Below are 72,089 nucleotides of genomic sequence, written 5' to 3'. Positions count from 1 at the left end.
TTTTGAATACGAAACTTTCCGTGGGCCCACGGGTCATTCCTCAGATAATTTATTTCCCCATAGACCCACTTCAATTTAAGCGTAGGTACAAGTAGGTAGGTTAGGTTCGTTAGGTAGCTTCAGATGCCCGAAGGGCAAACCGCCCAGAAATAGGAGCCCAAGCGGGGCTCCGTCTAGTTACGTTGTGAAGCAAATGTTTTTGGAGAAGAAACACTAAATTTGCAATTTGCTTTCGGCAATTTACATAACGTTTCACGTTTGTAAAATGACGACGCCGTTTGTAATAATTAAATGTAAGAGAATGTAATAATTAATCCCACCTATATAACCTTCCAAATATGACAACGGTGGTCCACGGGTAAAAGACAGTTCTTTTCAATTACCCGTAGTCCCATTTTGGTGCAGTGAGTCTACGGGGAAAAGAAATTACCCGTGGTCCCCTGTGGTACAAAAGCCGTGGTACCACGGTTAAAACACGATTTTTTAATGCCAGAAACGTGAATTTTCTGTAGGTAACATGGCAAGTAAAAAGCCGAAAGGGAGATTAATCAATGTTCTGAGAAACAATTTTGCAACATTTTGCCGTATTTATGAAATTTTTAACCGACTTCCAAATCTAAAAGGAGGAGGTTATCAATTCGGTTGTATGTTTTTTTTATTTTATTTTTTATTTTTTTTATGTTTGTTACTCCATATCTCCGTCATTACTGGACCGATTTTGAAATTTTTTTTTTTATTGTATGTATATGCATACAGATTGGTCCCGTTTTTGTCAAAACCCAGTTCTGATGATGGGATCCATGAGTAATCGAGGGAACTCCTCAAATCTTAAAGGCATACATATAGTGATTTTTGTGTTTTTATCAACAAATCAAGCATATACATTTAAAAAAGTGACATTTGATGAAGTGGAACTGCTGATGATGATCAGAACGGACCTCTTCAACGACGCATAGTACACGTTTGACGATTTGTCCTCTTCGTTATGTTTGTTAAGCAAGTTAAGTTTTTAAGCCACATTTTTGTCAAGCTCGAGTTCTGATGATGGGATCCATGAGGAATCGAGGGAACTCCTCAAATCTTAAAGGCATGCATATAGAGATTTTTGTATTTTCATCAAAAAATTAAGCATTTTCACTAAAAACTGTCGCATTTGATGCAGTGGAACTGCTGATGATGATCATAACGGAACTCTTCAACGACGCATAGCTCGCATTTGGCGATTTGTCCTTTTCGTTATGTTTGTTAAGCAAGTTAGGTTTTTAGGCACATTTATGTCAATCTCAAGTCCTGAACATGGGATCCATGAGGAATCGAGGGAACTCCTCAAATCTTAAAGGCATACGTATAGAATTTTATATATTTTCATCAGAAAATCAAGCATTTACATTACAAACTGTGGCATTTGATGAAGCGGAACTGCTGATGATGATCAGAACAGAACTCTTCAACGACGCATAGTACACGTTTTGTGATTCTGAATTTCGATTTTGACTTGGACTGGGCCCCGGACTCCGGACTCGGACCCGTACTCGGACTCGGACCCGTACTCGGACTAGGACCCGGATCCGGACACGGACCCGGACCTTGATCCGGAAAACCACTATGATACCTAAACTAAACAAACCACTATGATTACCATAAAATGTATACATATTACCAAATAAAGTATAAGCGCCGTTAAGTGGGTCCAGGCTAGTAGTTAGAGAAGTCGGTTTTTTTCTATTAAAGATTATTTATGAGTTTTATACATTTATTTATTAAATTTTAAATAGTAATGTACGTATGTAAGTATTAAACGTAGTCATGGGAATGGGACTCCTTTTATTAAAGAGATAGGTTATTTCCAGCCTTGTTTAGATTTTCTAAAAGAAAACTTAATGTAGTCGCGTAAAGGATGACTCACGCTAGACCGGGCCGGGGCCGGGCCGGACCTTCCGGGGCTTCGTTTTCTATGGAAAGCACCACGTAATCAATGATCAGCCGCCATAGAAAATGACATGTCAGACGCCTGGGCCCGGGCATGGCGCGGTCTAGCGTAAGTCATCCTTAATCGCTTAGTAATGTCGCTAGTTTGGAACTTCAACTCAGGGATCGGAACCGGTTTTTTGCATTCGAATTATTTTATACTCGAAATGTAGGACTCAGTTGTGTGTTTAGGTAACGACTTCGCATTATTAGATTGCCCAATTAGAAATGAAGTAATTAGCAAAGAACGGAAAAATACCGTTTCGGTTCCCATACAAAAAATACCGGTATCCGATCCCTGCTTCAACTTCTAGTGACATTATTAATTGGCAAACTTTATTCAATAGAAAATCGCATTGCAATCTCACGATTCGGTTTAGCTGATCAAGTTGTCGAAGCCGACATAATCGCTATGAAAGAACTCAGAATCTTCGAAAACAATGATTCTCTGAAAAACGGCAAATAAACACAACGAAAGTGCAGCATTTGAGTTGCCATATTGCGCTGGTGACATCGCTTCTAGTCTAGTTTCCGTTGCACTTTAGCCATTTTTACTCGAACTACGCGCGTTCAGGCAATATAAAATGTTTGCGTTGCAATATCAAGGGTTGCTAACGTTTGTTGTTACAAGGACTTTATTGTTAACGGCGCAGAGTTCTTTTTAGAATAGTTCGTGAGAGTGTTATAAGAGCTTGGGAAAATAAGCGTTCGATATTGAAAGTGGAGTGGGAGGAATATTTGGAGCAAAGGCTAACTCAAATCGCAGGTTTAAGTAGGTACAGTTGAATGAACTAATCAGAGAATCATCTTCATGCAACCAAGCATATTACTAATAAAATGTTACGCTACTCAAACGTTTGCTGCGGTCTTCTCTCTCGTACTTAAGTGCTCTGAGCTCTGAGGTTCGAGAACTACGTTGGACGTGTTGCCTCCCTGTCTTACGTACGAATTAACAAGTGCGACAGAGAGGCAACAAGTCAAACGTGGTTCGCGATAGGCCCTCTGGTTGTGATACAGGTTAAGCGTAGGTGGTAATGTTGAGAACGGTTGTATAAAGCTGGTGCTCTGTAGGGCTAAGATGGCCGGCTCTTTATCATTTGTCACCATGGCTGTCACCTTCTAACAAATACGTAAGTGCGAAAGTGACGCACAGCATGACAGGTGATAAAAATGAGACCATGATAGCTGGTCTGGTCAGTTAATTTCTCTGTGGTTTTAACACCACACACGATACACGGTTGTAGAGTTTGCTGTAAAACTTTACCGCAGTAAAATATTTTACGTTAGCAAGTTTATTGGTTTTCGACTTAAAATATTGATTGCTTGGTTAACCTACATTCTCTCTAGAATGCCTTAGATATTATCTGAATTATTTCTGTGGCATGGACAGTGGACAGCCACCACAATTTAAGAATTAGCATAGTTGACCAAGCGAGCGCGACCTGTTTCAGCTTGAGTAAAAATGCTTTCGTACGGATGTCCTTCTTTATTTAGGTCGCGTTTCTTGTGAAATTTTATGACCAGGGTCATAGAGAAAAAAATACATAGAGTGCTCACTTCATACATCAGTTCAGACTTTTAATTTCAGTGTCTACACCTAGCATCGAGTAGCGGAACTATCAGTACTGCTACTTGACAATAGATATAGCACCGACCGGCGACCGGAAAGTCTTATCTCAACAGCATAAGACTTTCCGGTCGGTGCTACATCTATAGTGTCAAGTAGCAGTACTCATAGTTCCGCTACTCGATGCTAGATGCTAATAGTCTTTTTGGTACTAAAACTGATGTATGGAGTGAGCACTCTATGTATTTTTTTCTCTATGCCAGGGTCGATAAGCATGAGAAAGAACTCCACAGAAGCAAGCGTGCAGTTTTTATCATATAATTATTGAAAATAATGGAATTATCTATTGTAGCATGATGGTCTTCAAAAATTTACCGCAAAATGTGCCCAATTTGGAACCACAAGATTACTTCTGCAAACTTTGTAATGCTAATTTTTTTTAATAAACAACTTTTATTATTATTTGTGTGTATTTCCATATCTCGAGACGTATCCGTCCCGGATCTTTGGGAGTCGTGCGTGGGACAGAAGCCAACACACAGAGCACGTGCAGAGGCACTTTAAGACAAATTAATCTAAAATCAAGGGACGCACGTAGCGAACATCATCCCTGAGGGCACAATATGATACATGGTCCCATTATTGTTACTTTCTAGCAGTTTTATTTTAAGTCTGAAAATGTGAATATAATTGATTCAAATTTGACACTGATTTAATAATAGCTGTTACGTCTATTACGCAACGAAATATGCAACGCTATCATCCGTTTAAATAAGATAGGTGACCAGAAAATGCTTACGGCAAATCCGCCTTACAACCTACCTCACGTCGAAAACTTAATCCAACTGAACATCTTCCATGAAATTTCCCCGACCGCTCAAACCTGGCTGCGGAAAGCAGCTAATCGATATACAACCTTGTAAGGAAGCACAGTTTCGTCTGTCCGCATACTAAACAGGAATAGTTACGGTTAGTTAGCAGAACACCATATTATTAGTTCCAAGATACGAACTTCTGCAACCAAAGTTTGACTGTCTGGAGAGTTTTCGCTGCATCACAATGAGCAAGTTTCTTAGATTTTGTATACCAGGTGCTCTGCTGGTCACTTTTGGCATACTTTTGCTATCTAGTTCATTTCACTATAAGTATTATTTTGCGATGGAAAAATTACATTAATTGATCACAGTATTTACCTGTAATTATGGCTTTTAATTAATTTGTTTATGTTTTCAACTGTTCGTATTTTGTGGAAATTTAATTGTTTTATCTGTAGGTTATTTGTGGTTTAAACCATTTAATAATAAAATTTGACAGTGTGTATCGTCACGCAATGGCAGTCGTGTCACGTGGCTGGTAGAAACACAGGCTTGTCATTCTCGCGCTCGCGCTTGACAGACAGCTGAAGTGTGCGAAAGGGAAGCCATCACGTATATAAATATCGCATGAGTGCGAAAGAGTCAGACTACAAATGAGAAAACGTGACCATTTTTGAGTTTGACGACGGCCGCGGACGGCCATGAGCGTATCACCGTAATTTTCAATTTGAAAAATATACACAAATTCGGAAGAAAACTATTTGATAAAGTAATACAATGAAGATAGTGTGTTGTAGTGTACCGGATTTCAGTGTCACGGGGCCAAATAAACCTAGCAAATCATTTCAGAGGAATAATGATATTCCGAGCGAAATTTTCTTAACGATATTTTGTCAAATTAACAGCATAAAAAGTGTAAGAAGCCGGTTTATACAGTTGATTATAAGTTTTTCTTCCTTTGTGTGCTAATATTTTATCATATTACTCAATAATTTAAAATATTTTGTGTAAAAACATAACCAGTTACTTTACGCTAGGGCTTGACAAAATGTACAGATGACAGTATCGATAACTTGTCGGTATATTAATAGCTATGTAATCATTTCTTCACAAGACATAATTAAGATATTAACCTTTAAATAATAACGATTGTTATACCTTTTTGAAGGTGCAGCTGTTTAGCAGTAAAGGAGGGTGGGCAAATTGGCCTAATGACCAATAAGGACAAGCTATATGTCACTGGATAGCTTATTCTAAGTTCTAATACTTCTACTATGGCAGATAGTCCCAAATCTTTGTGTGAAAAAAGTTATCACCGCAAAAGTAGTGTGCGTTTAAACGTGACTGTATAGTTTTTTTCGATACTAAGTTCCTGTGTCGCAGATCATTAAGGTTTTGTTATTGTGGATGATTTGGTGTCACGATATTTTAGTTTTTTATTCGTTTTCTTATGTTTTTTTGTGTCATATTTGTTTTTTTTAAACAGAGATTTGACAAGTCTCGTCATACAAAAAAATGGAGTATATAAAAAAACCTTTCCAATGGTATGTCCCTTATTCTTATTGGTTCATAGGCCAGTGTCCATACAAATCTGCCCATCCTCCTTTAAACTTCACTTTCCAACACAGTAAGAGTTAGACTAAGATAAGGCTGTAACGATTTTGATAGCACACGCAGTGCAGGTGTTATTTTATACATCATAATGTCGTAGAATTTTAAAGTTTAAAATAACACAATTGAAAAAGTAGTCGATAAAGCAATCAAACACCGACAGATTATTAATATGTTGTAACATGACATCACTATTTTTGATCTCACATAGACAATTTACGCACACACTTGCATTTCATTTTTGGTCGCACTTTTGAAGATTGACAGTTGTTCTTGTCTATTCTAATTCTATGGGTAGAAAGAAGTGAAAGTTCCTGTCGGAATTATTATACTTATGATAGAGTTAAGAAAAATTAAACATAATATGCATATTGAAAGATGTCTGCGTTAATCCATTTTCATTCATAAACACAACAGTAAAAAAATTAATATAAAAGTTGTGAATTTTATCAACTGTAATACTGATTACGACGGCGTAACTAGCATTACCTATAGTTATTCTATTTTAAAGAAATTACCCTTTGCCCAAAAATTCCACATAAAAATGATACATAATTCATCATTCCAGCCTTACTTAGACTAAGTATGCCATATTTCACATCTGGACCCTTCTGTGGATGCGACATAAAATACAGCCCTGAGGTAATCCTATCCATCCATGATTTATATCAAGAAGGGTCACTGTAGAAAATTTCATACGCGATATATCAATACCATAAACAGTTTTGTTAAGATATAAGTTAAGCAACTACCCTTTTACTTTGCTTGCCTTGTGTTGGGATATAAAAAGCTGGAGTGCCAGTAAAGCGGGGTTAGTCTTGAACCGAGGAGTAAAGTATGGGTTAAATGTATTCGCGTCTTGCAGTATTTTTCACCGGCGACGCTAAGGGAGTTTACATTTTTCAACACTGAGACACTAAATTTTTCTAAGTAGTTTGTGGTTTCGTGTATGTGTAAAATGCCATTTACGTGTTTTCAAAATTGATCCGATTTACATTGTTTTATACTTTTTTTATATCGGCACTGTTATTTTGAATTTCCGTTTTATTGATTGGTTAGTTTTTAATTTAATTTTCACACAAATATTTTCATACGATTGCCTGAGAGATGTTAAAACATTTCGGAGAATAAATATTTAAATACCTTTAGCGTAGTGATTGTGATAGGTTTAGTAAAAAAACACTACGAATTAAAAAATACTATACCTTTGGTATCAAAGTACCTACTCACCGGGAGGAACACAACTGAATACTATGAGTAGGTTCTAGAGTGTTATTTGGCTGCTGTTTTCTGTAAGGTGGAGGTACTTCCTAGATCTGGAATGACATCCGTGGTGCAGTGCAGTGCTGCTGTGCTCTACCATACAAAACGAGATGGAATTAAAAGTGCCCATACCTCTCTTATGGACGTAGTTTAAGGACATATCCGGGTCCAAGAATTTAGTTTATAAACATTAGTATCTTTAATTACGTACAGGCTGCTAACAAACAAATAATAGTCATTTTGTAAATTTCTTTGTGCCAATTTTGTATAGGAAATTTAATGATGATTTAGATTACCTCATTTGGTTTATGTATAAGCTTACGTACCTATGTATATGTTCTATATACAGTGAAAAGATAAGTCGGGCCCTGGAGGGAAACTACCTTAAATCCTTAAGCTGGCTAATTTTACTTAAAGGAGACATTCCTTTATTTTTAAAAAGAAACAAAAATGGATTCAAAGATTTTCTAAAACTCGCTTGCCTCGCCCGGGATTCGAACCAACTAAAATTTAAAAAAATTAACACTCCCTATTTTATTATACTAATCGATAGTATTATTATTCAGGATAAAATTTCTCTTACAAACATTTGGTCTTAAAAATAAAAATGATCGTTAAATCTAACATTAACTTTATTTTACTATCAATTTCATCATCTTCCTCGCATTGTCCCGGCATTTTGCCACGGCTCATGGGAGCCTGGGGTCCGCTTGGCAACTAATCCCAGTAATTGGCGTGGGCACTAGTTTTTACGAAAGCGACTGCCATCTGACCTTCCAACCCAGAGGGTAAACTAGGCCCTTATTGGGATTAGTCCGGTTTCCTCACGATGTTTTCATTCACCGAAAAGCGACTGGTAAATATCAAATGGTACGAGCCGGGATTTGAACCCGCGACCTCCGGATTGCAAGTCGCACGCTCTTACCGCTAGGCCACCAGCGTTTTTTTTACTATCAATTTGTTACACTTAAATTATTTAACTGATAAATTGTTCTAAATGTGCCCCCTCGTTCCGGCTACACAAATTTAGTCGCCGTTGAAATTCATTTCTTGTAGCCTTCAGCAAACTGTTGTGGTGTATGCCCCTAATAACATTTTCTACCGCAACCCTTAGGTCTTGAACGGTTTCATAGCAAGTTTCATAAATACATTTTTTTACATGACCCCATAAAAACAAGTCCATGGGCGTCAGGTCTGGACTTCTTGCAGCCCATCTAATCGTCCCGTTTGTTAATGTTAGATTTAACGATCATTTTTAGGGTTCCGTAGCCAAATGGCAAAAAACGGAACCCTTATAGATTCGTCATGTCTGTCTGTCTGTCTGTCTGTCCGTCTGTCTGTCCGTCCGTATGTCACAGCCACTTTTCTCCGAAACTATAAGAACTATACTGTTGAAACTTGGTAAGTAGATGTATTCTGTGAACCGCATTAAGATTTTCAGACAAAAATAGAAAAAAAACAATAAATTTTTGGGGTTCCCCATACTTCGAACTGAAACTCAAAAAATTTTTTTTCATCAAACCCATACGTGTGGGGTATTTATGGATAGGTCTTCAAAAATGATATTGAGGTTTCTAATATCATTTTTTTCTAAACTGAATAGTTTGCGCGAGAGACACTTCCAAAGTGGTAAAATGTGTGTCTCCCCCCCCCTGTAACTTCTAAAATAAGAGAATGATAAAACTAAAAAAAATATATGATGTACATTACCATGTAAACATCCACCGAAAATTGGTTTGAACGAGATCTAGTAAGTAGTTTTTTTTATACGTCATAAATCGCCTAAATACGGAACCCTTCATGGGCGAGTCCGACTCACACTTGGCCGCTTTTTATTTTTAAGACCAAATGTTTGTTAGAGAAATTTTATCCTGAATAATGTATGTATGTATGTATGTATATACTTTATTGCACATAGAAATAAAAACACGAGAAACATAGTTACAGAGTAAATTAAATACAACAAAGGCGAACTTATCCCTGTATGGGATCTCTTCCAGTTAACCTTAGAGGAAACGAATAAAACAAAACAGAAGTAACGATGAATGACAAACAAAACAATAGTGTACAATCACTAAAGTTAATGAAATGCAAGTTTTGAATACACATTGTTACAAATAATATACATAAACATAATATACATAAACATAATATAATAATATACATAAATACTTAAATAAATAAAAATAAAGCGTACATATATAAATATAACCTAAATTAAATAAATACTCAATATATATCATAAAACAAATAGATATGAGCTCGAACCAGAAAAGTAAAGGAAACTAAAGAAGTACTAATCGAGGAAAACCGAATTACTTATGTATCGGAAAGCCACAATTTTTTTTTTTTTTAAATAATAATACTATCGATTAGTATAATAAAATAGGGAGTGTTTATTTTTTATTTTATTTTAGTTGGTTCGAGTCCCGGGCGAGGCAAGCGAGTTTTATAAAATCTTTGAATGCAGTTTTGTTTCTTTTTAAAAATAAAGGAATGTTTCCTTTAAGTAAAAATGAGCCAGCTTAAGGATTTAAGGTAGTTTCCCTCCAGGGCCCGACTTATCTTTCCACACTGTATAACATTAGTTGCAACCACTGTTCGAAATACATCCATAGACTGTGATACGACTAAAATAAAATAAAATCACAATCTCACACTTAGGTGATTAATTCTCTGCAGTTAGATTTCTCTGTATCTGTATAAAATGATGCCATACGATGAAATAAATAAATCATACCTTAACATTTTAATGCAAAGCCTTAGTAGGAAAAAGATAGCCTTAAACTTCACGACTCATTGAGCAATCAACAATCATTCTTATTGAACAGCTTGAAAGTTCTTTTTCAAACGAGAAAACGTTGTGTGTTTAGGTCCAAACGAGGCTGACTGTTTGCCTTAAGGGCCCTGCAGAGATTCGACATAATATTATAAGGTATTTTAAGGAAACTCGCGCCACCCTCTTCACGTAAGCGTCGAAAAGTTGTTTATGTAACTTTTGATTGCCTTTTTTACTTAGTTTGTTTACTTTTTTACTTAGAAGCGGAATTATGACGGAACTTTTTTCGTTAAAGGCTCAAAGATACATAAATGGGTTTCCGGAGTCTGCTCGAGAGCTTGTTTAGTTTTATTTGTCTTCCGTTAAAGATTCTCGTTGTCTTTGTTAAACAAACGAGAAAGTGTCAACTTATATTATATTGAAAAGGAGACGTGTCAGGAAATGATTGCTTGAAGGCGGCGGTGAGTCGTAAGAACGGAAGAGTTTTATGTGACTTCTAGACATGTGTCAAAGAAAGCTGTAATAACACCATTTTACGGTGAGCAGAGTCGAGCAAATACAGCGGCCTATAAAACATTTACTAGTAGAGATTTTAGGCTATTATTTAATGGTGCCTTCTATTTGTCCGGAATATTAGTGGAGCCTTAAGAAGATGAACAATTTTGTATAATAATAATATTAGACCTCTTTAGAAAACAGCATTAAAACTTACTAATTTGTTGTCAGTTGAAGCAACAAAAATTAGCGGACTGATAAATATCACTCAGCTGTGAACTATAAAACTTCCATGCAATAAAATTTACCGAACGCTTATAGTGACAGACGCTTAGTCAACATTAGGCATTAAAATGTTCTAGATGTAATTTATTTTTGAGATTATTCTTGAGTTGCAAAGAGCCCTAATGCCGTGGATCCAGCTTTTGATGAGAGCAACGCAGCGGCGAGCAGAGATTATCGTGAACAAATGCTACATTTTAGAACATTTTTGATAGTCTGAAAATCCCGTTTGAAAGCCAATATGAGACACATTTGACGTGGAAGAAAATAGGTTTGACAACCATAACATTTATCAGCTCAAAGCAAGTATCTACAAAATACCGCGAACGAAATTAAAACAGGGCGCCACCGTATGCTTAACAAGCCGTTTGGTGTTTTTGTTTACAAAACAAACTACACAACACCACAACCTATCTGACTCAACCCTGACATTGAAAAAACAATCTTGTGCCGAAACACACAAGGCACTTATTCAAGTTTACTTGAAAGCCGGTTTTCTTTTTTATTTACAAAGCAAACTGCGAACGCCGCTTGTTAGGCGATCTGCAAAGTGCGCCGATTGCCAAGGCCTTAACTTTTAATAAATTAAAATACCACACTCTTTGCTGCAGTAATAAAATTGGCTGAAGAATTCATTGTTTTATTTTTCCTTGGTTGGTTGGAACTTCAATTAGATGAAATATTTTTTCCTAATATTTTTCTTGGCCATGTTCAAAAACTTTCTAGAAGGGCAGACGTGCCCTCTCTGTTGACCAATGATAAAGACAAGGATAAGACGTTCGATTGGTAAAAGTGAGTGACTTTCTAAAAACAAGGGATGTCAATGAAATTTAATCTAAAATCGAATTAATCGTTTAGCGGAGATCGGTTATCTCACATATAGAATGGCCTAAATTAGGTACTGCATTTTTACGAAAGTTAGATAAGTACGTTGATTTTGATCGCATTGTATAAAATACTGGAATCAAGTATTCTTAAAAAAAATATGGTTAACTAAAAATAGTAACTTCCAGCCCCGATATCCCCTACTCTAAAATTCAATTAATCACTGACCCGTGAAAGCGGTAAATAAATACCGCGTCCGGCTAAAATATCGTGAAGGTTTATAGGATTACCATCGATAAACATTAGTTCGATCCTCAACTTTCCAACTTATTTTAACTACAGAGTAAAAACAACATGAAAATTCCCTCGCCAATCGAAACGTTTTTGCTTGTGCTTTGCGGGTTCTAGTCCCAAAGCAATTAACCACTCTAGTACTTTAATTACGGTGCTACGAAGTTCACGATTGGAATTAGAGTTAAGGAAATTGATTACTTAATACTCACTTTAGTAATTAAGTTCGGGATAGCGAGCATATGTCGCTGGCCTTGTTTCTTTACGTTTTCTCGGGGGATTCTTGTAATTATCCTAAAAGATCCAGCTGGAAGTGTTTTTTTCGGCTTAGTTTGTAATTGGATGTAAAAGTTAAAGTTAATTTAACTACATTTAGCTACTAGTTCCGATTTACTTACTAATTTAAGTATAGCTTAATGTTATAACACCATCGGTCGACTGAACGGATAAGCGTTGAGATAGGTTTTCCAGAATCGACCACTTACCTACCAGAAGATTGTGGACGCTTAATGACAACAGTTGAAGGATGGCATGACATTGTCAGTCGTTGTGGATATTAATAAATTGAACATTTTCGATACACAAAGATGACAATGATTAATATAAAGACTATGAAATATAAATGCAAAAATCTAAACATTCCATCAAAAATCATACGAAACTGTTTTCCATTTTCAACTCCCTCCATTTAAAAATCAGGTGAAATATGTTTTTAATGATATTTTCAACTAATTTCAAGCAAGTGAGCGCAACACGAGGGGAGTAAATAATTAGCCATCACGGTTAAATTGAATCTCGCGCGTTTGATGATTGTCGTTCGCCTAGGGCGGATCGTGACTAGAAAATGCAAACATTTTCGACTATATCTTTAAACCTATATATTAGAATTATGATGTTCAAAATAACTTGAAATGTTTTGAACCTACAAATTGAATAAAATATTGAAATTAATATTTAATCCACGAAGTTAAACAAAAACGGATACCTAGTGGTTCAAGAAATTATTAATTACAGACCTAAGTATGAGGCGATTTTTAAAACCAATAGGTTTTTATTAATTATCTCGGGTTGTGTCTTAGACGCGTCATAAAAATACACATGAGTAAAATTTTACGTAAAATCCAAGGATTTCAAAAGTAAGGATAGGCCCATGTATAATTCCGAGCGCACATGCGCACCACTTCGTAGTGTTCATAAGGCCCATCTTTACGAAGTAATATATACATAAAACAATGGGGAAATTGTTATAAAACTTTATAGGTAACAATTCTGACCGTCCCTATATATTCTGGACGTCAAAACATAAAGTCAGCATTTCCTTATCTGTTGTGATTGGTGTCTGGTGAGAAAAGGTGAAAAGTGCCCATTATTTTGAACATGAAACGTAGGTAATGTTATTTTGTGAGAACTGGGTGTCTATCTGGATGGCAATCGTTCGCAGAGAAATGAAACAAAACGCTATCTCTGTCCTGTGAAGAGTAATGGAGAGACAACATTTTTTTTTTCGTTTTCTGCATGCGATTGCCATCTTAGGCCGCTTACTAACTATTTTAACTTTCGAACCTGCAGTTTAATTTTAGTGACATCTTCACTTTATATAAATTGAAAAAATAATGTCACATCAACTAAGGGCGAGCAGTGGGGTAGGTACGAGTAGGTTAGGTTAGAAGCCGCCTCTCTTTAGTGACGTAAATAGTTATGTTGTAATAATATCTTCCTTTATATATCTGGCTAAGTCACAGATAAAATGTTATATATAATGCCGTCCGAGAAACCTCCAAAACCTCCTAGGTATTTTATTTACCGCCACGTGGATTTGATTATATGTTTCCCCTTGAGGAAATCTTGTTACCAATAAAGTGGCTTAGAATAACGCGTCACATTTTCTTGCCGACAGAACTGCGGGTCTAGCATTATTTTCTGAGACGTCTTGTCATTTGTTTTATTTCTCTTTCGCTGAGAGAATACAAGCGCTAACGATAAGGAGTCATACGATTATTTTATGAACATTTGAACATGTTCAGTAACAATCCGTTATCATCTTTGCATTTGTCTACATCGTTAACGTGATATAATGTGTGATGTTAAACGATGATAGAATTTAAATGTTTGTAGGAATAAAATGTGTCGGAGTGATTTATTTGGTAATTTCCACAAGTAAGTAATAAGCACTTTATTGTACAAGCAAGGATATGTAGCAGCAGGTATATATTGAAAGTACAAAGGCGAACTTATCCCAAGTTTATGTTAAATATATTATATAACATCAACGTCTACTTAGTACCCATGCCACAAGCCTTATTGAGCTTACTGTGGGACTAAGTCGATCTGCGTAAAATTTCCCCGTAACCTATTTATTTTTATGTAATTTCTTAAAATTACAACATAAACAAAACATCACACGACATTTTCTAAAGCAACTTCAACGGTCAACAGAATAATCTTCCCCTTTATATCCAGATGCTATCACGCTGCCATGTTAAAAAGGTAAAGTGCCCTCATAAAATCTCGAGAAGAGTGTCCAAGTGACTTGTCTTAGCCGCAAGGCTTGCATAATGAAATACCATAACCCCCAAGCAGCGAAATAAGCAGGCCATTCGTATTTTGCGAGTGCCGAATTATCATACTTCACTTTATAGGGTTTCATCAAGGGCTCGGTCTAATAATTTTACATTCTTCGTCCGTTCATAAACGGCCTTGTCCTGTGAATGCGCAATTCTGCGAAACATTCTTAGCTTACATTATTATATGAAAAAAGATTTGTAAAGAATATTTTAGCACTGAACTTATTATATTTTTAGCACTTTTTGTTATTCATTTCAATTGATAAACTCGGAAAACATATAAAACTCTATGGGGCCTATTTTAGATTTAAGCTAGTTTTTAATTACTTTTAGTAATACACTGTAAATATATTGTTTGTTAATTAATTTGAAACCCCCATATAGCAAATTTCATCGAAATCGTTAGAGCTGTTTCCGAATTCCTCGAAATACATAAATAGGTACCTATACAAGAATTGCTCGTTTAAAGGTATACAATTTGTTCTGCTTTATATATTTGAAGTCAATTCGATTACAGACAAAGACTCAATTTAGGATATCTTAACAAAACTTCCATAAGACACGGACACAGACTGAAGACTAGAAAATACTAAGGAACCTATTATAGGTACCTCTTTGTTTCTTTTTTTACAGACAAGATAGTAATTTTGCGGAATATTTGTCTACCTATTTTACCCCTCCTGTTCCCAGTTATCCCAATCATCAATAACAGTTTTAAATGTCAAAACTCTTGCGGGGCATTACAATATTTGACGTTGTCAACATGTGTGTAGTAGATTGTGGTCGTGGCACAATTCCCGTGGGGTTATTGTTGATCTCTAGACTTTTATGGTTATTCCAGTTTGTTGCTGTTTACAAATTCGCTTGTTAGTGCGTATAATTTTAAAGCAATCAAGAGTACACAATTTAGGCCGTTGTCACACTAAATAATGTCATTTTTCATGCGAGTTTTTGTAATAAAATAATAGATAAGTAAAAACTAATACGCTGTCACCCCACTTTCTCCTTCATTATTAAAATGTTTTATTAACGAACTAGATTGGAATGACATAATTGTCCTGTAAGTAATGTATAAAATACGTGGGAAAGTACAAGTCAAATTACTTAATCAACTTCGCGATGCCGGCTGATCAGCGGACATGCAGAAACTGTTGTATGTTACTAAATATTAATTCAACGTGTGTGGTTCAAAATCGTAAGTGTAAACTTTTTTAGTAGGTATTATAAGCTAAAAATATTCAATAACAAGTATGGGTAACAGAACTTACAATAATTCATGCGCAATGCGCCGCGTGACTTAAGTACCTACCATCTTTACGGTTGATTTAACTTAACCCGTATCATTCAAAAAATCATTCTACGAGAGCTACGATGGGTACTTACTTAAATATCAAGTTAAAACTTGTGATTGCTATATCTTAAGTCTTCTACACGATCAGAAATCATTTTTGGACAGGGACAATCTTTGGAGATCCGAGTGTTGTTTTCTGATTAAATGCAATGATAAATGCATGATACTTTATAGAACCCCTATAAGTAAACAGCCACGCTCTCACTCGTAGCTGGTAGCACATACAATTCATAGATAGACTTTCATTAGTAACGATAGTAATTGTCAGCAAGTCATCGTTTGCGCCACAAATAATGGCGAACACATGTGACGCTCACGGCATATGCCAACAATTACGATCAGTAATCAAATTAAGATATAATAGAGCACTAATCTATTTGCTTTACAATAATTTCAAATTTTCACTTGAATAAAGCGTCACTAAGTCGTTGATCTTCGAAAGGGTCACTTGTTATATCACCATGAAGTATAAACCAAAATTTTCTAATTCTAGTACACGTTATTTCCAAAGGCTAACCCAATTCGTTTACATTGTTACCGCAACTAACTTTTGGTACAGGGATGTTAAATTACCTAATCGTTTTGTAAAAATATACAACTGTGTTTCAAAATTTCTTGAAGCAATCATTATTGCATTTGTTATTACCGGATTTGGTGCAAGCTATACTCAGAAAAACTTAACTCATAAGCAAAGCACTGATATATTACTGAAGAGTATTTCTGGCTTTTTTGGATACACCATGTACGGATTTATCAACTATAATAAAGAAGAAATTAAAGAACTTCTATTCTCATTGACGGTATCATTAAAGGAAATATGCAATGTTAAGATAGAGAAGCAAATGATGATGAAGATCAAAATGTACATGGCAGGTCTGATGATTGTTGGGTGCTGCCCAATGGCTGCATATGGGGTAGAAGGAGCATTTCACACTTTAACCTCAAGTAAATATTTTTTCTTCACCGCCTGCCCACAGCAGAGAGCTGAACACAGTTGAAATTGGGTCTAATAGGTTTTTCACAATAAGTATTAAACGAAACGACCGTTGAAGGGATTTAGAACAGATTGACTTTATTTTTTTTAAACCATAGACACAGATATATAACAACCAATAATAAGACTACAAAGTATATCTGGTTTATTTATCCTGTTGTTGCTTACCGTGTTAAATATGAGGTTTACCTTTTTTATTTTCAGATGCTACATTCACAACGGTAATTCCAATCTGGCCAGATCTGGAAGATAGACGGCTCGTCGCCGGCTTCGCCCGAATCTTAATCTACATAGTCTGGTTGCTTTTATTCGCTCACGCCATGGCCGTTTACAGCCTCATTATTTGTATTTCCATCTGTCTCGGTTATCAATTCGCCAATCTTTACGAGTACTTCTTAGATCTTAATAATATCTTTGACGGAGAAGATAACCATGAAGACCAAGAGAAAAAATACGAAGAAGCCATTAAAGTGGGAATAAAAATGCACAACATTATATTAAGGTAAATATGTCTAACGGTTATCTGCCTACGAATATGTTTGACTAACTTTTTAAATATTTTCTAAAGTATTCAATAACTCATAAATCTTTTTGATTTTGATTGAACGGCATGATTAATCCATCAATTTTAATTACCTTCAGGTATCTTATGGTCGTAATTAATGTGCATGATGTGATGTACAGAATATGTTACATCATTAGACCGTGCGTTAGAGTCGAGCATTAAATCATAACTTGTCCTGCGCGATAAGTGCGATCATAATACGCCTACTGAAGATATGCGAGTATTTTCCTATTGTCCCCTGAATGAATGTTGTGAGATTATTATAATTATGTGCAGATGTGTAAACCAGTTGCAATCATCGTGCAAAGTAGTCTACGGAGGGCAAATTCTTATCAACGTCTGCGTGATGGTGCTGCTAATGGTCCAGATGATGGTTGGATTATTTCATTCATCATTTGCTTGCCTTGGGAAAAATCCCATGCAATTAGGGTCAGCGCAGCATGTCTTTTCTTCCATGCTTCTCTGCAGTTCATCACCTCATCATACACCTGCTTTCTTTTCCTATCATTCTCATGCAGTCCATCCACCTTTGCCTTGATTTTCCTTTCTTTCTAAATCCCTCCACCTCCACTCACATTCAATCCTAATACCTTTCGCGTCACATGACTTTCATCCCTCCGTATCACATGGTCGTACCACGCTAGGCGATTTGACCATATTTTTTTCTGTTATGGGTGCAACTTTCAGGCTTCTTCGTATATATATTCACTATCCTATCCATTCTCGTTACGCCACACATCCATTTAAACATTCTTATCTCCGCTACATGCAATATCTTTTCATTCGTCACCTTTAAATTAGGTCCAAACACGCTGACCAATACATGACGACAGGTCCTTTCATGTTTTTATAAATTTTTCCCTTCAATCGAAGAGGCATCCTCGCATCGCAAATGGTCCCCGTGACCTTTTCATCCATTCTATGCTAATCCGGTCGTCACGGTCAATATCGCCATTACACTGTACCAGCGAGCCGAGGTACTTTAAGACGGAGCAGACCAGCAGTGTAACGCCATCGAGTTCTATGACGGCACAACCGGGCAGGAAGACTACCGAAACCACAAAACAAGTGTTCTGTTTCAGGTCTGCTCTTATCTTCAGGCCAACATTCTCCAATTTATGCCGGCATTTCTCAAGTCTGCTCTGTACCTCTAGTCCGTCTTCACCCACAAGCACAATATCATCGGCGAAAAGTATACACCAGGGTCCCCCTCCTGTATTTCCGATAACAGAGCATCCATATCCATAATCTGCAGAAAGAAGTAGATTTAAGCAGATCCCTGGTGCACGCCTACCGTCATGGTGCCAGCGGCTGACCGGACACGTGAACCGCAACGGTTTTTCCATTGACAGGATTAGATCCGCACATTTCCAATATATAAATAAGAGAACAGCCTGATCCTTCTTCACGCCAACAGAAAAGATCAGATGTATAAAGTACCTAAAAGCTATAAAAATTATGCTGAACTGCTCTTTGGGTCCGATACTAGAGTCATCAGGCGATTACGTTCAGGTCACTTAATAATTCTTTAAATATATTCCCGAAACATCCAAGCTAACAGCCACGCGTTAACAGGAAAGTGGAAACATTCGTCATCGCGTTAAGAGAAAAATTACCATAAAATGATCTTCAAAATATAAGACAGTTATTAACAATATATTTCCCTAAAGAATGTTTACTAAGCGACGCCAATAGTTTTTAACCCAATTCAAAATCAATTTAGGTACTTATGTGTTTTCTTTGTTTTGTTTTTTTTTTCGATTTGGAGAATTATATTTATTTTAAAATCCAGTTCCAAGGATGGTGGTATCCATGGGTAATTGAGGGACCTCTTCAAATTTTATCTTAGGCATACAATGTTTTTTATTTATTATTTATTTTAATAACCAACCATAAATGTATTCAGTTATGCAACGATGTATGCCAGCTTCTTTGGGCTACACGTAACTGTTTTTTGAAGTCTGTTATTTTTTGTTAAGCATTATGTTCGGTTGCAGCAAACTGATCGCTCATTAGTGCAACTGGCTCCAATAGTATTCATGGCCACCGGAATATTAGTCACTTCAGGCTTGTTCATATGGAGCGCGGGCGACATCACTTTTGAAGTAAGTTTGATTTAAACTTTCACGATTTTTACTCATTATTCACAACGACGGGACTTAATCGCGTAAAATTAAGTTTTAAATTCACCTTCGGCGTTTCGAGGACGGCGATGTCCGCTTGGTCTCGGAGAAGACTGGCCAAAGTTGACATCAACATCTTCTAAGCGCGCGAGTTTTTCGAACTACCTGCACTTGGTCTTGTTTATTATAGAGTCTGTGCGGAAAGAGAAGAGTCGTTGAATGTATGGGGCTCAATAGATTTCACGGCTCTTCTCTTTCCACACAGGCTCTAGCAAGGATTATCCGGCGACCTGATGGATGTTCCCTTTAAGGTTCAATTTCCTAGTTTCGACTTATACTCGTATTGCCCAAAATTGTAAACCTATGTATGTATATACGGGTCTCTATTGTTTCCCAAATAGTTTTAAGCCATAATGTATTGTTTGCCCGCATTTTCGTTATTCATAATTCATTTGGTTCAGAAACGCGTCACTTTTCAGGATTGTCATAAAACAAACCTAACCTAACCTAACCTATCTATAGGATAACCTAACGAAAATCCTGAAATTTTAACGGTTTCAGTTTTATGACTAATGATAATATGACAAACAATACATTATGACTTAAAACTTTATGGGAAACAACGGGACCCCTGTATATACCTATAGTATTTCTCTACTGACGCAAACATATATGATAGTTATAGACTAGGTTCCAGTTGAATGATTACTTATAAAAAGTATACACCTATGTTTTTATGAGTATTGTCTCAACACTTTTGAGTGATCATTCATAGACCTTATACTGCTGCATTAAGGCTTACAAATATTCAGATGATTCTATTGTATTTGTCAGGCGGAGCGTTTACCGACGGCCATGTTCCACTCGGGCTGGCACAACTGCAGACGGCAATCCTATGTGCGTGTGCGGAAATTGATCACATTTGCCATGATTCAAGCGCAGGTCAGCCTCTGACTTATGTATTCTAGCAATCAGTTTTTATTTTAAAATAAAATTAAGAAATTAAAAACTTGTAGCGCTAATTTTTGGTTTGCAATAAATAAGTTATTAAAATGCAAATATAAAATGTATAAATCTAAATAACGAGTTTTGAGGATCACAATAAACAAATACGGGTATTTAACAATCATGTTTTGGTAAAGTGGATAGATTCGGAAATAATCGTTCCGAATGAAAAAAAATATAGCCCGACATGATCTTTGTCGATTTTTTTTCTATGTTCGAATTGTACGTTTTATCTGGATTTTTTTTCAGCACGTCGTGGTAATTAAAGGTCTCGGTGTAATTGAACTGTCATACGACAGCTATATTGCGGTAGGACTTTTTTCAGTATTTTATTGTACCTTTCTAATTAGTTTTACGTACCTACTTACTAAATTGTTCTTTATCATTTCAGATAGTGAAATCATCTTATTCCGTATTCTCAATAATTTACTGAAATCTCAATAATGAACCACATTTTTGACTTAAAAGTATTTTGAGGCACATATGAAAGCACTAAAACAAGAATTATTAACAAAATTTACCTACCTGTACTGTACCTATTGACAAAAATTTCATCACAATAAAATAAATATTTAATCACAAATGTTCTTAAATTTAAACAAGAGCCAAAAAATACCCACGATCAACTAAGTAGTTAAACGAAATAGTCTTAATAAGTTAACAGAAAGTGTCAAGAAGTGCGCCGGTTTTTGCGATAAAATTGTAAAGATTTCTTAATTTAAATAAAAGACCTTGTAACGCGGCCGCATAGCACTAATTATGAGTATACCTCCATAATAGTACCACAAGAATTAAAGAAAGCAGGCGAGATGACAAACGCTCCCGGGGGTCCGCTTCGCTGAAACTTGGGCTGAAATCCCGCAATGCCTAACTTACTTCGCCCATCCGTTATGTTTCATCTGGCTCGGGAGTTTAATGAAAATGATAAAAATATTCAACTGCGCCGCGGTTTCCTTATTGTTGAACGCTTTATTGTTACTGCTTTTGCGTGCTCGAGCTTTATTTGATGTTTTTAGGTCGGCTTATTAAATTCCGAACAGATTTGCTTAATCGCGTTAGGTACTCTCGAGTTTTGATAAACAGATTAATTTTATGGTAATCTTTTTTTTTCTTTATCGGTGAATGTGGTATATTCAATTGTTTATTGTGCCATTTTTATATAAATAAATACTTATTACATCTGCCGTTAAAATATGTTGAAGACATCTGTTTTACTGAGTAGAACGAACTACCAAGAAGATAGAGCATTTCATGCAAACGTTTGCCCTCGGCTTCAAACAAGTTTATGTACTTAAAACTTGAAGAAAGCCACGTTATTTTCATCAGATTAATGCGAAAATATCTTAGCAAGAAATGAGATAAAAACTTTCGTTGGTTACCGCAGAAATCCATTTCCAAGTTAAACAGATCTTTTATTCGCGTTTTTGCTCATTGAATCTCGAACTTTTTGTCTCCAGTTTTTGAGGAGTGCGGCTTAGCTCCGTTTTGAAACTTAATTAAAAACGTTTGGCGAAATGCCTGGAACTAACAGCGAAATTTAAAAAAACACTAAAACTATTTTATTTAACTAAACATCATGTTGTGTTTTCTTCTTATAATGAGACTAAATACGAGTAAACAAGATAAAAAGAACGGAAGCTTTTGAAGTATAGGAAATATTATTCCAAATAATAGGGTTAACCACAAACGGGTCTGGGATAAGGAATGTGTCTTTTCTAAACATTTATAAACATACAAAGGGTAACGTAAATCAAAAGGTCAAGTAGGGCCTTTAGAAGAACCCTCGTATACATCTGTCCGTCCCGATTATTGTTGTAGGGAAACTTTGAGAACGAAAGACGCAAAGGCCAAGAGAATAAAATATTACAAAGATTCATTCACATATTTAATTAAAGTTTTTCTCTTTCTACAGAGAGCTAAACGTTATACTTTACAAAACATTTAATATCCCATTCTAATAATTTTGGTAATTAGTGACAATGACAATCTTTACTTTGCCGGGTTGTTTGTATACGGGCATGACACTATCATGAATAATGACATTACTTTGAAAAATGACATATTTAGTGATAGTACAATCCCTACGGATTGGCATGAAAGAATGACGATAAGTAAATGAAGTTAGTTTAATAATTTAGCAATAAAAGTAATACATTGTCTTAAGAAATTAGAAGGCAATATTTTTCTAATTTTAAAGCTTAGATAACAAGTAGGTACCCTGAGAATTTTCGTACAAAGACTGTTAAGTTCTATTCTGCGGCTATTCTGTTAAGAATACCCGTCATTTTCTTGACGAAAGGTCATAAGAGCAGAAATTTGAATATATTATGATGTCGTTTTAAAATACACAACGAAGCGTACATTTACTGCAAAAATGCCAAATTAAATTAGTTTATTCGTATTGTTTTCAAATTTTAGCTTTTTATGGTAAAGGGAAGAAAAAGTCTCACGAGGGATTTTTACGTACTTCAGATACATATTTTATTTGACTAGTATAAGAGTGGCTTGAGATTAAAGAACTGGCAAATATTTATAAAATTTTATTACTTCTAAGTAAGTACTGTACATGCGTAAGTTTCTTGTAGTCATTGCCCTAACGTGCTGGTATTAAAACCTTTGGTTTGGAAGTCACGCATCTTACCGGCGGGCTAATAATGTAGTAATAATAAATTCGCAGTTAACTCATGTGTCGATAATAAAAAAGATACTACCGTTATAACAGTGACCTAGGTCAGGGTAGCCCTGTTTTCCTCAAGACATTCGTTTTTACAAGCTTTTATTTAGTTTCACCTGTCCCGTTGTCTGTAATCAAATCTTGCAAGTTAAATTTGATCCACATCCCGGTTTCCGATTGAGCTGAAATTTTGCATGCATGTATAAATCGGATGACAATGCAATATTATTATGACATAGAGCTGATCTGATGATGGAGACAGGAGGTGGCCATAGGAACTCTATGATGAAACAACGCAACCTAATTGTGTTAGGGGTTTTTAGAATTGTCTCGATGAGTATTAGTTGTCTGTCGTAAGAAAGTACAGTCAGCGATAAAAGCTTGTACCAAAAATGATTTTTTTGCCAAAAACTTATTTCCGATATAGGTAAGAAATAAGCGCCGAAATTACCAAACCCCATAAAACAATACGAGATAGCTGTTAAATCAGTTGAATATATATGTAAATTGAAATGGAACTAGCTTCCTGCAGATTATCATGACAAACGCGAGCTTACACCGACCGCCGTGACGTGTATACGGCGGGATTATGAATTTGCATAATTTGTGCTAATACATAACCGACAGTTAACCCTGATATATCAAATTGCTTTTAAGCGGAAGATAAGAAATAAGCTATTGTTAATATGTATAACCTGTTATTTAATTTTAACTTTATTTTACTTGCAGTTCCTAGTATGTTACCATTTTCACATTATAACAATAATCACGTTTAATTATCAAAAATGTAAAATTATATAAAAAAACAGAATGAGCAACAACAAAAACATGGCGCTAGTGCAGGGTGGAGGTGGGCGTTTTTTTTTTATTGTCCCCTACACTTTTGTTTCAAATTTGGGATTTTTTATGTTATTTCTACTCAGAATCACGAGCTCTTTCTATCCTAATAGGAGAAAAAAGTGTCCTAAGGTTTTTATTTCCATTACGTCACCATTTTTCATAGACTTTGTATGGCGGTCGCGGAATGGAAAGATCGAAAAATGTATGGAAATTTTGGGACACTTTATTTCTCCTATTAGGATAGGAAGAGCTCGTGATTCTGAGTAGAAATAACATAAAAAATCCCAAATTTAAATAAAAAGTGTAGGGGTCAACAAAAAAAAACGCCCAGGTAGACGGGTTAGGTCGGGCTGCAACGTCATTGAAATCGAAGAAATGTTGGATGGGTTTGGCCTATATACGGCGCGATTCGGGAAATGAATTAGAGATTCACTAGATATGAAATAGTAAAGATATGTGACGTTCCACGGCAAAAGGTACCTTATGGCGGCTGGCGCTTACGCTATTATTAACGTCGTTCCAATATTCAGCCGGGACAATGGTACCTTTTGCCGTGGAACGTCATATATCTTTACTATTTCATATCTAGTGAATCTCTAAATCATTTCCCCAATCGCGCCGATAACCTGTTATTGTTTCATTATCATCATCATCTTTGTAAATTGTAGCGATGTACTTACCTACTGGTTTTTTACTACGGCTCACTTGGGGAGACTGAGGCAACCTCAGTCAACTTCGTACTGTTTGATAAAACACTTATCTACCTGCTAAAATAATAGGAAACTTTACAAATATCCTACTTGCAAAAGCAAAAGTCAAAATACCTCATTTGAAAAAAAGAATATTTCGGTTAAGCATAACTTATGGTCAATTGACACTACCTTTGATTACTTAAATTAGGGTAGTTGTCTAAATAGCTACGAGATTTAATTCGCACCATAGTCAAGTAACATACCTAATCTATTTTTATAGCTATCCTTCCTATTACTAAAAATAATGTACAACCTAGAAACTGTCGCGTAATGTCCTGAATGTGGATAAGCCTTCAATAAGCTCATATTTGCGTTTCAGAATTAGCATCAAATCATAATAATTATCGTCCTCGTCGTATTTCTGGTATCGTCTTGGGTCGTCCCATTCGTTTTTCGTCTATATTGAAAGCCACCGACGATTGTAACGAATGTAGAATGGGTGACGAAAGCAGAATAGGACTACATATTTAATTACACAAACGGGTCTACCGCGATATAATTTCATTATATCTCCGTTGACATTTGTTGGGACGTCAGTCTTTCCGTCACCACAGCTGGTGCAACTCAGCTGAAACGTCGGAATTAAAGGTAAAAACAATGAAATTATATCGCGGTAGACCCGTTTGTGTAATTAAATATGTGTACAAAACGCGAGAGTTTAAAGTGTTAGAATAGGACTAATTTAAGAACTTGACGAAAAACGAATGGTACGACCCAAGACGATACCGTATTTCTCGTAGTTGATAGTCTGAGCGGATCTTATCGTAAAGTTAAATTCCAATCCCGACTGCAATTTTTCATTATATCATATCACCTCAATATCCGCAATTAAATAAGTTGAGTAACAACAAGTGCAAGTGTTCGTGAACGTGATAGATGCGATGTAATTTTCTAGAGACTTTTTCGAGAATGCGCGTTTACAAAGGTATGAAATTGATAATGATAAAAAAATGCACTCTGTACGCATTGAAAAATTAGGGACATCAACTTTAAACTAAGTACTTAACTTAACATGACTTAACTTAAGCTTTAGTATTTTTAGACTAAAGCTGAAATTATTTGTAATTGTATGTATAGTCAACGAAAGATTTGCTTCAAATATATATAAGTTGTATTAATTAATTTTATTCTTGTCACATTTTCAGAAATACCCACGTATCCACCTTATTGTAAACGGATGATCCGTAACTTATGGTGAGAAAAATACGGCTGTCTTCTGGCACAAGGATTATTAATCAAACGCATTTGATATAAGAAAAATATGATTTTCCTCTTTAGTAGAAGTTCGTCGATGTTTAAGTGATGCCGTCTATGTAGGTCACGTAAATGGAATTTATTTTAAGTAAACGAAAAAAAAGGTACTCATCTACACAGTTCCATTTTACATAAAATGTATCTAAATGATGTTTTATTAGATTTATTCATAATTATTGCTGTCCTCTTGGTATGAACTGATTGATGATGATCATATTTAATTGAAGATCAGCGGCAGTTAAAATAAATCTAAGTAGCATCCTTAAGCACTAAAATATATATTATTTGAAGAAGCTACGGATGATAGTTTATCGCAAAATCGCAAAATATATTTAATACATCACCACCATTAATTAAATTCAGTAACCAAATTAATATCCGGATCAAATTCAATCCACATACAGTACATACCTAAAACCGGTTTACAAGCACGATGGGTTATACAAAATTCAAATGACACAATAATCCGAAGCTCGTACAAAAACGGTATCAATAGTTCGTTGGAGTATAAATACATTTTCCGGATGCAACTTTTTATTCCCAACGTGTAGCGGGATAGCTCTGTTATTGAAATATAATCTCATTTCCTTTTGAGTGCGAAATAAATTTTAGATACCCGATATCTGATACGTGTTGAATACAGCGCTCGTGTTTTTGTCAATAACTTGTTTAATTGAGAGGGTAAAAAAACAATATGATAGAATTAACGTTTGAAACAGAAACTAATAACTGTTGAATGAAATATATTACAAGCGCTTGCTTGATTTTGAACTGTCAATCGATTAATCTTGATGAAAATACAACAATAAAACAACAACGTAATACAACCTGTTGCCTGTTGTTAGTATTGTTACCTAGGCTCAAACTTGTATTTGGTCTTCTATGTATTTCTTGTAATTTTATGGTATACAACATATTACTTACTTAGGTACTTACAACCATTATTTAGTTATGCATTCTTGTTACTAGTGGCTCGGTAAGTTATGGCTCCGCCATTTTTAAAAATTACCAAAAACTGTATCAAACCTGCTCTTTAAATTTCACTAGAATCGGTTAAGATATGCCACTTGTAGAGGAGAACAGTCTTCCTCTCCGTTTCAGATTGTACAAAGATTTCCCAATCTAAAACGGATCTTCGCTTTCACTCGGTCAATTATATAATCTGATTCTAATTCTGATTTCTTTTAGATGACACTAGCTCAATAAAAGTAACAATAATTGTGCCGCAGCATCAGAAAGGTACATGTTTTTTTACAAAAAAAATAGCAATATTTTATACATTATACCACACAGTATAACTTAAATTTGTAAATTTTATACATTTATAATGGTAATTAAGATCTACTTAGTTAAAATAAATAAATATCGAGTGTAACCTGACCCGTTTCCCGATCGGGTGCCGTTTGCAGAACGGACAGGAAATCGTGTTTTTCCGTTAGGCCCAAGGCGGTCCTTTTAAGGAAACCTCTGGTCTCCCAGGACCCGTAATAGGGAGCCCCATACGCGCCTCTTAAACTGCGAATCAGAAACAAGTTTGGAAAACATTTTAGGGTTCACGAGGTGATAGGAAAGTCGCAGATGTGTGGGAAATAGATATCGAGTTATTTGTTGAGGAAATTGGGTCGCGGCCATTTTACATGCAAGAGAATATTTCAGACATGGAGAGAAAATTGAAACCGAATTGAATATTTCTGGTTAAGCAGTCCAATCAGTCGTTCCAATAACTCGTGATATATTTTGTACAAGGTAAGCGTAGGCGCAAACAAACAAGTGCTACCAATTAATTCTAAGTAGTCATTAGCAATTAATGAAGAGGAAAATTTTGATCACAGCCATAACATTTCATGACTCTTACGTTTTATTGAATTAATATTTTGTACTCTGGAAAATATATTTTGGCGAACTAAGAAGATAAGCATGATTGGACAAAGGGTGGAATGGTAATTTTTTGCATGTACAGGTCTACCGCTCAACTGTTGGCAATTTATTATGGCCAGTTACGGATTGCTTGAAGGGTCGGCTGCATCGCAATTTTACTTGAAGATATAAGTATAAACTCTCTATCTTCTACTAAAAAAAGTAACATAAATAATTGACCAATTTATATCCGCAACATAGGCTTCGTCATGGACACCTACAACCATAAATCAGCATCAAGCGTCGTCATCGCGCACAAAGAATAAAGCTCTCCGCAACAGGCTTCGTCATTATTCTTTTATGTTGGTTATTCCAAAACACAGTTATTTAAAAAGGACCACTCACTATCTGCGTTTCCACGCTGTACTTAAAGCCAATAAAATCCCCTGCCCCAGATACAACCCGGAACGTAGATCACAGTCCATGCTACTAGACAATCACCGCGGAACTTCATTGCCAACCGCCTGATGTATGTGGTAGACCTATAATTTTATCACTCATTGGTTTATTCCAGAACAACTTCTAATTAATCAGATCATACATTTTTCTCCGGGCATAACTATCGTTATTATATCAAATCGTTAACCAAAACCGCAAACGTAAATGCACTAAAACTCCCTCGGCCCTACGAGTGCCATCCACATCCACCGCCAACCGCGGTCGGGTTGACCTTTTTGAATCAATAATGAATCCAATTTCACACAACCCTTACTGGATTCGCAGTCTCATTTGGTCTGAGGTAAAAAACATTTACGTGAATCATGAAACAGTTGGCCGAAGCTTCGTTAAAGAGATTTAGGGTCGAATATATTACAGCTCAAGTAGGCTTTAGAGCGACTTAGAAACAGCTTTATTGGGGTTGAAATAGTGTCTGAAGTGCTTAAAATTAAAAGACTTAGGTACGAAAATTTAGAGACGCTTAAAGTATGTTTGGACTTTGGGTCTGTATCATTTCGTCTTTCGTTGACTTTCATTGGCTGTAAAGGAGAAACTGAATGACTAAATATGCTTACTTAAAATACGAGTATTACACTTTATGAGTTGAAAGACACAAAAGCTTAATTTTCGTTACCGATTAAGTTCAAGAATTGACTTAACTTATTTATCGAGCTAGTGCCTAAATGAAACTCAAAAAGAAGCTGGCCGCGTAGCCAACATGCCAATCGCTATTATTCTTATTGCAAATATGGAACAAAATATGATACCTACATTAATATATGCTAATATTATTGTTAATAACAAAGTTATAGGACGAAAAAGAAAATGAAAACGATAATAACAGTAAAATAAAACGATTCCAGGGCCCGTATCACGCGAGCGAGTCATTGGCTTTTATGGAAAGGTCTAACATTAACGTGAAACGTAATATTTAAGTATGTCGGACTTCTGACTTACAGTAAGATCATCTCGGTTGCTTACCACGTTCACAATTAAAAGATAATGGCTGTTTTTCTGCTTCGTTCTGTTAGAAACTACACACATTAAGTTGGTTACTTGCTGTTCTTATGGATGTGATGAATTTTTGCTGTTGTTATGGATGTGAGGAATTCTTGTTGTTTTAGGTCAAGTAAATATTTACCATTAGTTATTGAGTTTTAACAAGTGCAATTATTTTTATCTTTGTTTCGCGGCGGTGCATGGACTTGACTCTACCGTTGTATGGGGGTTGTTCATGCTTGTGGTTAAAAATGTACTCGTTCGTTACTATAGAAACATTTCTAATTGGAAAATCAAGAACGGCATGCAGGTCCTTTTTTTGGAGTCGTTTATAAAAACTGGCGCTTATCTAAACAAAAAGATTCCTTTCATAAACAAAATAATGTATGCCAAATATAAAACGATATAAAATAAACACACTCCTTTTTGTCTTCAACGTAGTCGTTGGCAAACCTATAAAGAAATCATTTAGCCAAATAATCATCTGCCAGTTATAGAGCCAAGTTTATTTCTCCACCACGCGAAATATCGTCTCTTCTTTATCAGATTTTCCTCGTGATTTATACACACCCTTCTTTTGTTTATTTTCAACGTTAAAGAAAAGTTAAAGTACGTTGGTAGATAACGGCTGCAAATTTTGTCAAAAGATTTTAAGTAGTTGTTCATTATGTAGTTTAAATTTACTTCTGTTTTGAACTGGTATGTTTGTAAATACATTAATTATCTTTGTACTGGTACAGTCAGCAGCAGAAGTTGCTAAGCGGGCCAGGTGTTCAAAATAATCTTGACGCGACTTTATTGTTAAGAGAATAAGAGCGTTGTCAAGGTAATTTTGAACACCTCACCCGCTTAGCAACTTCTGCTGCTGACAGTACCATAATGTTGACTGATAAAGAAGATTAGTTATCATACAAAGTTGAAAGCCATTTAAAAACTTTTCTATACTATCCGCAACACTATCTGGCCGGTAGGGCAATAAACCTCCGCTACCGTTAGGGGTGTAACATGTCGATAACTTATAATGTAAACGTCGATATAATGATTATATTTTCAAATGAAATCTTATATCATTATTGATATTGTTTTTAAAGTTATCTAATGAATATTACTAAATGTTTATGATAATTAAATGTAAATAACACCGATGTGTATAACCCGATAGAGTTGATATGGGCTCAAGTTAAAGGAGAAGTTGCGACGAAAAATACCACGTTTAAATATTAGCCACCCAACATCACTATCGGGCCGCTATAAAGCGAGCACGTAATTGAGTAGGAAGCTAGAAAGTTAAAACCAAATTTGTTTGACCGAAAAATCTCGGTCAGCGAAGTTGCTCGTATAGGTTTTATTACTTTTTGCTTAGGAAGAAAAACTAGATCTAATTCTGGTTAACTTCTATATTAAACTTTATCGAAGCCGTTAAAATTATTTTTGAGAAGTAATTTACTTTTACATACATAAATATAGAGCGTGACGTGAATTTATAACACAATCAAAATTGCAATCATGGGCGTAGGCAGGTGCATGGGCGAAGGCAGGTACAGGCAGCTGCCCCCCCCCCCCCCTACCGCCTTTCCGAGATCCCCGAAATATATATACTCTGCATATAAATAAATAAATAAGAATTGCTCGTTTAAAGATATAAGATACCTACTTTTGTTGTGCGTCAATTAAATTTCATAATATTTTAATGAATAACCATAGGCAAGTTAACTAATTAATGTTTATTAACACTCTGGGTGTTTGTATTTAAAACACGTTTGGAGTCCGTGCATCGCCGAGAGTTTGTTCATTAGCAGTTGCGAATAAGTCGCGAAGTTTCGCTAAGTTGATTACGGCCGAGTCAGGAATTAGCGCGTTTGCGAAACATCTGCTCGTCGGAGCCACTCGGCTGGCGGGTTCCACTTTGCAATAGTCGTTTTAAATAATAGTACATTACGATACAAGTGCAATAAAAACCTGCGACATTACTGCCGCAAATGACAAAATTCCGGGCAGCACATCACATCGATTTTGATAAGTTTTAATACAAAAATGCACAAATAATTGAATTTAGAAAAAAGTCGATTATTTTGTTACTCAAAAACAGCCACGTGAAGGGCGATTTTTAAAATGGTGCATAGATAGTGTACATTTTTATTCATATAAGTAGTAGTAGTAGTAGTAAGTCTGAAATTTTATGTTTTTAGGTGTAATATGTATAATAAAAATGATTTAGATATTAAAAACATCAGCTAAGCCAGAAATAAACGAACCGGTTAAAATCTAAATTGTGACATAATTGTAGGTATACTCGTAAGTAAGTACCTGTTACTTAGATAATTTAATAGGGAGCAGATATATTCCAAATATAACTCTGTAAAATATGGAAGAAAACGTGTTTTTCCACCTGCACCTGCACCTTGGAAATCCTGACTATTCGCGGATTTCCACAGATACCATATTCATTTCCCACAACTGAGGAGTTAAGATAATTTCTGTTATCATTCCACCCAGACGAAGCTGCGGGCAGAAACTAGTAATTAAATAATCTCATCAAGCAACATGCTCATTATTTACTTCAACATTTTTGATTTAGGATGCTTGCTTTTCCTGCTCCTGCTTCTTTCCAATAAAAAAAACGATGTACCTACTAACTCAAACAAAATGGTAATAAACTGTCATTCAATAGAACTTGCTAACTATGTAAACAAACCGCTATACTAAAATTGACACTGAATGTCAATTTACTAGTAACTTTTGTTTACATAGTTAGCAAGTTCTATTGAATGACAGTTTAGGTAAATCTATCTAAACCTATGAAAGTTTTACGAACTGGCTGAAATGGCTGGGAAACATTTGATTCTACATCTACGCAAATGCTCGTAAAACTGCAATAGTTCAATTTATAATGGAAACGCATGCAGTCAGGGAAGCCTTCCATCTTTGTTACATTGATATAAGGTTTAATTTTGATTGACGCGTTAGAAATGTTTCGATATATCTGTATATTTGATAGTTTTTTTATCGAATTGTAAATGCATTTGTTTTGAAATCTGTTTTGTTTTCTTACCAAATATCGGCAATCGAAATGGGTTCCATTTCGATTTTCGATGGATTGTTATACTCAAAACACTGAGGTTATAGTCGGGATTTGCCTTATCAAATCTTTAGTCCAATTTAAGGCTCCCAGTATTATATTACGAGTATGTACCTATTTATTTACTGTTTTTTTTATCAGGTATAATTACAAAAATACATCTTCTTAAAAAGCGGATTAAAAGTTACCTGAAAAATATTCATATTATGTGCCTTTTATGAAATATTTGTATACAGTTCTTACCACTCATGTTTGTAATAGAGAAGTTTTTTTTTTAGTTTGAAAAACGTTATCTAAGCGGCAAGTGGAATAACCCCTTTACGCCTCTCTATTTTCGGATGTCTGTATTTCAAATTACTGCGTCTTATTTGTATATTAAATTAACACTATGATAGATAGATCGTTACTAATATTTAGATTATAATGCATGGCAACAGGCTATTTAATATGTATTAATCGTTTTTTTTTTTAATTATTTAACAGTAGAAGATTTTATTTTGTTTATTTAGTTATTTATCCGATCTTATAAATAATTTTCATGTACCGATAATGCAAAAATATTTTACGCAATATTTACAATAACCGGCTTTTAACATAATATTATATATACTATGGAAACGGCATTTTAATATATAGTATGTAAACATTCCCATTGTCCAGAAACACAGTCAGCCTACCAGTGAATAATAGCTGGTACAGTTAGCAGCAGAAGTTGCTAAGCGGGCCAGGTGTTCAAAGTGATATTGACGCGACTTTATTTTTAAGAGAATAAGAGCGTGTCAAGGTAATTTTGAGCTCCTCGCCCGCTTAGTAACTTCTGCTGCTGACTGTACCTAGAACCATATAGAGCTAGCGACCAAATTATCGGCCTTATTGTTCCATTAATTATATTTAAATTGGCCCACAAATAAAGCAAATAGGTTCGTTTTATTTGGTTAGCGCAAATAGCGCAATCAGTAATTGTGTCAGTCTAGATTAAACATTAACATTGTGTAAGGATTATAACACATTACAATACATACAGGTACAAATTTTAATCGAAAAAATTTAAAACGGCGCGGATAGTTCGCAGCGTAGTTTATACAAATATTATTTTAGGCATTATGTTATACTTATTTGTATCTAGACTTTGACTTTCGAATATCTATACAGAATGTCTAACGGGTACTTAAACAATTTTAAATAGAAATTAACTACCTAACGTAACAGAATATTTTACAAACTTCCTAATTGTTTCATTCATTCATTTCATTTATTCTGACATCAGAATGATATTTCAATTGTGTATTAGTTATCGTGCGTCAAGTACGAGCGAAATGCACGATAATTTAGATGTGGATGTACGTTCGAATTGGCCTATTAATTTGGTAATTATACAACGGAAACCATCTCGTTGCTAGAAGTCGCGCAATTTAGAGTAAACAAATGTGACGAATGATGAATGAATGAGATTATACACACGTAAAATTGTTCATTCCATGTAACGACATGTTGTTGTGTGCATGGGCTCTCTTTACGGCGCGATACTTAAAGCCAGTTGCTTGATTCTTTTTCAGACTGTATTTCTTACTCATTTAAAAATAATGAAGTACCGCTAAGAGGGTCTCACCTAAATCACATTTGTCTTTGTCAACTCCCGCGTTTAAGGATGCTCGGAGCATTTCGGTGGTTATCATTCGTTGTAGTTCTGATAAAAGAGTTTTTTTTTGTGGAGATTACTTACCCGCCGTGCGTGGCATTGCACTAAGGCCACAAAATAAATAATAGATACTAAGTACAGAAGACTCACTCTCTAACAAAACGCGTCTGTTACGATCAGCACAGATATGGCCGCTAGGTGACGACAGCGCCACGCGCGGCTTATGGCTTTCCCCAAAATTGGGGCCGAACGGATGTACTTTTAGCTACCTATAGCAAAGCGACGAAATCGCGGAGTGAGACACGCCTGCTAAGGCCCACTTGCACCATTCCACTAGCCCGAGGTAAATCGGTTACACCTGGAGTTACCATGGTTACCAGTACAATTTGACACTGGGTTAACCGTTTAATCGCTTAACCCCGGGTTAGTGGAATGATACAAGTGGGCCTAAGTATTGCTAAATTACTAAACGATACAACCTTGCCTGGTGGATAGCTATCAAACATCGATTATTTTAGATAGGACCTTCTGTATTTTAGCTATAACTACAGAGTTAAAAGATAATCAGAGGTAACATCTCTGAGACGAAATGGAGACTTCATAACATGCCAATTTTCTCGTGTTTACGTGCGACACGCACACATTCATATATTCGAGGGCGAGCGGTGAATGGCTCAAACCTGTATTAAAGTCACAGTATTATCTTAAGGCCGTGCATCGAAAAATAACAGGATCTTAGAAAGGTGGCAGTGGCTAGCCCCGGAAACAAACAGTAGTGATTTTCGGATATATGTTTCTTGACTATATGATAAGAGATTTCGTAGTAGTCGAAACACGAATGCTTAAAATTTTCTCGATAGAAAATAAATCCAAACTTACGTGTTCATTTTTCGGTTTTAGCTTCGTGCAACTAGAAAACACATCCATATCCAGCACAACCCACCTTACAGCAAAGGTTTTCATCTCGTCTTAACTTTCAAAGAACTAAATATTAACTTATTATCCTTTACCGATGGATTTATTATCGATTTTTGATTTTATGAATTCAACAGCAAACGCCCATTTTACGCAGTTCGGTTTCTCATTCTGTCATGCGTCAAAGTCATAAATGCATCCTTTATGCCAGTAATGTTAGATGGCCGTCGTGCCTCAAAGAGGTAAGACCTATGTCACTTCGCGCAGCGCTCCGAATTACGTAAAATTTTAATATCCAATAAACGTTGAGTCGTAACTCCATTGAGTAGTAACGGAATCGGAGGTAAACCTATGATGGTGCCTTCTTACAGGCCTATACGTTACGCATGTGTGCGTGTTTGCTAGGCTACGTCATGCTACGTCGAAATCTATACTCTTTGTCAGTTACAACGGGTTAGGAAATTTCGACAGACATTGAAATGTATCGGTAGCTGTTTGGTATTTAGTCATCAGAATCTAACCGTAACTTTTTGCTTTATTTTTGTTTGAAAATAAAATATCTATAAGAATATATTTTTTGCTTTTTTTCTATTGTAATGATAAAAATAAATCTAGTATGTTTCATGCTCAAATAATTTATAATATATGAATAAATATTAAAAACTAATTGATATTATTCGTTTTAATTATTATATTATTAAGTTTGTTTGAATAAAATATTTTATTTCAATAATACGAAAAGTTATTATATTTAAGTACCACTAAAAAAAGGTCCCTACTTACAAAAACTCACTTGCACGGGCCGGGGTTCGAACCCGTGACCTCCGGTTTGAAAGTCGCACGCCACTACAATTTCACATAAGTAATTTACAATGACATGATACCGTGGAAAAAGTGAATATTACAATGTACTGTGTTACTATCATTTTATAGTTTATTTTGGCTTGACAAGGAGGAATGAGAAAAACGTGCAGAGCGAGAGGATTAAATCTCTCTGTCCCTTTCTTAAAGTAGCCAATCCTAATTATGACATCTGTTTTGATATTAATTCTTTGAACATAATTTGTCGATGTTCTTTTTAGGGATCCGTAGCCAAATGGCAAAAAACGGAACCCTTATAGTTTCGTCATGTCTGTCTGTCTGTCTGTCTGTCCGTCTGTCCGTCTGTCCGTCTGTCTGTCCGTCCGTATGTCACAGCCACTTTTCTCCGAAACTATAAGAACTATATATACTGTTGAAACTTGGTAAGTAGATGTATTCTCACACAAAAATAGAAAAAAAAACAATAAATTTTTGGGGTTCCCCATACTTCGAACTGAAACTCAAAAATTTTTTTTTCATGAAACCCATACGTGTGGGGTTTTGGTATTGAGGTTTCTAATATCATTTTTTTCTAAACTGAATAGTTTGCGCGAGAGACACTTCCAAAGTGGTAAAATGTGTCCCCCCCCCCTGTAACTTCTAAAATAAGAGAATGACAAAACTAAAAAAAAATATATGATGTACATTACCATGTAAACTTCCACCGAAAATTGGTTTGAACGAGATCTAGTAAGTAGTTTTTTTATACGTCATAAATCGCCTAAATACGGAACCCTTCATGGGCGAGTCCGACTCGCACTTGGCCGCTTTTTAGGGTTCCGTAGCCAAATGGCAAAAAACGAACCCTTATAGATTCGTCATGTCTGTCTGTCTGTCTGTCCGTCTGTCCGTCTGTCTGTCCGTCCGTATGTCACAGCCACTTTTCTCCGAAACTATAAGAACTATACTGTTGAAACTTGGTAAGTAGATGTATTCTGTGAACCGCATTAAGATTTTCACACAAAAATAGAAAAAAAACAATAAATTTTTGGGGTTCCCCATACTTCGAACTGAAACTCAAAAATTTTTTTTTCATCAAACCCATACGTGTGGGGTATCTATGGATAGGTCTTCAAAAATGATATTGAGGTTCCTAATATCATTTTTTTCTAAACTGAATAGTTTGCGCGAGAGACACTTCCAAAGTGGTAAAATGTGTGTCCCCCCCCCTGTAACTTCTAAAATAAGAGAATGATAAAACTAAAAAAAATATATGATGTACATTACCATATAAACTTCCACCGAAAATTGGTTTGAACGAGATCTAGCAAGTAGTTTTTTTTAATACGTCATAAATCGCCTAAATACGGAACCCTTCATGGGCGAGTCCGACTCGCACTTGGCCGCTTTTTATATCATCGAGAAAGATTTTTATTAAAAAAATGTGTTGAATTTATATGTTTTATTTATGTTTTTTTGGCATAAATTTCATTACTTTTGACAAATTTTGATTGTGATGACAAACGATTTGATGTGATGTGTGAAACGAACCATGTGATCAACGATTTATCTAATAAAACTTCATTTAGTCGAAAAAAATAGTTGTCTACTACCGGGTGGAAAAAAATTATGGGCCCTGGAGGGAAAGTGCCTTAAAACCTTAAGTTTGCTCATTTTACTTAAATGAAACATTATTGTTTTTTAAAGAAACAACTGCATTCAAAGATTTTTGAAGTGAAAACTTCTTTAGCGGCGCTAGGCACTTTTTGAGGTGGGGAAAAAATGATAAACTCGAGACAGCGTAAGGCGATCATGTGACCGTAAGGTTTAGATGGCCAATCATTTAGATGGCATTTAAATCAATAAAGAAAAACTCAGTGACATTACATGAAAAAGGTTATAATCTTGTACGGGCTGAAATATGAGGATCTCACAGTATTATAACTTTATATCACTCAAATATAATTCAATAAAGCTACATCTTAATGAAATCGCTAATAAAAGTGAACTCTAGTACTGGTGAATAAAACTCAAAATATCATGACCAAATATATTTAGATGCGAGGTCTGCAAGGTAACTTTACAATTTCTATTCGAATTTTAAACAATTAACGCTATAAATTTGAATTACGAATTTTAAACAAGCTCACTGACCAGCAATTTCGGAACCAAAAGTTTTCAATAGAAAGGAGGATGGGTCAATTATACATAGTGCTGCAGACATTTTGGACTAGTCATTGAGTTTTCACTTCTGTCGGCACTCCCGGAATGCAACACGTTGTTTTTTTTAATAATTTACCAGTTAAATTAGATGTAAATACCGTTTTAGTTAATCGTTAATATGATATATTAAGTAGCAGTAAAACACTTTATTGTACAAAAAGACACATAAAACATGAAAAAACACACATCCTTCGTATATGGTAGAATATATTTTTCACACTTATAAGTAAAAACCAAAACCGATACGCGATTGGGATACGCTCTCTTTATATGGGATACAAAAAAAAATTCTCCTGGGTCACCAAGAAAAATCGACATATTAAAATAATTCAGTTCGTTTTTAAGTTCTAGTCAGATTAACTTTTTGGTTATTTGAGATAAATTACAATAACGCTTAGATTTGAAAAACATGATTTTCTATTTTGTTGCGATCGACCCGGGTAATAAAAATACGGCGAATTTGAACTTTTGTTTGTTGTCGTTGTAAAATGTATTAAAAAATAATGTACCCCTGACAATTGAAATTCAAAATTATCCAGAAAAAGCGGCCAAGTGCGAGTCGGACTCGCCCATGAAGGGTTCCGTATTTAGGGGATTTATGACGTATTAAAAAAAAACTACTTACTAGATCTTGTTCAAACCAATTTTCGGTGGAAGTTTGCATGGTAATGTACATCATATATTTTTTTTTAGTTTTATCATTCTCTTATTTTAGAAGTTACAGGGGGGGGGGGGACACATTTTACCACTTCGGAAGTGTCTCTCGCGCAAACTATTCAGTTTAGAAAAAAAAAAAGTTAGAAACCTCAATATCATTTTTGAAGACCTATCCATAGATACCCCACACGTATGGGTTTGATGAAAAAAAATTTTTTGAGTTTCAGTTCTAAGTATGGGGAACCCCCAAAAAAATTTTTTTTTTTCTATTTTTGTGTGAAAATCTTAATGCGGTTCACAGAATACATCTACTTACCAAGTTTCAACAGTATAGTTCTTATAGTTTCGGAAAAAAGTGGCTGTGACATACGGACGGACAGACGGACAGACAGACAGACAGACATGACTAATCTATAAGGGTTACGTTTTTTGCCATTTGGCTACGGAACCCTAAAAATGAGTGTTTCAAAAAGGCACCCTGTATTCATTACATACCTAAATAATCTCTTATTCAATAAAACATATAATTACTAAACACTGTGATTTATTTCAAATAAATGCAAATCGATCGGATAAAAGATATTAATACCTACTTATACAACAATGAATACGAGTACAGTCAGCTGCAATAATATGTTACACACCGAAGGCCGTTTTGCGGTAGATCATGTTAGATCTTATTTGTAGAGCCATAAGAGCGAGCGTGTCACATATTTTTGCGGCCGTCGAAGAGTAACATATTATTGCAGGTGACTGTACCTATGAAAAATTCGAGGGTTAAAAAGCATTTCAACCAAAGTATTTATAATAATAACGACTATGGACGCCTGCAACCCCAGGGATATTGTAACCCCATAACAATAAGGTTGAAATTTGCATTTAGTGACCGCAAAGTCAGGTGAGCGTAATCAAGTAAATCTGTTTTCATCATATTTTATCAAAAATAATCTCTTTTCTGTTCTTGTGCTATTTTCTTATTATCAATACTCTTAACTTATATGCTATATACGCTGCTGCTTCTATGCTGTTAACATCTTCCAAAACAACAATAAATAGGTATTCAGATTTATTAATTAATTATTTTATTGTTTGCTATTATGAACAAGTAACAACGCCATCTGTTTCAATTTTTTCCGAATTTAAGTTTCTGGCCGACCGCAGCGACCGCGTATAATGGTAGTCAACTTCTGTAACGTTAGATGGTGCTAAAGGTTCACACAAACTTCACGTGCGGCGCGAAGCGTTCCCATGTGTGCGTGTTAGCGGGGAGGGAAGAACTAGCGGGCGTGGTTTACGAAGCGCCAGACGCGGCTGCAGTAGGCCCTTAAGCGATCCTACCTCTGTCTATTTTTCATCTCTGTGACCATAACCGTAATCTTTGGTAGGTACCGCATACAAATCGCCGACGTATATCATCCACCTGTTTCTAGCAAGCATGTAAGTTGGAGGGTGAATACTACGGTAGTGAGAAACGGTGCCATAGGTGCTAGGGTGAAATCATACCTTTACGATCTTACCCGCAGGTCATATTATATATCTTATGGAACGAACAGCCCTGTCATTGCATAAGTATTATTTTAACGTTATATGACGTAACGTTAGTTTATATCAAATAGTAATAATGTTAAATCTAGAATTTACGGAAAACTATGTTAGGTACCTATTTATTGTATGCCTGTGTGTGTAGGTAAACATATTTTTGGTCTGAATAAATAATACCTGTTTGGTTTATTTGTCAATTTTACATAAGATTAACCTAACCATATGAGCAAATATTACAGACATACACAGAATGAGAGAGAAAATAGTAGTTACCGCATCACAATAGTGGCTTACGATTCGCAAAAAGAGACCACACCGATCTTATAAGTAACTGTTTAGACAGATTTTTAACAGTTGTTATTTATTTTCAATTTGATAATGGTTCTAAGCAACCGTAAATTTTGAAATAGATTTCATATTGGAAGAAGAGTGCCGCCACTTCCATGTTTACACTTTTGCACCTCCACACACACACACTTTTACTCCTTTGTAATAAGGCGAAAAATGTCACATCTTTAACGTCGACTGTACAAGTAAGAAGTTCCAAACAATTGATAGCATACATAATAAATAAATAAATAAATAAATAAATATAAATATTATAGGACATTATTACACAAATTGCTAAGCCCCACGGTAAGCTCAAGAAAGCTTGTGTTGTGGGTACTCAGACAACGATATATATAATATACAAATACTTAAATACATAGAAAACAACCATGACTCAGGAACAAATATCTGTGCTCATCGCACAAATAAATGCCCTTACTGGGATTCGAACCCAGGACCGCGGCTTCACAGGCAGGGTCACTACCCACTAGGCCAGACCGGTCGGTATATATATATATATATTTCTTATTTCTAAATTATACAGCTTTTAAACACGTCACATCCTGAATTGTTAACACGCCTTTCATAAAAGGAAGCCATTTGAAAGCCGAGACAGCACCCGCAAAGCCTGCGATAGTACAAAACGATCTTATCAACAGACGCAATGTGAATCCAACCATTGTTACAAGACCTCCGTTGATCCCCTTTCTACTTCTGTAGCTCCTTGTATCTCTATTGTGTGTAGGGACGGGGCAGATCTTGTTTATTTGGATGATTTGTTGTATTGCTTGCTCGGAAGAAATAAACGTCATGTGCCATACCTGTTACCTACATTTTTAAAAGCATATTTCGCAATTTGTCTTATCATCACGACTATTCGAGATATCTGTCGCCAAGGGGTGTATTCAGAAACGTAAATTACGATAATAATTTGATTTTAATACGTGAGCGTCATATCTGTCCCGGTCACAATGATTTTTCAATGTAATTTTTCTTCAGCGATATGGCTTCAATATCGCCATATTTGAGCAGTATTATACTTTATACTCAGTAAAGGCGTATTAAATATGATAATTTGAGATAATATAATTTCAGTGAATACGTAGTAATAAATTATTATGTCAGTTGTCAGTTATGTCAATGTATGACAGCGCCTTGTCTCGGTGGCTAGATAGTCACCTTCATAGTTTACACGAAAAAGGTTAGTGTCTAATAAAGGGAATTTAGCACAGTACTCCCACCAGCAATTACATGTTGCTGTGTTGTATCTACGCTATTACTAAGCCTCAAAAAACCTTTAACCTTTTCGACGCCGTGTCAAACACAAAAGCTGTCACGCTGACGCCACGTCACCGAAGTGTCAAAAACTGAGATTGAACTTTAATATAAAGTTCAATTTCAGTTTTTCACGTAGGTCTATGTTGCTCTGTGGTCTGTGACAGATTAATCGGTCTTTGGCATTGAACCTACGGTGCGGATATATCGGTCATTGGCGTTCAAAAGGTTAAGCACTAAAGTCGACATCAGAATCACGTTACTTACCTATGCCAAGTGTTAATTTAGAAATAAGATCCGGTTCTTAATAAGAAATTAGTCCTTGCCCATTTGATTGGAGCTTGTGTCATTAGTGCGGTTATTATGGCTGCGTTTTTGTCGTCTCGTCTGTTATGCTATGCATCGCTATTGAACTCTCTTTACCGTACTTGTAAAAAATTGACGGTCACAATGACAGACGACATAAGCGCGACGATTTTTTGTCAAAAAACTGATTTTATTCTTTATCTGAATCCTCTCGAGAATCCAACCGCAGACCTGATTGGTTATGACAGTTCTCCGGGAAGAAGATGGCGTGCACTGAAGACGCCGAGAACGGGCTGTTGTCCTCGTGCCTCAGCCCGAGCATGTGGAGCGTGACGTGGGCGATCTCATGAGGCTCCTTACACCCGGGCGATATCAGCACCACCTGGATAAAGGCTCGTTGGTAGGTCATATGGACAAATACATGTTAAGATTATTATTTATTTTATTTTATTGGGACTTAATTACGTATACTTAAACTTTAAAATGACCTCCGAGCAAACTGCAATGTTTTGCCGCCAGAGTGCAGCACTAGTGACTTATGTATACCATAGAGTAAGTTATACATACTGTACCTAAAACTGTTTTTTGACAAGTTTTCACAGACAATCAAATATGACATTGATACATCAAGGCGGTTTGTTTACAAAGTGCCTACCGGGGAACGCGAAATCGAAACTCTGCTATCTGCCTCTTTATTGCTCGAATATGCAAGAGTGATAGATATAGAGGTTAGATAACAATGTGTCGACTCTCTCGTTTGCGGTAGACCCTTAGATTGTGACTTGTTGTGGGAGTGGCGCCCCCTACGCAGTCTTTCGCCTAATATTCCCTATTGTCTAAATACTGTCTATGGAAATATTGTTTTAAAAAGTATATGATATGATAGACTCTTTGTTTCATTTTTGTCTATTTCAAAATTTATCTAGTAATCCTTGTATTATACAGATACAGAGAAATCATAAATCTAACTCCATAAAATTAATCCACTCCTAAAAACAACCAATCTTCGTCGCCAATGTTAAATTTGGAATTGGTGTCTAAGGAAACGCCCTTTTGGTTGACAGGAAAACATCACGGGGAAACCGAACTAACCCCAATAAGGCCTAGTTTCCCCTCTGGGTTGGAAGGTCAGATGGCAGTCACTTTCGTAATAACTAGTGCCCACGCCAATTCCTGGGATTAGTTGCCAAGCGGACCCCAGGCCGATGAGCCGTGGCAAAATGCCGGGACAACGCGAGGAAGATGAGATTTATTCGAACTGACCATCACAAGATTATGCATCTACCTACATATAAGTAACCGTAGGGCAAACCTTGGCTTATCGGTGATACTTGGTAATTCGGTGATACTGCGTTATAATCTTACACAGTTCTCACCATGAGGAAATGCGAGCTATAAAATTGTTGGCAGCTGTTAGTTTTGATGCTTGCAATTGGGTTGGCAGCGATTTAATTGCTTACATTTCAGCATTGTAAGCTCAGCGTAAGATAACAACGCATCATCACCGAATTACCAAGTATCACCGATAAGCCAAGGTTTGCCCTACATAACATACACATACCCGTCGGCCAAGCATAACATCAATGGACGCGTAGCAACAGTCCTCCAGAGCGTTTGAGTACGTGTAGTAGAGATAATAGTAGGTGTTCCGACTCTCCGCCATCGAGATGGGGCTGCGCTCGTTAAAAATCAAGCATGATTGGTTCTGGATGAGCTCGTGGCCTTGACGGATGGTTTTTAGAAGACGGTTGGAGCCTGAAAAAAGATTTACAGCCATATTCGAACTTTTAAGATACGTCAAATATTAGATCTCTATTAGACATCACCAAGATAAATCAGTGTCAAACAAGTGTCAAAAGTGACGTTTCTTTAAACAAAAACGTCACTTTTGACACTTGTTTGATTATCTAATAGATATCTAGTTCAAAATCCGAATTAGGCCATAGAGGTATATTTTACTTGTCTTTGGGAAAGGATCGAAACGCATTAGGATTACAAATAAACTGGACGTAATTTTTTAATTCTTAGAGGATTTAGGATGACACTAGCCGTTCTTGTTGTACCCTAAATACAATATTTTTTACAGTACATATGGTCCTATTTTCCCGCACTAGTGCGTAAAATAGCACTTTTCGTGCGATGTCAAAATTTTAAAGGGCCATATGTACTGTAAAACGTTGTACGATACACGTGCGAATGGGTAATTCGCAACTCGTGTCGATTTAAAACACTCCCTTCGGTCGTGTTTTAATTTATCACCACTCGATTCGAATTTCCTCTTTTTCGCACTTGTATCGAAAATAACTAATCTCAGTTGCCAAAATTTAAAGCGAGTACTTGTACACAAATTAGTTTTTAAGGCAATATTTTTTTAGCAGCTTAAACGGTAAAAAATTGGATATATATTTACTAATTTCAGTAATCAGTAATCAGTGTGTTTATTGCTTTCATAGGTTATACAAATTGGTACATTTTATTGGTTCAGCTATGAAACCCTGTAGGGCACTGCAATATAACTTAAATCTAACTTAATTATAAATTAGGCTTACGGCTATCTCTTATAATGACCATGCGATCATGCATCATAATTATTATTATACATCTTTTAAACAGTTATAAATATTTTTTAAGTTGCGATATCTAAAATACTATGTTAAATACTATTAGACTATTACTATAATTAACTACATATCTAAGAACTCTTGCAGTGAGTAAATGCAGCCGTCTAATAAATATTCAGTAATTTTTCTGTTAAATAAAGTATTTGTTTCTTCGTCTCTAATTGTCTTTGGGAGTTTATTGTACACTTTTATACACATCGCATGTGGACACTTATTGGTATTATAAGTGTAGGTATTTTTTTGGATCTTAATTTGTTATTAATCGTTATAAATCCAGCATGTAGGTACTAACAAGCATGGATAAAAAAACCGGCCAAGTGCGAGTCGGACTCGCGCACGTAGGGTTCCGCACCATCAACAAAAAATAGAGCAAAACAAGCAAAAAAACGGTCACCCATCCAAGTACTGACCCCGCCCGACGTTGCTTAACTTCGGTCAAATATCACGTTTGTTGTATGGGAGCCCCACTTAAATCTTTATTTTATTCTGTTTTTAGTATTTGTTGTTATAGCGGCAACAGAAATACATCATCTGTGAAAATTTCAACTGTCTAGCTATCACGATTCGTGAGATACAGCCTGGTGACAGACGGACGGACGGACGGACGGACGGACAGACGGACAGCGGAGTCTTAGTAATAGGGTCCCGTTTTTACCCTTTGGGTACGGAACCCTAAAAATACCCGTAAGTATAAATGTTTTGGATTTTAGTGCCACTATTAATCTTCACTGTTCACCAATCTTAAGTCAAAAGTAATATTTATTTTGAAATGCAAATCCCTATAAAATACTCCGGAATTTCGACGCTGTCAATAAAGATTTAATAATGATGGATGATCAGGGATACTTACTAATGGCGAAAAAATCAAAAACGAAGGGTATTATCCCATCCATCCACTGGCAAGGGAAGTATTGAAGGAAATTACTATTCGTCCCTGGAAATGAACCTGAAAAAGATTACGTAAAGAGTTATATACATGAATCAGCTAATGAATCTGCATACGGCATTACTTGACAGACTCGAAGGAGAGTAGGTCTCATATTCTACTCGAGATTTACCGGTAAGTACCAATGCGGCAATCTCACAATATGACCAAAACTCATTAAAATATTTAATTTTACACATGTAGTCGACAAATATAGGTATTTTGCAGGGGATCATCATCCATGCACCGAAATTAATTAAGTACCTACGAATTCACACTTCACAGGCCGTTGTAGGTAGTTCTCTGAAAGATCTACAAAGTGCCTTTAAAATAAGTAGGTAAAATAAGGTCAACTTACTATTAGGATCATTACTGCCCAGGCAGGCAGTTGTGCTAGTAGCCCAGCAACTAGCCAATAAGATGAGCGTTTTATGTATTTCGTCAGAAAACATGAAAAAGTAGGCAGTGTTAAAACCTATTGTTCTGAAATGAAAGGAAAGTCACGAAAATGTTCGAAACTCCTCAATAAAAGTCAAGGGTCCTGAAATAAGTTGTTTTACTGGTAACAACGGCGTCGATAAGTGGAGAAAATGGTTCACAATCGGTCAACCTAGAACAAAAGTTTTTCTTTTAAATTAGTTCGAAGGACAATGCTTTTAAGACGGCTGCTGAGAGTGCCAACTGCTTAGTTGAGTTGTGAGACAAAATTTCCTAATATTTATCAGAGTGAGTTACGTATTCGTCTTTCCTATTTCTATAAATAATTTCAAAGCAAATGGAGGCATGCTCCTAGATTTTCTGAAACAAAAGGAAATAGGTTTGAGGCAAATATTTACGCAAGAGAAATAAAAATAATGACGTCTTTCTTTATATGAAGATTTTGATAATAATAAAGATCAGTGCTCATAATAATTATATAAAGGTATATGCTATCTACCATTAAGCATAATTATGTAATATTTGTAACATTGACTTATATCTCAGGACTGGCTTTACGTGCACTAAAAATGGTACTAGTTCAGCGGTGTCACTCACGAATTCGAGCCAATCGTGTAGTCTAACGCAACTAGTTGCGACCAATCGCGCGGCCGCGCGCGCGTGATGCGAACTCATCAGCCAATCGCGTTGCAGCGTTTTCACACCGCTGTACTGGCCCCATTCAGGCTCCATTCTTATTGCCCGTAAGGCTAGTCCTGAGATATGTATGTCAATGACACTAAATATATATATGATATATATATATATGTCAATGATTTGTAATGACAAGGAGGCGTATTTTGATTGTAATATAACATGAATTTGATCTAGATTTGTTATGGAATGATCTGTCATAGTGAAAAGTGACGTCTATGATTGAAGAAATAATACCTACTTTTGCCATTGACTGATCATATCCTTAACACATCCAGATCAAATTCATAACCTGTTATTACAATTAGAATTTAGAATACGCCTCCAGGTAGGGTATACATACCTTATGGTTAATTGTTTCATTGTGTTTTTAAATGTAATAATGGAATAAATACATTTTAGGTATGTACTTTTTTATGTTACACACTTAAATCCAACTTGCTTACATCTAAAAACAACTTTCCTCTACTAAAGAATTTTACAGCCGTCGGCCGTTCAAAATCTCAATAAAATATTTGGAATAATTGAAATCGTAATTTTATTATTTTGCGCAACGAACGCCTGTAGGGAAGAATCCATTGTTCGCAATTTGCAATCTGCCGCTTGCTTTATTATATCTGTAACTTATTTTCTATATCTCTTATCTTATGACAATTGGACATGACGATGATAGCCTTAGGTTCCACGAAATAAGGTTGTAAATCGAAGGAAAAATACAATCAGATAGATGGTTAATGAAGTAATGGATTCGTTGAGATCCATTCGGAACAATTTTACATTGATTGGTTATAGCTGAAACGCTGCGACAGTATGAAGAAGGTATTTCATTTTGCCAAACGTAATATTGTACACGATGTATTGAAAGCAGAGCGGTATTTTTTATGAATTCGAGCTATTATTGGATTGTTTGTATTTGTTTTGTGTTTGCTTTGGTATTTGAAACAGGACCAACATTATTTGTTTCACTAACGAATAACAATACATTTAATCGGATATTTCTCAATTTTATCTGAAAGTGGCACTCATTTATGATACTACCTAGGGGCTTTGTGTTGTAATGTAATAAAAAATTAAAATAATAAATAAATAGGCAAAGTATAAATAAATAGTGCAAAACGTCTTTCTGGTTAAAATTTACAGTTATTATCTATTAACATAAATCCTCGTGGATAAAATATTTAGTTATTATTTTAATACTACCCACCGTTGCAAGTCTAGCATTAACCGGGAATATTAGAATATTATAATCTGAGAATCCATTTCGTATATCTATCAAAATTTCCACATCGAAGTCCATTCCTGCATCCTTGTCTATCATATACAGAGAGAGTGAACCAGCCAGCCTATTATGGATAGCTTTATCCATCTTTATCCACGTGATAAAAAAACTGTCACTGTTTAACACCGTGGGAAAGAAAGTGACGGACACCGTTTTATCACGCTGTCACGTAGACAAGAACGACCATCATATCCGTACAGAACTCTTAGTAAAGTCGATTTGAGATATTTAGTAAAAGCGGCTTCATATAACGGCGGCATTTTGCCAACGCGCTTGCACTAAAGCCACAGAAAATACTAAAGTACGTTATGAGACTCTAAGTGAAACCATAAAATTCAGTTTGTTCACTCTCCCACTTACGATACTTCGCTCATAAGTTCCGAAAAACCGGAAAACTCATAATGCCGTATTCGAACTTCTAGATATTCACAAGAGACGACAAGTACTAGATCCATTCTAGATACGTTATAGTTTAGATTTCAACTAGTTCTCCTTTGCAGCACCATTCGAGCAACCAATGTCACTTTACGTTAGACAGAGTTAAATATCTATTAGATGCGAATTGGATCTCTAAGCCATATCTTGTGGAAATCGTTCAAGAGTATCTCCAGAATCGCGCAATTGTCAAATTTGACAGGTTAGATCTTAAACATATCGTTATCGTGACTTGGCGATGTCTAAAAGATATCTAACAGATGTCTATTTCAAAATTCGAATCGGGCCCATCGTACGAGCCGGGGCTTGAACTCGTAACCTTCAGATTAGAAGTCGCATGCCTTTACCGCTAGACTACCAAAATTTTTACAATGCTACAAGATACTATTATATAAAAAAAATATCAGCTTGGTATAGAGAGGGTTAAAAGAAAGAAATACATGGAGATTGCTTCACCAACAGAAGCCTAGCTTTCATGATGATTCCTGTATACGATCAGGTCACGTAATTTGCTCCATCTCAAGGACCTGTAAGGTTTCTTCTCTATCGTTTCGCGGACGTGGTCACGTTAAGACGTCCGCGTCGGTAGGTAGGGGTTGCACGACGGATCTGAAATGTATGGAAGATCCGTGGATCCAGATCCGGATAATTTCATACATTTCGGATCCGGATTGCAAACCCTAGTCAGTAGTAGAGGCGGACACAGCTCTTCGCACGATCTCCCGCCATTGCTCCCTGTTGGTAGACTGTCTGGCAAAGTCAGATACCTACGCGGTTTCCAACTGCTGATTTGATTTGGTCAGTCCAGCGCATAGGTGATCTGCCGCGCGATCTAATTCCCTCCACTCTTCCTGAAAGGTTTAGACTTGTAAATTTTAATTCGTAGCTTCGTGAAACTACTGCAATTGTCACAATTTCTGTGTCAGACTCGTCTTTATTACAGACATTTACAAATTCGCGCCTCTGCCGATGTCACCATTTTGTACAGCTGTCACACATATTCTCGTTACTGGCTTTTTAGCTAGTTCTGCAAAATTAGCCTCGGCAGGCTTTTTTATGGTTTTTTGCATGCTGCGGGTTTTAGCATGAATGTGTTTTGGTATTTTTAACGCTTTGGTTTACAGGCGAATATTTATTTTGACTTTAATGGATCTGAAACACATTTATTAATAACAGAGATTAAATAACAAAATAAATCAAAAATCTAACCCTAAATTAACCTGAGGCATTGTTCCCAGGACACTGGCCGCGTTCCCCTCTGCACAGTGAGGCTGAGTTTTTGGGCAAAAAAAACGCCAGCGCATAGGTCGCCAGACACCCAGAGTAGTATGGTAGGTATATTTCTTTTACTAGTTTTTTGGTGTCTGACGACCAAGGACCCAGAGTTTCAATTGCAATTGCCACAAATATATAATTAGTTTTCAAGAAAAAAAAACTATCAGATTTATTTACTTAAGTACCTATTTAATAGGTAACTAAGTAATTGCATTAATACTAAAACCGTAATATTAGCAACAGTTTGCTGTAGAAGCTGCAGTCTCATTGTAATGACCGTATTATAGGTAGAGGCATTGTGTCACGTTGCATGGCTTTCGGCAAACAATTAGTTTGTCTTTGAAAACAAACGTATTCCTTGCCTATTCTATTGAATACGTTTGTGTTCTGCCTCATAACAGATATTAATTTATAGTCAATTGCAACAGCCTTCATATTATATATATGTTCGGGAGGTTTTAGTGAAAAATGCTCCAAGGTATATTCAAGAGAGCCCAGCCATGGTTATGAATACTTACCAAGTAAATATTTATGGCCTTATTCATAAATGCTTGTCGTGTTTTACAAGCCCTTGGTAATCGTTTTTCCCTGTCATTTTGAAATTTGTGTTTGTTAAAAAGAAAGACAAAATTTAACATAGGTTTGATAAGTTTTATGAATAAGGGATGTTTTAAGCTAAACGTAATATGTTACGGTTGTTACTTAAGATTTTAAAACGTTCTCTATACTTAGTTATTTTTGCTTTAAACTTTTTCGTCACTACACCTTATAAAACATAGTCCCCCGCCGCGTCTGTCTATTTGTGTGTATGTATGTTCGCTATAACTATTTCAATTTGATACCTATACCGCGGTGTGGCATCCAAAAACTCCTAGCAATGGCAGACATGTTTAGCGCAACAATTTGCAGACCATCAACTTTCAGTTAAATGGAAACATTTTGTTCACACACTACACACGACACGTGGGCTTTATGTCGCTATCCAGTAAATCATTGCGGCGTGTGCTGGTTGCTGGTTGCTCCGGAATTGGTAAACAATGTAAACAGTTTTTCGATTTACTTGTTTTTCACTAGTTTGCGCTTTGGCAAATATATACCTACAACCAATCAACCAGTGCAAGTTTGATAACTGTTATTTTAAATCGTGTATATTGATAGTTTGCATTTGACTATTTATCCTGAAATAAATATAGCTTGCTCTATAGGCTACGGTAGGGTTTTCTGTAAGAAAAAGAAAAATCTCTTGCGCAAAAAGCTACAGGTTTTTTTAAATTAGTTTGGGATTGATAGATATTTAGTTTTAATCTATTCGCTAAACAGAAACAAAATAATATATTGTTATTACAACAAGAGGGACTATTTGTGTCAGGGATAGAAAACATTCAGGCACTCAAATGTGTCCTTTTGTACATACTTTTTTAAGTAAAAGTTTTATGTATAATATAAGTAAGTAAATACGTAGTTTTAATAAACTATTTAGCGCCACATAATCTATAATATTTAAGGTACACTAAAATAATTAACTAACTTATCTATAAAATAAAACTGAAAAGTCAAAACGAATACTAAAAAAAAACCGGCCAAGTGCGAGTCGGACTCGCGCACGGAGAGTTCCGCACCATCAACAAAAAATAGAGCAAAACAAGCAAAAAAACGGTCACCCATCCAAGTACTGACCCCGCCCGACGTTGCTTAACTTCGGTCAAAAATCACCTTTGTTGTATGGGAGCCCCACTTAAATCTTTATTTTATTCTGTTTTTAGTATTTGTTGTTACAGCGGCAACAGAAATACATCATCTGTGAAAATTTTAACTGTCTAGCTATCACGGTTCGTGAGATACAGCCTGGTGACAGACGGACGGACGGACGGACGGACGGACGGACAGCGGAGTCTTAGTAATAGGGTCCCGTTTTTACCCTTTGGGTACGGAACCCTAAAAAAACATCTAAGAAATTGGGCCCCTTTGTCATGGTGCCGAGGACTCTGGCAGCATTTTCCCCGCTGTACTGCGATGTTAATACATTGTGCGAGTAAGCTGCCAGCTCTTCAGTCACCAGTGAAATCAATCAGTCTTTTCGATAGCTCTTTAAAAAGTTGTAGAGCATTAGGACTCCACGAGCCTAGGGTTTCAACCCTAAATGGCATAAAAATATACTCGGGGCTGACCCCTGTACTTTGTTAAATATATAACATAGTTAAAATGAATGTATTAATTCTAGAACACTTACATTAATAAACACAGCTTTATCTTCTAGATAATACTAAACTTGCTTAGAAGTGTACGAGTACGCTTCTTTGAAACGAGACTTAGAAATTTTCCCCTACTCCGCGTTATTTTAAAAGTAATAGGAGCTCATCAATCGTAGGCGCAATTTGAGTGCGCGTGAGTCTTGGTAAATGAGCTTAAGTGCCTTTTAGGGTAAAATTAATGACGATCATACACATGTCGTGCATTTAAGTATATACTTCTAAAATTATAAGTGGTTACTTATTGGGGTCAAAACTGGTTTAACGACTAAATAAAATATAGGTACTTACCGAACGATTTTGTTTCAAATTGTATCCGAAAGTTTTATGTAAATCAAAGTAGATAACTAAAATATCCAGAAAACCAAACCAAATACATAATAATAAAATATTAAGGTAAAAATATTGTAAACATACTAAAGAATTTACACAAAATTATTTATTGATATTACAGATATTTGCATTACAGGCAATTCATTTGTATTCCCCACGCGATCTTACTCAAACAAATTAAATTTAATAGGCTAAAAAGCGATTGATAAATATATTCAGATTTATAAAGAAGGGACACAGAACGTTAAGGACCCTCGAAGTGGAAAATCACTGGCCGTGGAATTCCGGGCTTGTGAAGAATCGAGGGTGCTCCTACCAGCCAAGAGGGTGTCCCTAATGGGAAGAGTACTACACAGACTCTGTGGTATAAAGTCACATGTGGCATACAAACTTTTTGAAGCTAAGCTGTTTTACACATGCATTCGAATACTGTGGTCGCCTTACACACAGTGGCGTAAGAGACGGGTTTCTAAATTCAAAATGTGTCTTTTTATAAAGCAAGATGGATAGCCCTGGAGACTGTCCACTCTTGGACATCTTAATCGGGTCTCCGATCCTTAGAGAATCCAGTTTATACTTTTCAAGGGTTCTTCAACATAATTACTCTTGATATGGCCATAATTTGTAATGACGAGGCTCCAATTTGTTTTTCAAACTTCAACTGCAACATATTTTTTGTATACAAGCATACAGCTTAACTAATGGTAAACGGTCATCATAGCCTATGAAAACTTGCTAACCCAGGGGTATCACATAAAGGGCATGTGACCGACCGAATTAAAAAAAAAACATAACCCAGCCACCATATTCAGCCACCTTCCCAGTTTCTTGTCCCGAAAAACGATACTTATGACCAATTTAACCGCTCGTTTTAATTTACTTTAAGTATAATATTTTTCATATGTTGTAGGTTTTTTCTATAGAGGGTCCATTAATCCCTTTCACGGCGGTTAAATCCAGATGACACCCATTTTGTTCCCATGGAATAAATATCTCATGATTTATAGGACAAGTATTATAAAAATTGGTTGCTACTCATATATTTTAAAGTTCTATAAGTAATACATTATATAGGTAATAGATGATTTTGCAATACAAACAGCGCTCATTAAAAAGTACATCATTAAAACTAAGTATACGTACGTTCATTATTCAATTCATTTAATCGATTCGTAACGAGTAGTGTTGATAAAATTACCAAAGAGAATTATTACTAACAAATGACAGTCGAGTCGATGATGAATGCCAATATCATAGTCAACATGAATTGAAGCCTAGGTACACGCGACAATACTTTTTTCACCACACCAGCTCGGAAAGGCTTACTTTGCACTTCAAAAACTGATAGCAAAGTTGAATTTTATTCACATGTGAGGCAAAGTAATCAAATACAAATTTTGAGTTCTTTTCTTATGTTTTCTGGTAGATTTGACTTTTAAATGATGATTTTGGATGATAAATATTCAATAACATTCATTTGGATTTGATTTTGTTTGATATTTTACATTTAATATTTGCTTCGGGTTGGTGTCATGAAAAAAATTGTGTTTCACTCGGGGGAAAATTTTGTTTAACCCTCGTGCTTTGAAACCCTCGCAACGCTCAAGATTCCATTTATCGAAACACTCGCTACGCTCGTGGTTCAATTTTGGAATCTTTCGCTTGCTCGGGTATCAATATTAGCACGAAGCGATTAAACAACAACTTTGCCCCCTTGTAAAACAAATAACTTTAATGTTATAATATATGCTATATGCCTGCTTTATGAACGAACATGGGCGAATTCATAAAATAGCCCGTATATTACAGCCATATTTAATTAAACATATTTAACATTATTTGGATTATAATTGTGTAGGTATATGTACCTACTCGTAATATATTTTTCGTGAGATTAATTTAAACTACGTAACGCCTCTCCAAATAAATAGAAAGATAATTTTACAAAGTGTTTTACTTTGACCTGAATATTTATAAGAATTCGAGGAAAACGAATAAAACCATTGTGCAAAAAACAATTTTCATAAATGAAATCATAAATTTAGCAGGGCGGTGTATTCTTGGAAACATAAATCTTCTTAACATAACATTGCGAATAAAATAAAAAAGTCAAATTTGGCTACTTTTGAACAAGTTCTTTGTATGAATCTTATGTTTAATATACTTGTACCTATTGTTGTACCTTAAGAGCGCGTGGCAATTTGGCCCCATTTGACATAGAAATAAATTTGCTATCATTATGTTACGTTTCTGTATTTGCCTCAATATACTTGGCCACAAATTGCAATATTATATTATATTCCACACACTATTTGCCATCCTTTGAAGCGTGCATAATGCTCATTGTGCTGTGCAAGCGAGTGGGTCGGTACATTAAGTTGGTAAACACACATTCGACTGATGGCATTATGATGGCTTTGTATATATTGGCCCATGTTAAGCTCCGTTTACACTAAATATTGCTTACCAATAACGGAAATCCGTTAAAAAGTTTCTCCCTTTAATATTTATTCTCCCAGGGTTTGTTTCATTTAAAAACTTCAATGCAAAGTTCAATACAATTTTTGTCTCCGGGTGTTGTGCCTTGCGAGCGCTGTTGCGTTGCGTTAGGGTAAGGTGTAGTTGGCCATAGGTGACGTTTCAGAAATACCGATAGAATATATATTGTTGATGGACTAGCAGAATAAATTTTTACTATGTTGAAAGAGTTTAAAAACATATAAGGATGATTTGATGTTTGAAATTGTTTCTAGTAATTATAATTCTCACATATATTTTGCTTATAAACTTACATATATATGTAAATCATAAGCCTTTAGTTCAGATTTTATTAAATGCATCCGGAACAACATTTTTTAATCGAAAGCTAATTATAGTCATGTATTTTACTTAAGAACTTAATTCTTTAAATTAAAACCATACTTTGTACCTACCGCAAAGTAGGCGTAGCCAAATATGTAATAACATTAAATAGTCAGGTGAATACAATTACAAGTCAGCAACTCGCTTTGTAACACTCCAAACAATCCTGCAATGATGAAATCCGCAACATGCTTTGTCCATTTTAATGAAAACTAGTTAAAAGCCCCGCATTCGACTAATTTAACATATAAATTCTAACAATAATTACTGGTACCTTATCTTATTTTGTGAGTAATAGCAGAAGCGGTTAATGAGCACTTAAGTAAGCTGTATGTGCAAGCCACACAGATGTACTTAATGTACTCTAAAACGAAGAAAAGCAAAGAGCGCTCAAATACATTTTAAATAATCCAACTTAAATTCCGTGTGCTAACTACAAAGTGAGCTGAAAGTACGTTTTTGTTGCATGGAGAGGAAGGTAGTACAAAGAACATTAGAGAGTTAGGCTATAAATACAACTCGCGCGCCGTTACCCAAGTAAACCACTTAAGACTAACGCAAAATTAATCCGAAGATGTTGCAGTATCTGGAAGTTTCCAACAATAAGCAACATCCATCCTTACCCGTCGTTACGCAAATAGCCCACGTTTATTAATTTATTAGCTTCTGTCCTTAATTACTTGTGGCTGTCAATTAGCTTCTGATGTGGGGTCTAGGGGAAGTTTAATTATGTCATACCACAATTTTGGTGCAATTTTACAAAATATTTGTATAAACTAAACAACAACTTACTTAACCGACAGTCGATTTCATTCAGTCATTGCAAATCTAAAAGAAAAGAGAGTGTTCTATGTCGATGACACTGTTTTACGTGAATACTCGTACATATACTTGGTCAACCAGATCTTGACAGTAGAAAAAGGCGGCAAATTTGAAAAATGTAGGGGCGAAGGGATATCGTCCCATAGAAAATTTGAATTTCGCGCCTTTTTTTTACTGACAAGATTTGGTTGACCAGCTTTAAAACCGATATTGGATTTTTGATCCGATTATATTATTATATTAATAAACTACGAATTAATGCACACCCGATTTCTGAGCCAAACTCCTGAATCCATAGAGCAATCATAAATTTATTCAGGAATTTAGTTTAACGTACACCAAATATTCCACCATGTTATATGTTTTACGTCACCCTAGTGGGACGCCCGTAAGTGGGATTTTCTCCTCGCGTAGCGTAGCGTAGCGTAGACACATTTTGAATCTCACTTCCTGGCCAAGGCAAGACGTAAAACTTTAGACAATCATATTTATGGCCCTCACCTTCGGTTCGGGCCACAAACACCTGCATCTGGAGCATTCACGAATTCACCTCCCTAGGTATGTAATCAAATCAAAAATGAGCTGCTAAAAAGCACGGTATAAAAATGCAACTACAAATGATGGGCGTGTAATTTCAGTCAGAAACGTTTCATTTACTTGTGACTCACACATACAAGTGTTTGCAGTACGAATTAAGAACGCAGTCGCTCTATAAACTGAGCTGTCTTCTCGCCTTAAAGCACTTTGAAAGGTCGCCATCATTGAATTCCCTTTGCTTTGTATACATTGATGTGCTCCACGCTATTGGCCCGACGGCGCACGTTGCCAAGACAACATCAACCCTACGCTTGCGCCGTGTCAAGTTCTTGCACCGTGCAACTTCAACGCACATCTCTGCGCACATCCCGTCACAGCTTGCTTATCAAACCGCCATCAGTGACAGTGTCACTTTTTTATTTTATTTACATTATTTACTCTCACTGTTTTTGTATAGGTACCTAGTTTATCTTTTAAAGTAAGTTCATTTAATATAAGTGTGGATGCAATCTTCAACCCAACCTGGCGACAGCAATTCGGCTAACTTCACATGCAGCGAGTGTACTAAAAGTTTTAAATCCGTAAGAGGGCTCAATATCCATTTTACGAAATCACACAGAAATTGCCTCACTCAAAATATCACTCCTAATAGCCTCATCACTTTAGCACCCGTACCTTTAGCCCCTAACAATCCAGCTACTCCTTTCCATCTTCATCTCAGCATCTTAAAGCTTAGTATCCCAGTAGTTAAAAGAGTCCCACGTGGCGCTAGAATCACTGTTGCAACCCATCTTTCCAAACTCTTTGATTCTTGCATAGAAAATAATACCGTAGATGACTGGCACAATCTCTTCCTGTTCGCATATCGCACGCTTCACGTCAGTGAAGATGACACTAACACCTCACTTACACAGAAAATTAAAAACAACTGCTCTAATCAAACTTTTCCGCACTCCACAGCAAACACACAAAAGAGCCCGGGAATATTTAACCGCCGAAAGCATATTGAAAACAAAATCAGCGACGGGGACTTAAAAGGTGCTTCCCGTCTCCTTTTTTCAAGCGAATCGCTGTCGCCAGACAATCCAGACACCCTTCAGGCCTTACAGACTAAACACCCTCCAGCTCCTTCAACCCCATATTCTCTCGACCCACCAACGGCTAGCCAGGTATGTCTTCAAATCAATAGTAAAGAAACCCTCGAGGCCATTATTTCTTTTAAAACTGGATCCGCAGCAGGCCTAGACGGAATCTCACCCCAACATCTAAAAGATCTCATTTCACATTCATCAGGCGATGCTGGCATACAACTGCTAAATTCCATAACAAAATTAATCAATAAAATGTATACAGGAAACATTAACCCTGACATAGTCCCCATTCTTTTCGGCGCCAACCTTATCGCTCTGAACAAGAAAGACGGAGGGGTGAGGCCAATAGCCGTTGGTACAACACTTCGACGTCTCGCATCCAAGATAGCAGTCCGGCACATTATATCAAAATTAAAACCTCTTTTCGAACCAATACAACTAGGCTTTGGCACCAAAGGGGGGTGCGAAGCAGCCGTACACTCCCTGCGCACTTACCTCTCTAACACGACGTCCGAGGTTTTGATCAAAATTGATGTTAAAAATTCGGTAAACAGAGACACCCTGCTAACAGAAACTAAACATAACATACCCGAAATTTACAACTATCTCCTCCTATCCTACGCAGACCCAACAAAATTATTATATCGCGAAAACGTGCTTTCTTCAGAAGTTGGCTGTCAGCAGGGTGACCCGCTCGGGCCGGCAATATTCTCTTTGGCAATTAACCCTATCATCAAAAAACTAAATTCCAAATTTAACGTGTGGTACCTGGATGATGGAACCCTAGGAGGCGACGTAGATACTGTTACTTCCGACCTGTCCACAATCAAGACCGAGTTTAGGAACATCGGTCTTGAAATAAATTTTAGCAAATGTGAACTGTACATTCCAAATTCCATCCCTAATCACAATAATATTGAAGAAAACTTCAACACCTTGACTCCGAACATAAAAGTAGTTAACAGCGAGTCACTTTGCCTCCTAGGGTCTCCTATTTTCGAAGACTCTTTTCCAAACTTTATAGAAAATTCAATTTCCAAATTCAAAAAATATTCAAATCGCCTCCTCGAAATAAGCCCTCATTACGCAATTACAATCCTTAAATTCTGCCTTTTTGTACCTAAATTGACATACGCCATTCGCTGTAGCCCTATCTGGAAATTCGGAAACATTATTTTACCTTTAGACGACCTTATCAAGTCAACCCTGGAATCCATTCTCAACATCCAGCTCAGCGACCATTCCTGGACCCAAGCATCCCTACCCATCCGTCATGGTGGTCTAGGGATCAGAAAAATTTCTAGTGTAGCCTTGCCAGCTTTTTTGTCTTCAGTCCACAGCTCCGCAAGTCTCATAGGTAAAATCCTAAAGGGTCTTCCCTCAAACTATGAGACTGCGGGCTTGGACGAAGCCAAGAAAGCTTGGTCAACTGCTTGCCCGAGCAAGGATTTCCCAACTCATCCAAATTGTCAAAGGAGCTGGGACGACATCATGTGCCAAATTTCAGTGGATTCCCTCCTAAACCGTAGTACAGGCCGTGAACGGGCTCGACTACTGGCTTCGGCGTCCAAGGAGTCCGGGGAGTGGCTCCGGGCATATTCTTCTCCAAACACCGGAACCTTCCTCACGCCGGACACCCTCCGCATCGCGACCTGTCTTCGGCTTGGAGTTCGCGTCTGTGCTCCACACAGGTGCCCCTGCGGCAGTGAGGTCGACGAATTAGGACACCACGGGTTATCCTGCCAAAAAAGTGCTGGCCGCTTTTCAAGACACGCTGCCCTGAATGACATAATCCGCCGGTCTCTTGCATCCGTCAACGTGCCAGCTCTACTGGAACCAACTGGCATAGCCAGAGACGACGGCAAGAGGCCGGACGGTATGTCCTTGGTTCCTTGGGGTTTGGGAAGGGTGCTAGTGTGGGACGCTACCTGTGTAGACACACTGGCCCCTTCCCACCTCACCGGAACCAGTAACCAAGCTGGTGCGGCGGCTAAAGCGGCCGAAAAGCTTAAAATGCATAAGTACAGGGGTCTCGGCCCCGAGTATATTTTTATGCCATTTGGGGTTGAGACCCTTGGCCCGTGGGGTCCTAGTGCCCTACAACTTTTTAAAGAGCTGGCAAAAAGATTGATCGACCTCACTGGTGACCGAAGAGCTGGCAGCTTTCTCGCGCAGCGTATTAGCCTCGCTATACAGCGGGGAAATGCTGCCAGCGTCTTCGGCACCATGCCAAAGGGGTCCAACTTTTTAGATTTATTTTAATTTTATATAATATTAGTTTTTAGTTTTAATTTAGTTTTATTTAGTTAAGTTAGTATTAATTGTGTCAAATTCACGAATATAATAAAAATCTTAAAAAAAAAAAAAAAAAATCAAATCAAAAATCAAATATCATTTATTATCCAGCAACTAAGGCCCATAGATACATACCTTACAAACTAGTGTTGAGTCGCTCACTCGTGAGGCACCTCATTTGTACCACTCATTTTGTTAATTTGTCGCAGTACTTCGTACCGCAAAAATGTCTTACTTCACTCCTCTATTCATTTTACTCATTTACTCGCGCGCATCACAAACACCTCTTGCCACACAAATCATTCACACACTTCAAATTTCAAAAAAACTCTTATACGTTCAAATTCACTCGCGAGTCTCGCGACCTTCAAAACTCATACACTCCTCACAACTCGCAACAGAGTCCCTGGATCGCGCGAGGCGCTAGGTGCTCGCCTGCTCGCCGACACTCAAAACTCAAATGTCTCAAATGAAGAAACGAGTAATGATCCACACTGTCAACTGCCGAACTACAAACCTTATTGCAACGATAAAAGGACCACCGAGAAATGCGTTGAGTTTGTACCACTCGCCGCCTCTCTGTGACATGAACCCCTCAAAAATCCTTTCAAAATGAAACAATGAATTAGAAATACCCAAAGAGGGAGTGAGACCGACACGCGACGTACTTCAATATCGCTTCGCGTCACCACCGAAAATACGTTAACAATTAAACACGAAAGACAACAAGCGTAAGCGCTGCAAGCTTTCATGTATCTTAAAAAAATTGTCGCTGTTGGAATTAATGGAATAGTTGACGCTGAAAATATGCTAGTATACCTCACCTCATTTGAAGTAAGACATTGTAACACCTCATTTTAGAAAATGAGGTACTCATACAAACTCATTTTAAATTGATGTCCTACCCATCACTATTACAAACTAACATACATACAATAATAAAAATCTTACAAGCTAAAAAATATTTTATTTCGGCGACACGATGGTTTTCTGTTGTGTCGCCTGTTCCGGTGTAGGATTTGGCAGATTCCCACGGAACCGCCGAAACACCACACCCTTCGGCCTAGGTATGTAATGTACTACCTATTAGACATTTATATGTAACTCACTGCTTGTTAGTTGAAAATATCCGTTATCACGAGAGAATGCAAATATTATAAAGATAGCAAAAATTCCCTTTAGAAAAAATCCAACTGCATTTTATACTAAAACGTTTTATAAAAAAAAAATCTTCAATAAAAAACGATTCAATAAATATTGCGCATGTTAAGTGCAGAGTATTTGTTTGTTCTAATGATTAGAATCTAATCTATTTGAACAGAAATTCAGCATTTTATTAAATCGGACTCCTTCTATCGTCAGAGACAGCCGCAAGTATTTTGTTGTCGGAACGGGCAACGCGAGATCTAGTTAACTGCGAAAAAGTCGGAGACCCCGCGTCCCCGAACAATCCGAACATGCCCGACGCGCTCGCTGCAGCACCGCGGCCGCGGCAGCCGCAAAGAGCCCGAAACACCGAAATGCGTCATTGTACTTGTAGTGCAAAATTTCTCGGAAAAGTTCGTATTTGTCATGCTAGTTCAGTCAATGCCAGTACATTTCGTACTGAGACTGAAATAGCAAGATACGTTCGTAAATGTCAGTGAAAATACGATGGAAAATAATTATGCACTACTTCTGTAGTAGGTACTGAACTCTTATTCTGCCGTTAAGGTTATCACATTGTTCTGAGACGGCTTATATAAATTGTTAAATCAGAGCCAGCCTCTTGCTACCAACGCGCTAGTTAAACATAATCAACCTACATGGCGCGTCCCAGCTTACAACTACGTAGCATCTTTATTAGAAAAGACGTTTCCTTAGGTCGTGGGATACAAAAACCACTCCGCAAATGGGTTCAATCCGTTTGCTTTATTTATTGGCCCGGTAAGTGTTTGCCCTCACCGGGCATTGCTGACACAGCGAAATAGAATGTCGACGGATTAAATTTATATGGAAAATACGTGTGCTTTAAAATAATATGTATTCTCTTGAGCTTTGTGAGTTTTTAATATGGAGCCATAAGCCGCTTTCGTTCACGCTAAAAGTATTTTTGACTTACTTAGTTGCTTGTTTTATTTTTATGTGGAATCCACCATCATCATAAAGTATCTTCACATTAATTTTTTTCTTATCTTTTATATTTTAGCAGTGCTGCATTGGTGGCAGAGTGGATCTGACGTCCGACTTTCAATCAGGAGGTGGCTGGTCAAAACCTGGCTGTTACTAATGAGTTTTTTGGAAATTACCTATGTACGGAATACCATTTTATATTTACCACTAGTTTTTGATACTTATGAATACTTATATTTTAATAAAATTTGTGTAAAAATATGCCTTTTAGACCAATTGCACATTTAAATAATTCTACTTGAAAACAATTACTCATTTAAAAGGTACATTAACCTCAAACACAAGGAAATTAAATCCAATATGGTTTTTTTTTTTTCACTGTTACGCGTAAGTAATAAATCATTACCGAAATTCCGGTATAATAATATTAATGACGTGACGATAAACTGCGCCTATATAAAATGACATGAACGTAACCTTTAATGAACGCAAAAAACTTTTGGTTGTCCTATAGGTAATGTTGCAATTAATTACCTACTTATAGATAAAAGGTACGCACATGTTGTTATGTGACAACATATTAAATTTTCCTGACAATGTTTTCGGTGAAGGAAAACATCGTTCATACCTGCACACATCTGCGAAGAAATTCAGTGTACCTACAGGTATTATAGGTATGTAGTGTAGTCCCCAACCCGCACTGGATCAGCGTGGGGACTCTTGCGCATGAGAGAAGGCCAGTGCCCAGCAGTGGGACGTATATAGGCTGAATTATTTTTATTTGTTATGCATGGCTATTTGTGTTGCCCGTAAGTTACATTAGAAAATCGTTTTCAAATGAAACGGCGCAGGTTATATTATGGTTTTTATGAATGGAACACATAAGTTCTGCACTGCAAAGGTGACGGATGAAAAGAGATTGCATGTAGCGGAGATGAGAATATTAAGATGGATGTGTGGCGTGACGAGAATGGATAGGATAAGGAATGAGTATATAAGAGTAAGCATGAAAGTTGCACCCATAACAGAAAAAGTAAGTGCAAACCGCCTAGCGTGGTACGGGCATGTAATGCGGAGGGATGAAAGTCATGTGACGAGAAAGGTATTACGAATAAATGTGGAGGGAGGTATTAGGAGAGGAAAACCGAGGAAAAGGTGGATGGACTGTGTGAGAGATGATTTGAAACGAACGCAAGTGTATGATGAGATGACGGGTGACAGAGAGGTATGGAAGAGAAAGACATGTTGCGCCGACCCCAAGTAAATGGGACAAGGGCAAGAGAATGATGACTGGGTCTGTAACTGGGTGGGTTATCTGGTGGTCTGGGTGGGTAGGAATCCTTTTGACAATACCTATTAAAAATAGCTCCGGAAACTAGTTAAAGCGAATGAAAGATTTTTGTCACGCAATTACTTACACACAACCAGAGTACAAATTAATCATTAAACGCGAATCCAACGAAAGTTCCTCTTCGCTGTTCCTGGACGCCAAATAAACCGTGTTTTCGAGAGCGCCTTAATATACTCAGTGTAAAGAGATGCTAGTATTTCATCCGGGGAATTGTGTGAGCTAGTCAAGCGCGGGCCGCTTAATAGTTTGCCTTATTTACGGAGCCGAGCGCCGGCATCAGGTACCGTGCTACAGTGACACTTTATTTACTAACGAATATTTTTCATTTTAATTAGAACCAGAGTCAAAGTTAATATTAAAACACCCTGAGCCTCGATTCGTCGGAAGCACGAGATTAATACGATAACATCCTATAGCCAGATACTAAACTATTTATCTAAAAATAAGTAAGTTTAGAAACTAGAAAGGTATTTCTTGTTTTTTAGAATTGTCATTAAAGCTATTTCTGGAATAATTGTAGTCTTAGAATAACACGTACCCCCTTATCCATAAAACATAGCAACAGCAACCTCTTACAAATCCCTGTTAAGTTTTGTCTCTTTCTTACAAACAAATGTTAAAATGACGAATAGGGACAAACGATTTTGAATAACGCTATTAATTATTAATTAGTAGTAGATGCACACAGGGTCAAAACTTACGCTACGTAATCTTTTTTAGGTACACCATTTTGATAGGTAATTAAAACAATTTATGGCGTTAATTTTCAATTCAGCGTTTAAATAAAAAACAATTTAAAGCAATCTACTTACTAAAATGTAAATTCGTCTAAAACGCCACACTTACAATAAAAATACAATTATTAAAGCCAACCCGTCAAAGCTGATCTTTTTATGTCGGCAAGACCGTATTTTAGAAGTAAGAAATCTCATAAATTATGTTGGGCGTCCGTTTAGTAGTTTCCGTCCTCGGTGAATAGAGGTGAGTTTCCCCGCTGGACGGGACTGTTGGTAAAGATAACAATGGACTTTAAGAACGGCAGCCATTGTTAATCATTCTTACCTACCCTCGTGACTACCTAATTGCAACCTCGGATGCTAAATACGCTTTATAGTTACAAAATGGAAAAATATTACTACAAGTAAGTTGTTTCAAGATAGCTGGAGAGAATTCTTATAAAATAACTATAACTACGCTTTAATTAGTAAAGCAATAAGAGCAAGGAAAACCATATAAAACACAAGCCGGGCTTCTTCGCTCAAACGAGAACGGCCATTAGTTTGATGTAAATATAATAATGAAAGGAAATTTTAATTAAAAGCATTGTTGAGTCTTCCCGGGAAAACCCATCCACTTATTTTGTTCAGTCATAATACCTATGTCTCGCAATTTTCATGCTGAAAGATATTTTCTCATAACATTTAGGGTGTAAGAAAGTGCGGAACGATAAAAAGAATCGTTGTCGAGTAACAACAAATGGCGGAATCGCAATATTATTGAGTCGGCGAAGAAAGTTCGCGCGTCACATGCTCGTGATGAGAGCGAACCCGCAAAACTACCGCCAAATGGGGCATTATCTATGAAAAGGGACCTTATTGTCGATGGCGCTTACGCCGCACAGCGTCGCGCGGCATTCTATTTATATCGGAGCATCGTTAATAATGACGTAAGCGCCATCGACAATAAGGTCCCTTTTCATAGATAACGTCACAAATGTTCGATTAACTTTTTGTCGTACGCGTACGGAGCCTTTAATAGGGTCGTTCTCGCATTTCGTGCAAATCGGTGTTTTCGGAAATTTACCAAAAATGTGGTGGCGTTTTCAAATATCTGTTAATGCAAGGTTGTAACATAGGGCCTAAAGTATATGTCTCTCCAATTAACAATTCTAAAAAGGTATGTATTTTCTTTATATGTACAATTAACACCCAATTTTTTCATTCATCTCTACATGTAACGCGTGAAGATATAACTTTGACCTACATTTTAACCTTAAGATACTACAAATAGAAAATTCGTTGTTTGTTCAATAAATGACTTATTTAGTTATGTTTTAAATCGTATAATATTAGAAGCTAGAAATAAATAATAAAAACTATACAGCCTTATAAGTGTATGGTTCAAGTAATTTCTTCATTACCGACGCGAGAAATAGATTAGCTATATTTTGCTATATAGCGAGGGTATATAGCGCCTACCGTCGATGCAACACATTGTTCGTCAGTCAGTTGGCCGCGTGATCTCGTAGCGGACGCCCGTGTGCCGCTGTTAGCGAAAATATATACGATCTCTCGGGTCGGGAAGGAGTGTGGTTCTCGTTAGTCTTCATCGCCATCGCATGATTTATACAGTAAGTAGCAAGTGTACATTATTATAATTATACGTAATGAAGTGTTTTAGTGTCGCCTTTCAGATGGTTTATTCTACAAAATTAAGGTCCGATGCCAACTGATGTAGGCGACAAAAACTTCCAAAACTTCATTCATATCGGTTTCATTCACTTCTTTTCCTTCCAATTTTACTGGGGAAGGTAATGAATGACTTAAGAAGGTAATGATAATATATTCGAGGCAATGCATTTAATGGAAAGAGGCTTAGTTATTATAAATATTACGTTGTTATAACATTTAAAACTGTATATGATAATAGGGGAGCCCAACCGGGGAGCCTTTGTAGTCTAAGATGGTCGAGCTTCACCGATATGTCTGACGGATGAAACTTACATATTATGAAAGAAAATATGTTCCTGAACATAAATAAATAGGGTTGCTTAAAGAAATATGGTCAAGACTATTTTTAATTATTTTTTGAAAAAAAAATTTTTTTCTTCAAATTTCACCGATCTGTCTGACAAACGAAATAAGTTCCAATGGAAAGTATACAACTTGTACAATATAAATCAACTAGGTTGCCTATCTTTTTCCGGTCACTATTATGTGGTTATAGGGTTTCTTGCGAAAATCCGGTCACAAATAAGGGTTGCCAGGCTTTTAAATAAAATAAGAAGGGAAGACTATTAGCGATAACTCATAAACGGCTTAACTTATCAAGTTTGCTTTAATTTTGTTTGAATGAGTTTATTAAGCACTATTTTTATGATTTTTTTCATATTTTTTGGATCGATTTTTCAAAAGTTAGAAGGAATAACCGTTTTTTATTCTTTCTAAATTATTATTTCCGAAATAATTCACTTTATCAAAAAATGTTGTTTGCAAACTCCTATTTATTTTTAAAGACCTATCCAACGACACCCCACACTATAGGGTTAAAACGATAAAAAAAATTTACATAGGTACAAAACGCGAATGATTTAAATATATTTGTCTATGCTAATTTTTGAAAATTTGAAAACTATGTTTTATGTGATATGGTGCGCAGATGAGCAAACCGACTTAACAAACACTTGGGGTTAACAATCTCGACTTATAATGATGATAAGTAAATGGTAAATGTACCATCTAGCTTGAACATTATAAGTTGAGATTGTCAACTCCAAGTGTATGTCAAGTCGGTTTGATCATCTCCGCAGTGCTTAAGACACATGTTTTTAATATTGTTGATTTTAATTGGTGTTAATTTTCTTGAAATACAGTTTTTTTATGTTCGATTTCATAAGTTTGTTTCATTACCGTCCACTGATAAAATTACCATCTCGGCCGAATTCATTACCAGCGCGTAGTTCATTACCAGTAGCCTTATTAAATGAAAAGTAATAACGTTACAAAGGTGCCTTTAGCAGAAAAATGTTAATAAATGAATCCACAAATTGACGAAACTCAAAAGTTTACCATTTAAAAGAAAAATTACAAATCGAGAGAATCTCACCGATTTGCACGAAATGAGAGAATGACCCAATAGTGTAGGTAATATAAATATGAAGCTTTTTGTTAGATGTAAACGGGTACCCGCGGGTTTACAGTAGAGAATGCTCCCGGTACCGAGTTTGTATGGCGAGAACCGGAAATTCATGGTTCTGGTACTGTATTTGTATAATAAACCCGTACCGAGAGCACTCGCTAGTTTACAGTAGGTAGGTATCCAGAGAAAAAATAAACTTTAAGTTCTCATGATGTCTACGCCTACGTAAGGCGTGCCTAAATAGTTGCCCAACTATTTATTTGATGATGATTTTTAGGGTTCCGTAGCCAAATGCCAAAAAACGGAACCCCTATAGATTCGTCATGTCTGTCTGTCTGTCTGTCTGTCTGTCCGTCCGTCTGTCCGTCTGTCTGTCCGTCCGTATGTCACAGCCACTTTTCTCCGAAACTATAAGAACTATACTGTTGAAACTTGGTAAGTAGATGTATTCTGTGAACCGCATTAAGATTTTCACACAAAAATAGAAAAAAAACAATAAATTTTTGGGGTTCCCCATACTTCGAACTGAAACTCAAAATTTTTTTTTTCATCAAACCCATACGTGTGGGGTATCTATGGATAGGTCTTCAAAAATGATATTGAGGTTTCTAATATCATTTTTTTCTAAACTGAATAGTTTGCGCGAGAGACACTTCCAAAGTGGTAAAATGTGTGCCCCCCCCCCCTGTAACTTCTAAAATAAGAGAATGATAAAACTAAAAAAAATATATGATGTACATTACCATGTAAACTTCCACCGAAAATTGGTTTGAACGAGATCTAGTAAGTAGTTTTTTTTTTATACGTCATAAATCGCCTAAATACGGAACCCTTCATGGGCGAGTCCGACTCGCACTTGGCCGCTTTTTATCTATATTGACATTTGTATATAATAAATAGTTGACGATCATAATCCAAGTCCATCCATCCATCCATCGCAAGTTTCTCGCGGCCTGCCATTTTTAATTTAACACGCTTTTATTAGGTCGACCTGTATGTAACTATGTAATGGAATCTTGCAAGTTAAATTTGATACACTTCCCGGTTTCCGATTGAGCTGAAATTTTGCATACACATGTAAGTCGGGTGACAATGCAATATTATGGTACCATCGAGCTGATCTGATGATGGAGACAGGAGGTGGCCATAGGAACTCTGTGATGAAACAACGCAACCTAATTGTGTTAGGGGTTTTTAGAATTGTCTCGATGAGTATTAGTTGTCTGTCGTAAGAAGAGTACAGTCAGCGATAAAAGCTTGTACCAAAAATGAAATTTTTGCCAAAAACTTATTTGTCCCTGAAGAGAAATTAGGAGAAGTCTAGTTTACTGGATTTACGCCCCCTCTTAAATCAAACAACTCTGTAAATGGACGGCCTTGAGTCCCCATAAATTATACCAAGCAAATTTTAAGTTTAAATCAACAAATATTACGAAATGAAATCTTACTTATTGATTTAGCTGCGAAATGAGCGGAAGGCTGGCTCGGCTCGGCGGTTAATTTATTTCAGTGATACATAAAATGAACATTTCACTGGATCCGTGGGCCATTCATCTTATTCACTTTACACGAGCGTGAGTCGGTCGAGTTTTACGTTTTAATTTGGCCCGTGGTTTAATATGTCAGTAGGAGCGTTGAAACGCAACCATTTTTCATGGTGTCATTGTAATTATATAGATTTTTAGGATAATAATCCTTGTGCCCAAAAGGACGGTTTAAAATTGTATTTTCATGCATTTTATGCGTTTTTTTTATGCAAATAAATGTTTGAATATGAATATGAATATGATATTTAACTTTACTACAATTAGTAAAGTTAAATTATCTAACCTAACCCTCTTTGTGGGACCTAAGGCTATAGGTAAGTGCGGCCTGGAAAAAGGTTACTTACCTATGTAACCTTTTTCCAGGCCGCACCAAAAACCGTGTAGTGTTTTTCCCAAATAATGCAAATATATTTTAAAATTCATGCTGCTTTGATGATTAATTTAATGACAAGTAGCTTTTCCCGAAAGTCCAATCGAATATGAACCTTAATTCGGACTCCTAAGATTGAAATTCAATTGGCGCGTATGTGGTCGCTAGGTGCACGGGATAATAGACTACATGTACCTAAGTAATTATTGTTGAAAGTATTTTAAGACGAATGTTTTAGCTAAGTATAATGAACATCTTCTATTTAAGCCGCTTCAAATTCAATTCAATTTAAAATATACTTTATTCATGTAGGCCTAGCAAGAAGCACTTATGAATAGTAATTAGGTATTACATAGGTACATAATTATGTCAAAAACGACCAAGTTAAATTTTCACTCCATCGGAATAATTTTTAGCTTTCATCTTTATGTATTTCCCGATCTCTGTTAGACGGCTAAACGTAAGGACGAATCTGCTTCAATCCTATAATAAATAATTTTGAATTCGACTAAAAGTTTCATCACGTAGTACACGTTATTTTCCAGTTCAATTATTACAGCTACCTATTGAATTTAAATAATTACAGTTGCATAAGAGTTGGATTACTTTCGTGTTTCATTAAAGTTGCATTATTGGTATAATGAATTCCGTAATTATTCGTTCCCGTTTACATTTAAACAATTTATACGCAATCGGTTGCAATTTCCGAACCGATTTAAGTACATACATACATTCATACATCACTGGCTCAGTGACCCAAAGAGGATCTTGGCCTCTGACACAAGAGAGCGCCACTCTGCCCTATTCTAACCGATATTTGAACCGATTTAAGTAGAAAAGTTTATTTGACGCGATTCGGCGTTCACGGCATCCATGAAAGTCCAATTTTGCATATTAGATAGTTATAGAGAGACGGTTGTAGAATGAAAGCTTATTAAAATAGGTATATTACACTAAACTACTACAAAATTTTAACTTTGATCCTTTGATGTATCATGTTTTTCCAATAAAACCAAATTTTTCCCATAAATCATTTTGAAAAATATAAACAGTCCACTTCACTCAACCTGACCATGGCCAAGGCCGATACATATGGTAAAAAGACTACAAAAACTTCCTTAGGATTTGAAAAAGTACTCAAAATAATGTACTTAAGTATAATTATAGCAATGATTTTTTTTAAATGCGGCCGAATCATAGAATTAGAATAGACAAGAACAACTGTCAATCTTCAAAAGTGCGACCAAAAATGAAATGCAAGTGTGTGCGTAAATTGTCTATGTGAGATCAAAAATAGTGATGTCATGTTACAACATATTAATAATCTGTCGGTGTTTGATTGCTTTATCGACTACTTTTTCAAATGTGTTATTTTAAACGTTAAAACTCTACGACATTATGATGTATAAAATAACACCTGCACTGCGTGTGCTATCAAAATCGTTACAGCCTTATCTTAGTCTAACTCTTACCACAGAATAAATAATAGTACTAAGTACAGAATACTCACTCTCTAACAAAACGCGTCTGTTACGATCAGCACAGATATGGCCGCTAGGTGGCGACAGCACCACGCGCGGCTTATGGCTTTCCCCAAAATTGGGGCCGAACGGATGTACTTTTAGCTACCTGTAGCAAAGCGATGAAATCGCGGAGTGAGACATGCCTGCTCTTACTGTGTTGGAAAGTGAAGTTTAAATTGATTGCTAAACATCTGCACCTTCAAAAAGGGTATAACAATCGTTATTATTTGAAGTCGGTTATAAAGGTTAATATCTTAATTATGTCTTGTGAAGAAATGATTACATAGCTATTAATATATCGACAAGTTATCGATACTGTCATCTGAACATTTTGTCAAGTCCTAGCGTAAAGTAACAGTTTATGTTTTTACACAAAATATTTTAAATTATCGAGTAATATGATAAAATATTAGCACACAAAGGAAGAAAAACTTATAATCAACTGTATAAACCGGCTTCTTACACTTTTTATGCTGTTAATTTGACAAAATATCGTTAAGAAAATTTCGCTCGGAATATCATTATTCCTCTGAAATGAGTACTTGCTAGGTTTATTTGGCCCTGTGACACTGAAATCCGGTACACTACAAGACACTATCTTTATTGTATTACTTTATCAAATTGTTTTCTGCCGAATTTGTGTATATTTTTCAAATTGAAAATTACCGTGATACGCTCTTGGCCGTCCGCGGCCGTCGTCAAACTCAAAAATGGTCACGTTTTCTCATTTGTAGTCTGACTCTTTCGCACTCATGCGATGTTCATATACGTGATGGCTTCCCTTTCGCACACTTCAGCTGTCTGTCAAGCGCGAGCGCGAGAATGACAAGTCTGTGGGCCGAATACCTACCTAACACTATAATTAATTGTCAATGTGCAGGCACGATCGGTACTTTTAATTGAGAACCGCCGCAACCTCTCTGCCAACGTTCTTTTGGCACACCACTATCCCCAAGATTGTGCCCGGAATATCGCAAATACATTATCCGGGGAAATCTGATCAAATTGGAGAGCGAATGTGATGCGGGAAGTGATTTCGTAAACGTAAATCCAGATATACGGAATCGATGATAAATCAAAATTCTGTTCTGACAATGCGATCTTACGAGTGAAAGGTGTTTTATTATATAGCACTTGGGATAGCCGTATTGAACTTAGAATTTATTGCGTAAGAATAAAGTAATTTAATAAGTTTCCGAATGCTTCTACGGTTGCTATGCGTGATGGTGCAGAATTGTTGAATGGGCGGGCACGATCAGCACTTTTAATTGAGTTTCTCTGTCAGCGTTCTTTTGGTACGCCACCCTGCGCGATTGATTGAGTAAAATCTGATC

The 72,089-nt window shown here is 36.3% G+C and overlaps 3 protein-coding genes across 4 annotated transcripts; 2 read left to right on the top strand and 1 right to left on the bottom strand.

The window, feature by feature from the left end:
- The first annotated feature begins 16,215 nt into the window (after positions 1–16,215).
- LOC134656244 (uncharacterized) lies at positions 16,216–20,945 on the top strand. Of its 2 annotated transcripts, XM_063511745.1 has the most exons (7): positions 16,216–16,756; positions 17,010–17,307; positions 17,647–17,743; positions 19,368–19,475; positions 20,328–20,435; positions 20,748–20,807; positions 20,890–20,945. In XM_063511745.1, the coding sequence occupies exons 1-7, from the start codon at positions 16,273–16,275 to the stop codon at positions 20,929–20,931; spliced, it is 1,197 nt and encodes a 398-aa protein (XP_063367815.1). In that variant the 5' UTR covers positions 16,216–16,272; the 3' UTR covers positions 20,932–20,945. The 2 variants fall into 2 exon arrangements, with proteins under 2 accessions (XP_063367815.1, XP_063367816.1); XM_063511746.1 differs by lacking the exon at positions 16,216–16,756 and having other exon boundaries at positions 16,956–17,307.
- A 21,322-nt stretch (positions 20,946–42,267) lies between these two features.
- LOC134656454 (uncharacterized) lies at positions 42,268–46,407 on the bottom strand. The gene is made up of 4 exons (XM_063511986.1): positions 46,044–46,407; positions 45,611–45,694; positions 43,701–43,894; positions 42,268–42,521 (listed from the first exon to the last, which is right to left on the bottom strand). Exons 1-4 carry the CDS (start codon positions 46,135–46,137, stop codon positions 42,330–42,332), a joined length of 564 nt encoding a protein of 187 aa, XP_063368056.1. The 5' UTR covers positions 46,138–46,407; the 3' UTR covers positions 42,268–42,329.
- Positions 46,408–57,102: 10,695 nt separating this feature from the next.
- LOC134656640 (uncharacterized) lies at positions 57,103–59,961 on the top strand. The gene is made up of 2 exons (XM_063512197.1): positions 57,103–57,169; positions 57,569–59,961. Exons 1-2 carry the CDS (start codon positions 57,112–57,114, stop codon positions 59,959–59,961), a joined length of 2,451 nt encoding a protein of 816 aa, XP_063368267.1. The 5' UTR covers positions 57,103–57,111.
- Positions 59,962–72,089: the final 12,128 nt, after the last annotated feature.

The sequence above is a fragment of the Cydia amplana genome, chromosome 18 (genome assembly GCF_948474715.1).
Source record: "Cydia amplana chromosome 18, ilCydAmpl1.1, whole genome shotgun sequence".
Taxonomy (NCBI): domain Eukaryota; kingdom Metazoa; phylum Arthropoda; class Insecta; order Lepidoptera; family Tortricidae; genus Cydia; species Cydia amplana.
This window is presented reverse-complemented; position numbering and strand designations above follow the sequence as displayed.

What these genes read in the sequence shown, in the direction of transcription:
- LOC134656244 (XM_063511745.1), top strand. Translation starts at nt 16,273, where the DNA reads ATGAAGTATAAACCAAAATTTTCTAATTCTAGTACACGTTATTTCCAA. An exon ending in ATTTCACACTTTAACCTCAA is followed by an intron (nt 16,757 to 17,009) that starts GTAAATATTTTT and finishes TTTTATTTTCAG; the next exon opens with ATGCTACATTCACAACGGTA. An exon ending in CGGGCGACATCACTTTTGAA is followed by an intron (nt 19,476 to 20,327) that starts GTAAGTTTGATT and finishes TGTATTTGTCAG; the next exon opens with GCGGAGCGTTTACCGACGGC.
- LOC134656454 (XM_063511986.1), bottom strand. Translation starts at nt 46,137, where the DNA reads ATGTTTTCTGACGAAATACATAAAACGCTCATCTTATTGGCTAGTTGC. An exon ending in GGGCAGTAATGATCCTAATA is followed by an intron (nt 45,695 to 46,043) that starts GTAAGTTGACCT and finishes GTTCATTTCCAG; the next exon opens with GGACGAATAGTAATTTCCTT. An exon ending in TTTTGATTTTTTCGCCATTA is followed by an intron (nt 43,895 to 45,610) that starts GTAAGTATCCCT and finishes ATCTTTTTTCAG; the next exon opens with GCTCCAACCGTCTTCTAAAA.
- LOC134656640 (XM_063512197.1), top strand. Translation starts at nt 57,112, where the DNA reads ATGCAATCTTCAACCCAACCTGGCGACAGCAATTCGGCTAACTTCACA. An exon ending in TAACTTCACATGCAGCGAGT is followed by an intron (nt 57,170 to 57,568) that starts GTACTAAAAGTT and finishes CGCACTCCACAG; the next exon opens with CAAACACACAAAAGAGCCCG.